The sequence below is a fragment of the Osmerus eperlanus genome, chromosome 11, assembly GCF_963692335.1.
Source record: "Osmerus eperlanus chromosome 11, fOsmEpe2.1, whole genome shotgun sequence".
In the NCBI taxonomy this organism is placed as follows: Eukaryota; Metazoa; Chordata; class Actinopteri; order Osmeriformes; family Osmeridae; genus Osmerus; species Osmerus eperlanus.
The window spans coordinates 2951682-3012629 of record NC_085028.1 but is presented as its reverse complement, the minus strand read 5'-3'; the positions used below and the strand labels follow the sequence as shown (position 1 = coordinate 3012629).

The 60948-nt window shown below is 42.8% G+C and overlaps 1 protein-coding gene across 3 annotated transcripts; it reads right to left on the bottom strand.

Moving 5' to 3' along the window:
- Positions 1-303: 303 nt before the first annotated feature.
- b3gat1a (beta-1,3-glucuronyltransferase 1 (glucuronosyltransferase P) a) lies at positions 304-57784 on the bottom strand. Of its 3 annotated transcripts, XM_062473236.1 has the most exons (9): positions 57319-57784; positions 29652-29891; positions 14498-14652; positions 13738-13880; positions 12553-12624; positions 11945-12453; positions 6307-6603; positions 3704-3810; positions 304-3384 (listed from the first exon to the last, which is right to left on the bottom strand). In XM_062473236.1, the coding sequence occupies exons 4-8, from the start codon at positions 13847-13849 to the stop codon at positions 3724-3726; spliced, it is 1077 nt and encodes a 358-aa protein (XP_062329220.1). In that variant the 5' UTR covers positions 13850-13880; positions 14498-14652; positions 29652-29891; positions 57319-57784; the 3' UTR covers positions 304-3384; positions 3704-3723. The 3 variants fall into 3 exon arrangements, with proteins under 3 accessions (XP_062329220.1, XP_062329222.1, XP_062329221.1); XM_062473238.1 differs by lacking the exon at positions 12553-12624 and having other exon boundaries at positions 57319-57783; XM_062473237.1 differs by lacking the exons at positions 14498-14652; positions 29652-29891; positions 57319-57784 and adding an exon at positions 14223-14306.
- Between the last annotated feature and the right edge of the window lie 3164 nt (positions 57785-60948).

Below are 60948 nucleotides of genomic sequence, written 5' to 3'. Positions count from 1 at the left end.
CCCAAAAGTGAAGCGGCCCACCGGCCCAAAAGTGAAGCGGCCCACCGGGAACTCTCCCGATTCTCACGATTACCCACCCCGGCCCTGGTTATGTCTGTTCACTGTTTAAAGTAATTGTTATCTGATATGTGGTCTGTATATATAATGTATTCATTTACCAAATACTTTTATACATTTGTTTTATTAATATATCTTCCTGCCTTTGACTTTGTCTTTAACTGGAAAACAATCTGAAATATTGGCCTATTTCTCCTTCCAAAGTCAATCTCAATTTTTTTTACAGAAAAAAGGACACTTGTCAGATAGTTCTCAGTCTTTTATTACTGGACGTCAGACAGTTTCTCTGTGAAATGGAGAGAATGAGTGGGAGATGAACAACCTTCAGTTACATGCAGAACAGTGATTCACAGAAAGACAGAAGGAAGATGACACTGGATCTAAATCGGGATTGGAGTTAAGGTACCGGTAATTTAATTTGCCCTAGGTAAGCAATCTATGACCAATTATATACTGGATGTGCTGTATTACTACCAACGATTTCCTAAGCTGTTTTCTGTGTGGTAGAACGTAATTGCTCTGTTCTCCGTCTGTATGTGTTGGCAAAAACAACTGAGGAGTGGAGCACACTGGAACACTATCCCACCAGATCCTAAAATACACTCAAGATTCTGAACTACTGGAGCTATGCTGTTTCAGTGTTCAAGCTTTCCACACTCATTACGGTGAAGAGCAAAGGTCAGGGAAAATGAAGACAATGAAGGTCAAAGCAATACAGCAAACAGTATCGGAATAGCATGCAAGCTGGCTGTCACCAAATGAGATAATGTGGTCAATCATAAATGTGACCTCTTGAGCAGTATCACTGCCAGGTCTAGAAGATGAATCAGAACTGAACAGAGCCAAAGGGGCAGACAAAAAAAAAGACATTTTTAATAATAATTAAATAGGACAAGAGGATATTCAAACTGGAAATGAATACATAAATAAATATATTAATATTGACTTTTAATAAATAAACAGAGCTCGCTTGACATTTTGAAGAATAGAACCGATTTAAGTACATTGATTCTTGGCGCAAGGGTCTCATCTGTGCAACTCAGTCTCATGCAGTTAATGTCAACAACCAGTAGTGAATAAAATAAAATCAAACATAGAGAAAATAATATTCGAGTTACTCAAAGAAGCACTGTCTTAAATTGACAGTAATGACTGTAGAAGTACAATTGGGTAAAACCCTAAATTATTATTTTTGGAGGGCAGAAACATAGGTGCAAATTACAGGTGGCTTTTACAGACTAGAAAACAATGTTTCCTTTTGTGAGTGTTTTGTGTTGGTTGACTTATGCTCTTGCTCTGCAGGTCTTAGATATTTATCAGTAGATAGACTAAGGGGCTATGCAATGAGGGCGGTAAAATATTATTTTATTCCAACAACCTACGTAACTATACATTATTTATTCTGATATTTGTAAAACCGTGAGCATTTGTAAAATCCCTTTTTCACATCCAGTCATTATTTATCAGTATTTACAGTTTGTCATCTTTGATTGTGGTTTACAAGGATTTGTAGGTTTATAATTGTTATAGCTGTGTTTGTCGCACATTCATTTGACTGGCCTCTTGTGCTTCTGTCAGTACAGTTTGCCAGCTATTGCCAAGAACGGTCACAATATTTATTGTAAGGCAAAACTAACTTCAACCTGTACAAATGTGACCGATTTGTCCTAACTGGGAGAAACATTATTGGATATAGGTTGTTTCACACAGGAAACTATGGTTTCAACTGAGGATAACTTTGTTGTTCACATTTGGCACAGATCCTGCAGGTCTATTGATTTACCAGTATTATTATGTGCAGATTCGCAAGCCCCATAAGTGTGTGCCTATATCTCATTAAGCCTAGTGTAGATAAAGCACTCTGTCAAGACAAGGCAGAGGATACTGTAGACCAGCTCAGACACACATGCGGTAATAGTGAAGGTGGATAATTAATGCCTTTAGCTGACAATCTATCTATGGAGTACACTTGGATGTGCGCACAGAGTGAGCACCATATAACATGGCCCTTAAACTTGGGTGACTGCCTTTGCTTCTCTTTTTCCTTACTATTTTGTGATCACTGCTTCATCAACTGACGTCATACTTGAATTTCACCGTACTGCACCGTAGTACCATAATGTAAGCAATGCTGTCCCCTCTCAAGCTGTTTGTCAAGGGGCATAGGGAACACATACATACACACACAAGGGGCAAAAACCTGATCATTCAGGCAGGATGTGCTGTCATACTCTCCATGTGGTTTAACATGAGTGAAACTGTGCAATGGGATCGAATAATTTAGCGATGTGTTGGCAATGCCAAAGTAAACAATTGTGTGTGTATTCCTTGTATTCTTTATATTAATATAAATACAGTAGTTACATCATTCATGAATTTTCACCAAGGAGGATTTCTCAAATAAACCTCTTTGTTAAATAAATATTTACATGTGTCTTCAATTTTGGGATGGCACAGTCAATAATGTTCTGTTTTTAAGTGCTTAGTTAAGCTTTTGAGATTTGGAAGGTCAGCATACTTCAGCACACAAGGGATCCATTGTTGTTATTTCAGTTATTTCAACTGAATGGGCAACTTTAGTCCATGAGTGAGGGTGACACTAATATATATGACAGAAGCCCAACAGTGAAAATGGAGGCAAGTAGTCAGTAGTTTTGAACTAGAAAGAAAATGCATGTAAACACCCAAAACAATGGAATAAAATCAACTCAAAAAACTAAAATTGCTATACAAAAAAAGAACATTCCTTCCCTTTTGAACCAGCGTTAAAATCAAGGTAAAATCCATTCTTCAGATTCTCCTATTTTGTTCGCACTAAAGAACTGGACGGTCGTGTTAAGATTTTCGGTTCAAGTTGGAGGTCGGGGGGGCAAGGGGGTGTTCAGGGAGGCCAGTGTTCTGGCTGAAGTCTTCTGACCCTTTCGAGGCAAGGATTCCTGACCTCATCTATGTGCAGAACGCAGATCCACATTGAACAACAACCATTCTCTTCCGTCTTTTCAAGCGGTTACAGTGTAACGAGTTCCATTGGCATTCACCATTCCTTTGAACATTGTGCTGTCTCTCATGCCTGCACACCACTGATATAGTGTCCCTTCTGCCGTCTCTCCCTCCTTCCATATCTGTTTTGTGTTGGTGTCTGCAACACTTAAACCTGATGAGTATTGCCATCTTGAGATAATCTGTGCTTTAATATGATACATTATAACTGCTTTAATTCCAATAGTAAAAGTATTTAGCTTTTTCTTTTCATGATTAAGACATTAATACTGTTTTGCTCTGAGGAAGAGTGTCTGTCTTCCTCTCTCAGAGTCCAAAGCCAACCACCTGGAAAAGAGAACAGAGCCATGCTGACTAAACTGCACACATTGTATTAAGTACATATTAGTCTTGATTAGCGTTCTCAACCTAACAAACTAACTCAACTGTTATGGACCTTTTGCATTGAATACGTGAAGGCTTATTGAACAAAATTCTACGCTCATACAATGTATTGATAATTATTTAATTATATGATTAAATAATAAAAGATCCTCAAAACAACAAGATACGAGTTATTTTCCAAACAAGAGCATGATAGTAAGCCAGAGACACCTGACTGGAACAAAATACTTTCTAGATCATTGTTATTTTTCTTCTTACTTACCCTTTTCTGAGGAGACACTGTCAAATCTCCACGTTAGGGTCTGTGAATCCTTTTTTCCCCTCATTAACAAGGACAGGTTTTTCTGTCCTGGTGTGCCAAACGAGTATCTGCAGAAAAAGAAAAAAATACATGTGAAAAGACAGACCTCACACACGCACACACACACACTAGCACAGTTGGTATAATGCAGACTTCTTCCCTCCTCCACTCTTCCCTTCTGTGTGGGCAGCATACACTCTACTTCACAATATCTACTTACGGATATAGCAACGAGAATAGAACAGAAAGTACATTGTACCAAAGAGCAATATGAGTGTGTCCGCTTGGACATTTTTGCTACACTGCAATTGAAGGCTTTGCTGACTCTCAATTGTTTTTATTCCAGTTAGTTAAACCTGCTGGGAGGTGTCAAGGACCTCACCAATGCAACACGAATGGACTTGGTATGGACTACCCAATCAATAAGAATCTAAATGAACAATAAAAGAGCTGTTTTAGGCTCGTTATTTGGGAAAGTAGGAAAGCCTCGTTATTTTGGGGACATCACCGGGTTATGATCAAGTGTTTGGAGTGGAATGATTTAGCCATGAAAACCAGACACATGCTTAACATAGTGGAATACTCCCTGTATATTCCCTATAACAAGTGTGTGAAGCCCATTTTCATCAACTACTGCTTATTGGGGCATCAGCGCCTTTCATCTCCACTGCCACAGCCATGAATAATGCATGGCGTGTGTTTTAGATGGGCCACAAGCTAACTCCCACTTCACCCAGGTGTAGGAAGGGTTAATAGCCACACTTTTGTCTGAAGACATCTATAAAGAAAGAGGAAGATCACATCCCCTTCTTTCTTTCCCATTTCCTCCTACTTCCCTGTTTACACCACTGAACTCTGTACTACCCCAGCCCTCAGTTGGCTGTCCACCCAACCCCCTTGCCCAATCCCATATTTGTATCTGTTCCTCCTAGAAATGCTGTGCTGGACCAAAAATGATAATCAGCTCAATATCCCCCTAATGTCTAAATCCCATGTGTGCCAAAGTGTGTCTATGAGAGTACTCGCTCATAGACACAATGTGTGGAAGGGTGTGTCTTTGTGAGAGTACGAGTTTGTGTGTCTGTGTGTTTTAACTAAAGGTGGTGGAATATGTGTATAAGCATGTGAGAGCCTGTCTGTCTGTGAGCGAGAGAGAGAGAGCCTGTGTGTGTGTGTAAGAGAAAGAGAGAGAGAGCCTGCGTGTGTGTGTGTAAGAGAGAGAGAGCCTGTGTGTGCGTGGGTGTGTAAGACAGAGAGAGAGAAAGAGAGAGAAAAAGAGAGAGGGCCCTATCTTGCACCCAGCGCAATTGACTTTGTCAACAACGCAAGTATCATTCCTAGTTTGCACTCGACGCAAAGCAGACTTTTCCCTCCAGAGACGCACGTCGGCAAATTAGGGAATGACCTTGCGCTCCCGGGGGCATAGTTTAGATTTATTGTATGCCTGTGTTAAATTTCTTTCATGTCAATGATTAAAAAGATTTTCATGAGAAATCTCGATGTATGTGAACTTGATTTGTAACAATTGTGGCCATTTCCTCCCACGCCTAATTTGGGTGGGTTTCTTCTCCAATCCCAATCAGAATCAGAATTCGGTTTATTCGCCATGTAGCCTATGTTACACAAACACAGAATTTACTGTGGCAGGAAGGTGCAAACAATAAACATATACGTGTCTGAAATTAAGTAAAAAAAATACAATGGTTAAACAAATTCAAAGAACTAAACAGTTTAAAAATATAACAATTTAAAAAATAAAATATATTTAAAAATAATTATAATAATTTTAATAAGCAGCATGAGTGGGCAACTTAGTGCAATGAGAAAACTGCTGTGCCTTTCCTATACAATGTCACCACTCTATCTTTTACGGCCCTGACGAGAACGTCGGTCTCCTCGGCTGTGAACCACTCCTGGCGTGTGCCTGGCAAATCCGCCGTTATAATAGCAATTGGTTTATTGCACGTTACGCCCAAACCACACCCATTAGTAATGTAGCTACTTCAGACCAACCCATTTTAGAAGTCATTTATCCCACCGGTATAATAGCAACAGCGCCGGAGTCCCGCCCACAAAGTTACTGGCGCTTTGCGTTTTGATACTTGCGTTTCAGATCGTTAAAATAGGGCGCAGAGAGTGGTGGTGGGGAGCTAAGCCTGACCTCACTGACTTTCCTTTGCCCAGGGAGAACCTGAGCCGCTCAGACCACAGGCGGAAGGAAACATGCCGGAGGTGGAGTGGGCCGTGGAAAAAGTACAACACACCTTGAAGTGTTTTACTGTACAGTGTGTCTGTGTGGGTTGTGTGTGATGAGACGTGGACAGGGCCAGTTACCTAATAGATGCAGCAAAACATTTCCAGCACCAGTTCAGGAGAGTAGGAAGTTTGAACTGTCAGAATATTGAATACTCGGCTTCCACAAGAGGGATGGCGCATAGTCAATGCCTATAAAGTGAGTATTTTTTCTTCATTTTTTTTATGCCAGAGATGGAATAGGGGGATTATATAAAAAACATTAAATGAACTCTGGAAAGCAATCCACATGTCCTTTTGCATGTCCTTACCTTAGTGCAATTAGCTGCTTTAGGCTCCAGGTCATTGAGAGTGACCAGCTCTCGGAGTAGGCTGCTCTCCTGGTAGCCCCCCTTGACCCCCCGCAGTTTAAAGTAGGCCTGGGGTTTGAAGAGGATGAGGCGCAGGTTGATGGCGAAGCCCGCCATGTCGATGGCAAATGGTCGATGGGGGTCGAACACCGTCTTCCAGCCATACACCTTTCCTGCTGCGTTGACCTTGGGCGACTCGTAGCGTAGCCCGCCCACGAATGCCACGGGCCACACGGAGACCTTTCTGGTGGACCTCATCTACAGATCACAAGAGTCGGACACGGGTTTGACGTCAAACCTAGCAAACACGCCTGCTCATTACATCTTGAACCGTCTCATTTTACCCAGAGGTTTAGGTTTCAAAAACCTCCCACACTACATCTCTCAAATCTTTCTGATAATTACAGTTAGGTCCATAAATATTTGGACATTGACACAATTTTCATCATTTTGGCTCTGTATACCACCACAATGGATTTGAAATGAAACAATCAAAATGTGATTTAAGTGCAGACTTTCAGATTTAATTTCAGGGTATTTACATCCAAATCAGGTGAACGGTGTAGGAATTACAATACATTTTATATGCGGCCCCCCCCTTTTTAAGGGACCAAAAGTAATTGGACAATTGGCTGCTCAGCTGTTCCATGGCCAGGTGTATGTTGTTCCCTCATGGGAGTTCGTTATTTCATTGACAAGGAGCAGATAAAAGGTCTAGAGTTCATTTCAAGTATGGTATTTGTGTTTGGAATCTGTTGCTGTCAACTCTCAATATGAAGTCCAAAGAGCTGTCACCATCAGTGAAGCAAGCCATCGTTAGGCTGAAAAATCAAAACAAACCTATCAGAGAGATAGCAAAAACATTAGGTGTGGCTCAATCAACTGTTTGGTACATTCTTAAAAAGAAAGAACGCACTGGTGAGCTCAGCAACACCAAAAGACCCGGAAGACCAAGGAAAACAACTGTGGTGGATGACAGAAGAATTCTTTCCCTGGTTAAGAAAAACCCCTTCACAACAGTTGGCCAGATCAAGAACACTCTCCAGGAGGTAGGCGTATCTGTGTCAAAGTAAAAAATTAAGAGAAGACTTCACCAGAGTAAATACAGAGGGTTCACCACAATATGTAAACCATTGGTGAGTCTCAAAAACAGGAAGACCAGATTAGAGTTTGCCAAAAAACATCTAAAAGAGCCTGTACAGTTCTGGAACAACATCCTATGGACAGATGAGACCAATATCAACTTGTACCAGAATGATGGGAAGAGAAGAGTATGGAGAAGGGAAGGAACTGCTCATGATCCAAAGCATACCACCTCATCAGTGAAGCATGGTGGAGGTAGTGTTATGGCGTGGGCATGTATGGCTGCCAATGGAACTGGTTCCCTTGTATTTATCGATGATGTGACTGCTGACAAAAGCAGTAGGATGAATTCTGAAGTGTTTCTGGCAATATTATCTGCTCAGATTCAGCCAAATGCTTAAGAACTCATAGGACGGCGCTTCACAGTGCAGATGGACAATGACCCGAAGCATACTGCGAAAGCAACCAAAGAGTTTTTTAAGGCAAAGAAGTGGAATGTTCTGCAATGGCCAAGGCAATCACCTGACCTAAATCCAATTGAGCATGCATTTCACTTGCTAAAGACAAAACTGAAGGGAAAATGCCCCAAGAACAAGCAGGAACTGAAGACAGTTGCAGTAGAGGCCTGGCAGAGCATCACCAGGGACGAAACCCAGCATCTGGTGATGTCTATGGGTTCCAGACTTCAGGCTGTCATTGACTGCAAAGGATTTGCAACCAAGTATTAAAAGTGACAATTAGATTTATGATTATGTTAGTTTGTCCAATTATTTTTGGTCCCTTAAAAAGGGGGGGGGCACATATAAAATGTGTTGTAATTCCTACACCGTTCACCTGATTTGGATGTAAATACCCTGAAATTAAAGCTGAAAGTCTGCACTTAAAGCACATCTTGATTGTTTCATTTCAAATCCATTGTGGTGGTATACAGAGCCAAAATGATGAAAATGGTGTCAATGTCCAAATATTTATGGACCTAACTGTAGTTCACAAATAGAGACACTTGGCATCATGTATAGTACAATTTATTTTTGGTTTGGATTTGAAGATGCTTTTTTTTTTACACCTATAACACCAAAACAAAATAGTCACCGTTGAGCTACAGTCCAGTATGTGTGGGGAAAGAAATGATATGTGTGTGACAGGCACCTTCAACACACTTGCTCTCTGCCTTAAGTAGTGTAAATGTGGACAGAGCCCGAGAGGGCCTGGAGGAGCTAGGGCCATTACACTGAGAGTCTGAGGAGCCGGGCTGTTGAGGAGAAGCTTGAGAGGTAAAGCCCTTTCTTTTGCTCCGAGAACTCCCCCATTTTGTCCTTTAATCTTCCAGCATCAAAAGCTCCTGTAGCAGCCTGCTCATTGTCGACTTCTCTGTTTATGCGCTACTGGTAGAGGTTGGAGACGCCTGGATCATAAAAGGAAACTTTTCTAATGAGGATGGGGAGGAGGAGGAGGAAGAGAACTGGCCGGATCATTTAGACACATGCGGTGCTGCAGGAATAATGGCACCGCAGTATCTGCTGTGGAAGTGTTTTTGGGGAAATGAAACGTGCGTGCCGGGAGATTGGTGGTGTCTGGGTGTGTGTGTGTTAGATAATGAAGGATGTGGGATTATCCTGGTGTGTCTGTGTCCCTGTGTGGTGGCAGAATCTGATGAACTGCCATCAGCTGAAGGGATCAGAGAGGACGAGTGTGTGAACAGCATGGAGTGGGGGCCGGGGGTTTGTGGGAAGCCTCGGTTTTGGAAATGCGTTTGTGCCTTGGAGGCCGTGACTCCGCCAGCCACCCCGATAAGATCTGGCAGGGTAGTCCCACTTAACGAGCACTGGGAGGAAAGGAAGTGTGTGTGTGTGTGTGTGTGAATGTGAGTGCGTGCATGTAGTTATGTATGTATGTGTGTGTGTGAGAGAGAATGTGAGCTCCTCGCATCTTTGAAATCACCCTTTCCCAATGGTGATATTTTTCCTTTATCCCCTCAACTGCTTCCTGACTCTCTATGCTACCTCTCCTCTGCTTAAAATGATGTCCACAACTGACTATTTTTTTTCTTGTGAATGAATCAGACCGCCCAAGTGTCTTTTCTCTCATACTGAAATGTTAAAACGAACGTTTCGAGGGCTGACAGCGAGAGGGATCTAAGATAAACCACTTCCTCCCTCGGTTTGCAGTTAAGCAGATGAAAATGAAAAAGGGACCGCCAACCAATTTCCTTCGTATTGAAAGTGTTTGGGCTGAATTACCCGTTGTCCGTGTGTCTATAAACTATTTCCTACTCCATTTACCGGAAAGGGAGTGAGAGGAGTCGCTGAGAAAGAAGCTTCTGTTTCTGAAGTCAGAGCACAACAAAGGCAGCTAGCAAACCCCAAACTCTAGTAGGAGAAGGCTGACGTCCACATTCATAAATCAATTTATGTGTCTAGATAAAAGTCAGAAATAGGATATTACTACCATGACTTGGACCCACTTGGACCCATACTCGGTACACACAGCTGTGCCAAAGTCTGGCCCACAAACTTGACTCCCAAATTTTCAAATCCTAACCTAACTGTCCCTTTTCACATTTGACATCAAAATGAACATTTTAATAAGTCTTGTACTGTGCAATAGTATCTTCTAGTAAGCCTGAATGCATTTCCTTGTCCCCTAGGAATGATGATTTTGAAATTAGATTCACCCTAGAGATATTGTGAGCTGTTGTGGTAATGTGTGAGGAAAAGAATCCCTTCTTTAACAAATGCGATACAGTGTTTGGCTTTTTACCAGACATGTTTCAGATCATAAAGATGAGTTTAATATAATTTACAGAGACGGGAAGCAGTATCAACATGAATCGCCATCACATTAACATCAGTGATTTATGTAGTCAACTAAGCTAATGCAATCTCTCTATGAATAAAGGAAATGTTTTCTTTACATGTGTAACTCGAGTGAGTTTGCCTCGTTGAGTCCCTAGTGCAAAAAGAGAATTAAGAAGACAGGTTAAAAATAGGTAGATGCTGCAAATGCAAAATGATTTTGCGGTTTTGAAAATGCACATGAAAATTTGTGATGAAAGCTTAATAATTAATGCAACCCCTTTACAGGGATGTAGTTCAACTGTGGGAGATGCATATTGTATGAGCAATTCAAATGTCCACAATTTACAGCAGACCCTGACCATGTTTCTACGACACACTGCGTTTCCCTATGGTTTGGTTAAGTCTGAGTTGCCTCCAAAGAGACATTACTGTGGTGGAACTACTCACATCTTTGCCCTGAACAGGCCCATCACCTCGTCGCGATTTCACGCATAATCATTAAAAGGCGGCCGGTAATGTTATATTTCATCTAGGCTTTGTGTGTTTAACCTTCGTCAAGCAATTGCTACTGACGATGTGACAGTGAATGGCAGATAGGCCATAGGCAGATAGGCGTTTCAAGGTGAGCAAAGTGCAAAGCTTGTACAGTATATCAAGGTTAATGCACCATTTAATCGGATTACAAAGCTACCTGAAGCAGTATGCTACAGGATGTACGGTATGCTAGCGTAGCCTCCATAGTTGTGACATCTACCTGGAAGTAGGTCGATGAGCATGGCTGATACTGCACGGTCAGCCGGAAAGTATTTGAAGTACCAAAGCCAGACTGACTCTGGGGGGTCTATCTATCCGTCAACCAAGAGACAGGTCAGCCCCACAGGGTTGTTACTCTGGGCCATAAACAGACCCCGCTGGGGGAGGTGATGGAGGGCTCCTGGCAAAGTGCACTTCGCCTGATTCCCAGGGAAAGGTAATGACAGGCTCGTCAATACAGAGTGAAAACCATTTACCACAACCTCTCTCACACTGACAAGACCTGAGGCTGTTAATAATCTAAAGCCCTTGCCTTCTACTGTGTCCATTTACAGAATTCTGTGTCCCACAAATATCTACTGGTGAAAGGCATCAACATTTAGGCATTAATTACAAGTCCAGGCATCTCAACTTATAAAAAGCTTGCGTTGATCTCTACACTGACCTTTATAGTTCAAGGCAATAAACATATTTAAGTTGGATCATCAGAGGGAAATATACTTCATCAACGATTGTTTATTTTAACAGTCATATTGATAGGCCAAATTGTTTTGGATTCGCTTTCTTTTGTGCTAACTAGTGGCAGCAGAGGATAGCCTGGTTGAGGACACAAAAAGGTTGGAAAACGAAAAAGCTTGAATTCTGCAGATGCGCTGAAGAAGCCCTTGAAGTAGCCATCTTGAGGGGCTGATTCGTTTGGATGTCAAAAGCCTTCACAGGCACATTGGATCATCTGCATTGCTCCCCCCCTCCCCCTCTATAGTCTCGCCATAGTGCGTTGTGTGAGGTGATGTGGCTTTGGCACTGCCAGGTGGCCACTACACACTGGTAGGTCAACTCAATTAGTCACAGCCAGATGTTACCCAATGTGATGAAAATAGATTTAAGTTGTGTGATTAAAAATGAGCTTTCACCGCTAATGTTCGGCCACATGAGGCCACTGTGACCCTTGAACTTTCACTGACCTCCTCGAACAGCTCCAGGCTGTAGGTGTTGTCGTCATCTGCAAAGTACACGATGCCAGCTTGGCTGCTGTTGGCGTTGAAGGTCTCCCGAAGCCAGCGCAACGCCAGGTTCCTCTGCATGGTTCCCCGGGGGATCCGCGGATCTCTGGTGTCCCCCCTCAGCTTATAGTTTCTGGGGGTCTCCACGTTGAGGTGGGTGTAGTTGAGCCCCGTGTCCCGGAGGAGCCGGGTGACCAGGGGCGTCCTCCTCTGGGAGTCCTCCACCAGGATCCAGTGCAGGTTGGGGACGTGGAGGAAGGTGTTGGCCAGCCGGGTGAGCTCCGCCTTCTGGACGCCCCGGCTGTAGGTGGGGGTGATGATGTGGATGGTGGGCAGCACGTCGGACCAGGGCGGGGGCCGCGTGTACACGTACTCGGTCCTCACCACCTCCACGATGTCCTTGTCCGAGGAGCAGTACTCCTTGGAGTCGGAGGCCTGTCCGCCCTCCTTCCTCCCCTCGGCTCTGTCATCTGCAGGGTGGGATAGAGGAACACATGTAAGGCATTAGCACGCCCCGGGGCTGCCCAGTGGATCCTTTCAAGTGACGCGGAACCAAGAGACCCGTGTACCTGCGAGTCGGTGTCGATGGACTGCAAGCCTCTCTGGTATGATAAAGATCTCTTTTACTAGGTGGTGACAGGCTGCAAAAAGCAAAAGCAGGCAGCGTGAGAGGACAGTCACATCTAGAAGACAGGCTCGGAGACCCCCAGGGGCTGACCCTGCTGTTTACCTACTGAGCCGCAAAACAACCAGTTGGGCGAGAGAGGGAGTTTGTTCCAGTATAGATATGATAAGGTGATGCCCGTGGTCTTTCATGACAGATAGAATATAGTTAGCCGATCGTTAAGATTGTAAATTCCCTCAGTCATTGTGCCGCAGCTACTAGCGATCTTTATGGCTGCTCAGCTCGAGAGCCATTTGCTCCTCACACATAAAGGGGATATTTATGTACCACACAGATTAACCCAGTCTTACAATGGCCAGATGTTCTGAGATGGCTGCCAGAGAGTCTCTAAAGAGCCAAAACCGCTAGCTTCTTTTAAGACAAAACAAAAATCGGTCCTGGAAAGGGTTTGTGTGAACTTGCTTTCTTAGTCTGTCACCCTTCACCCTGATGTTGGGAGGTAAGGATGAAGAAGAAGCTGTATTGATTTACTGTCCCCCTAATTTGTTTTTTTTTCAGTGTGCAGCATGCCTGACATTTCAGACTGTGGTCTCTTGGGAGTAACATTGAGTCTGAAGATAATGACTAAAGCTTGTGTACAGTATGTGGATAAATACCTCACTCACGTTCACAAACACACACACAAACACACACACACACACACTGCACACATATACGGGCCATTCAATTAAACGAGCCTGGTAACCATATAGGAGAAGTTCATTTAGATGTTGACTAAAGGACTTCAGAAATTCATCTAATCTCCATTGGATTCGAGAAACCACTATAGCTCAATAGCTAATCTGAACAATCTAAACAGCCCTAACTGTGAACTGATTCTAATGAAACCTTTCTGACTGATAACTAGGTTCTAGTCATTTTAGCAATGGATCTTTCAGAAAGAAAATAATTACTAGTTTATGAAATCATTACATGATGTGTAAAGATTACTAAAATGAATCAGTGATTATGTTCAAGTGCTTCTAGGAGCGAATGATTTACGATGAACAAGTGTTCCGACTTCAATATCTCATTACGCTTAAAGCATGTTATGGAGGACATAAAACGATCAAGATGAGTATTGGTTTACCCTTTCGGATGGCGAGCAGCGGCGCGATCGCGCTTTGGTGCCAAACGGTGATGAGCAGAGTCCACGGTAACACTATCAACACGACGGCAAGAATGTCTCTTCTCTTCGGCATCTCCAGGATTAGTCTTATGCCTCGTCATTACCTACAGAAAGAAAGCATTAGAGGAGGAATTTGAAGGGATTATTTAAGGAGTTTAATAATAGTGAGAATTAAATTCAACATTTCTGTTAATATCTCGTTTCCATTCTGTGCGTGTCAATTCGCTGTGTAAACCGTCCATTTGGGTACCGTGCTGTCAGGCCAGGACTTAATTTTCCTACTGTGAATGCATCTGAATCCTCCATAAGACATAGACAGTAAAAGCCTTCCACTACTGATAAAGAATTGGGTCAAGAAGAGTTTTAAGCAGTTGTATGCTTCAGTGGCAAGTGCAGTTAGAGAATTATGCTGAGTTCAGTCACATTTAGCACCAATCATTTCATACCCATTTGTTAAATAATTGAACCGCATGGGTCTTCCAGTGATTAAAGGGATGAATGCATGTCTTTTGTTCTACGTGGAGATGATCTGGATTTGGTTTAAGGTACATAGAAAACAAACAAACAATAAAGAATGCATTTTTATCTGCTGTCGTTCAGTAACAGCAAGCTTGTTTTACAGGATCCAGCTTGAGGCTATCACTGGGACCCCAAGGACACTGAACAACGCTTGCTCGTATTGCGATAAACAACTTGATTGAAAGAGGCGATGAATCCTCACCCACGGTTATAACAGGATCATGGCACCATCGGGGACACACATCCGGGGGGGGCACACAGTGTAGGAGAGAGAGGCAGTGTGGTGGAGTCCTCAACGACATCTTAGCCAAACATGCTTCTTCTTCCTGTGGCAGACAGGAAACACCACCCCAGGACCTGCCGGCGAGTGACATGAGGCTTAGTCACCGTGAGACAGTATTAAATACTAAATCATCACTCTATGGAGCTGTCTGACTGTATGTGTGTGTGTGACATATATAGGTCAAACCCTCAAAGAGCTGAGCTCAGTCGAGACAGTTTTATCTCAGCGAGCTAAGGTCAAGTGTCAGCTCAATAAGTAGTTAGTCAAGAGTCAATAGGAACCTACATAGTTTACAACCACTTTCTAGCTCCATACGCATTCACATGCTTGTTCTTTTCTTAATTAATCATAAACGTCTGACCTCAGGAAAAGAGAAAGAAGGAGGACATCTCACACAACAAGGAATTTTAATTAGGCCAAACCACAGTCTGGGTTGGAAGCAGAATCCCTCATTCTCAGTATTCTGCAGCTGGAAGAACCTTGCTGCATTTGTGCTCACTGACTGAATGCTAATATGTAAATTACACATGGGATGCTTTGCCTCGTTGGCTCTGTTTTGTATTTCTGTCTGTGCCAGTGACATGTTGTTTTCATTTCTGCTTCAGAAACAGGGAAGAACACAGCTACAACCACATGGCTTGCCAAGTGTCTGGTGCTAGAGACCATCCAAATGAAACAATTAGCACGGTGCCTCATCCAGAGATATGGGAATGAAGGCTGATGTCTACCACGTAAACTCTAATCTGGGTTGGGATGTCTGCAGACTGCAGCTTGAAGATTGGCCGACTACAGATGCAACTTTATTTTTAGACGCTTTTTGATGGAAGATCAAATGAGCTGTAAAGATTATTATTTATTTTTTTGCTTGCAGATATCAGCAGGGGCCGGTCTTGATGTTATGAGGCACAGCAGAAACGCAAATTGCATCTGACCCCATAATTCCGAAGGGAGGGTACTGTTTTTGTTTGATGTGCAAAATATTTCAAAAACATATCTTCTCTCAAATGAACTGACACATCCTTTTGTTGCTGACAAATTTACGTATGCATCTGAGCATTCAGATCAATCAAACGAAGGCAGATAGAGAGATACTCTCTAAGCCTACTCTCAACTAAAGAAATGCAAAGGACAACCCTATCTGACGTTCATAAACTGGTCTTGCGTAGGGCAACTGGCTGCCGTTGGACATTAACACAAGCTAAATTCAGAAAAAGAAAAAAATGACCACATGGTTGAGAAGACAGGTGAGTCCATATGCTACAATGCTAACAACGCATGTGTGATTTGAAGATTTCTTGCCAGCTCCAACGTGCATTGCAATGTGACAAATGAGTCTGTTCGTGTGACAAACACAACCAGTGAAAATTGAATCCTCCCAGAGCTCCCTCTTCCCAACAACAATACAAGGACAACAATGGATGATAATTACAGTCAGTGAAACGGCCTAATGTATTTCAAAAGCACATTTCTTGATTATCCACATTAAAAAATCCAGAAACCTAATTAACCTTCCTGATCTCACATCTCATCGACTGGAGACCAGCAAAGGCTAAAATCCTTGACCTCCACCTGATGGCTCACATGAGGTGGTGTCTCACATCCTCCCCCACTACAAACAAAGGGATCTGGTCTGCCTAGCCCATGTGTGAGGCATAAAGAATACAAAGTGCCGTTTGACCAGGAGACGGCCACAATCAATGACAGAGGAGGCTTGTCAGGTTCACATCAACAGCAGCTAACCAGCCGTGAAGGCAGCACCTGCTGCTGTTTAAATAGCATCGCATCAACAATGTGTTGTCAACGGAGGTCTCACTGATGGTGAACTAACAGTGTACGCTGTGACCTTTTAGGGGGCCTCCACTGTTTGCAACAACAGGGAAGGGTGCAAGCAGGAGGAGGTTAAGCGAGCACCACTGTGGTTGAGAGTACAGTAGAGAGTACTTACATGTGGATAAAAATAAGAAATAGAAGTAAAGACAGGATATTTCTGATATTTTTTCCAAAATCATTGATTCAATGCTCAAAAATCATCCGGTTGAAAAACACCCCTTCTGGGCAGTTTACCATGAACCAGTTTGGGGACTGAATGGACCGATTCACTTTGTCTTTTCAGCTTAATTGCAAATGTGAATATGTCCAATTTCCGCAAATAACTCACAGTTCCGATTTTGCAAGGACACGCTGAAATCATTATGGAGTAAGTTCCGCTCGCTAGCCAATCAGTAGCCTTGTTCATTGCTCACACTTCCTCTGCCTGAATCCGAGTGACGAGCCAGTGTCTTCAAAGGCACAAGGACGGGGCAAGTTTCCAAGGCTGTAATGGAGCTTGTCTCTGACTTTTCAGCTCCCTTGGCTCCCATCTCCTCATATTTCTAGGAGGCCAATAATAACCCCATCTTTTCCTACCCGCTTCACTGTGGCATCTTGTTGATCCTCTCCCTAGTCAGAGAGAAGAAGATCCACAGAGGAAATATAATGTCAGAGTCTGTCCAATCAGTCACTTCTTTTCAGGAATTTATTGGTCTCGTACCAGCTTGGCGGGGGGATGGAACCCTTTTCAGTGACGCCTGGGAAACTCTGGGAAAGAGGGGCCGGCGATAGGTCATTATTATCGATGTTCCTGTCACAGCCCGAAAAACAGCTCTGCCCCGAGGTGTCATTAAATGTGAAATCCGAATTTTCAAGGTATTGATTCAAATGCCCTTAATTGCTTTTGAAACGGCTGAGAGCGTGGCCTTTTTTTCCCCAACTGCTTTGCTTTTCATTGCTCTCTACATTGGCCTTGTGTTGAACTTACAAGGAGCAGTCAGAGCAAGCAGAGAATGTGATGTGCCATGCCCTATTAGGAATGTGAGAATTAAGCAGTCATTGTAAACAATATGTTTTCCAATACAAGTACAGACACTATAATGTACAGGATGTGTCTCCCAAGCACATCTACATGTGACCTGGCCTGTTTGTGTGTGCAAGTGTGTGTGTGCTTGAGAGTATCACGTAATACTGCAAAATCAATAGTCTACTTCCCCCACAAGCTGAGAACCTGACTTAGACAGGCACAGAACACACAGTATTCAGTACAGTAGACACAATAGAAACACCTCAAATAAAAAGAACAACTATAATCCAAGGGCATCAACATGCTCTAACACAGCCATCATAACTATCATCACTGTCCAGGTAGACATTTGAGGAGTGTAAAAGATTTCCGGGGCAAATACGTCAATCAATTTGTGGGCTCACCTCTGGTGTCAAATGTAAGACACCTAACCATTAAGCAAAAGGCTATTATTCATTCAAAGATACTGTCGGAGTGTGAAAGGGCTGTTTAACCTGGCTCTACCTCCCTCACATCGCCTGCCATTTCTGGACAGTTGTTATCTACATTCCTGTTGTAGCACTGTCTCATAGGTAGACTGCACCAATGATATTGTTTATGATGTTACACTTCTGTTTTTGTTACACTGTACCACGTAATATTGTAGTGGAGATGCTATTGTTGCACTGTGCCTTGTAAAATACAGAATTTCCTTGACTATAACCACCAATATGTACATGTACATTAAACATACAGCTCTACAGAAATGGTGTAATCAAGCTGAGACAACCTTCAAGCTTGCTTACCAGGAACACTAATTCACCTGCCATATGCAATTTGTAATGTACATGACTTCCCAATAACATGCAATGAAAAACAATACATCTTTTACAAGTGTGCTTATTGGGCACAGCGCTAAACATGGCCTCAATTTTACTGGCAGACAGCCTATTTAGATTTATACTTTCCCCTTTGCTAAGCACAAGGCTAGCACAAGGTCCACTTTAACTCTGCTTAGTAACTTAATCAGTTCACAAAGAACGGTCGGTGGTGCACTTTCTCCCCATTGATTTAGATGAGAGTGTTTTATTTCTGGAAAAGTTAACGCAAGCCATTTGTGCCCTGGTGTCGCACTTGATTGATGGTGAGGGTCCAGGCAAGAGTAGGGACAAGTCACACTCGATGAAAGATTTAGAGGCGCCAGTCACAGCAGGTTATTCTGTGCTGATAACCACACAGGCCAGGCTGTCTACCACTTTCCCTCTAATTTATGTACTGCAGAAGAGCCACCCCGGGCACGTCCCCTAACCTCCAAGCCCAGGAAGGAGCACTTACTGCTGGGTCGCCAAGCTCAGGGAGGTCCCCTCTGCTGGTGGAGAGACTGGCACTGGGACCTCTTTTGTTTAAGGTTGCGGGGAGGTCATGCCACTTCACGCCCCAGTGTGCCCCCTCAGTGGCACTAATGAACAATTGAGAGAAGGAAATGTCGAGCTGTGAAGATCAGAGGGTATAGTCATTCACAGTTCACTGAATAGACCTGACCCCAAGTGACATCTTTGTCTCTTGTCGTTGGTGTCAAGATGGAACAAAGCCATCATCAGATCCAGCGTGGTCTTCTCAGAACATGCCATTGTGCAAAAAAACAATATGGCTTCAGTACTGTTATTTAATGCTGACTCCCATCTTCCCGGAATAGCAGTATTGTATTTTGGAGATCTAATTTCCCAGTGTGAAGCTGAAGGCTACAGAATGCTGATAATTGTTTCCCACCGGAGACACTGGACACAGCTTGTTTAGAAATGTTTTGCCACCTAACATTGAAAGAACGTAAGATGAATCTCATATCAATGTTTCATTGCCAGTCAGCATTGCCCAGTCTATGGTGCACATTTTGAAATTGCATTTGAAAATGTCCAAGTTTGACCTTTCACTCAACATATTATGTCTTATAAAGAATATTATTCAGGAAATATTTCATGGACTTCAATATTATTTGGGACAATTATAGTTCACTGTGTGAATTCATGTTTTGGGTAACAAAACTAGCTTTGTGAAAGCTGTCTAGCACCAGCCCTCAACAGGGTGGGTTTAAGAGCTGAGTGTGCTGCCTAAGGCTTTCACAGCATTCAATGTAAAGTGCTTTAACAAAAGACCAATTCAATTTAAGTGAGGGTCAAGGGTTAGAGATTACAGGCCTCCTAGATTCTTAGCCAATTAAGTCTGGCCTCCTGAGTAGGAGTTTAGGCACTAACTAACACTCCCCATCCAGTCTAGTTCATCCACCACGTCCTTCTCTAGCTAGCCCTACATTAGCTCAATTCTTCCCTAATGAGGGGGAGATGATACATTCTTCATATAAAAGATAAGATTCATAGAAGTCAAAGTCCTCCCAATTATATGCCTGCGTAGAGAGAAAAATATATAATTATGAATTTGATCATCACTAATTAAACCAGGGGGGATTCATGCAAGGCTGAGATGGCGCAAGTGTTTTTGTTTGGGTAGGGGAAATAATTGGTTTAGGAATGATAAGAGGGAAAGAGCGGTCCGGGAACAGACCAAATATGGGGGTTAGCGTAGCTCAAGGCAAGATTTCTAATAGCAGTTACTCATAGTTTTTTGAGAAACATTTAGAATATGTGCTGAGGAAGGGTTGTATTATTTTTTAATCATCTGAGCTTTCTGGCTGTTGTACGGGATCGGAATAATTACACAAATGCGGATAGTTTAACAACAAGAGAAAAAGCCTGATGTTCCTATGTCCAGGACTGACATGTAAAATGTTAGTAGTGTTAAGGGTTGACCAAATTACACAAACTGTACTGTTACTGTACCTCTCTGCAGATTTCTTAATTGGGTGTGCTCAAGCCTTCGGCGAGAGCACAACCTTTGTTCTCTCACATATATATTATTGTTGGAATGCTGCTTCAGCATTCCAAGTATTGTTCTTTGAATCTTTATTCAACTTATTATTTGGTGTGCTCAAGCCTTCGGCGAGAGCACAACCTTTGTTCTCTCACATATATATTATTATTATTATTATTTTTATTTCTTTTTGCCCCCCTAAAACTCAGTTAATATTTGGCCTACATAGACAACGTAGGTGTCAAAAGTTTCGTCTTGGTAGCGATTGAGTTGCTTCTATTGGAATTTACGTTCCGTTGCATGGTTTAGGCTCAAGTTAAGTTTTTGTGGCGAAAAGTGAAGCTAACGGTGGCTAATTTGCTAGCCACAGTCACTGACGTTACTTACGTCACTAACGTCACGAAAACACGCGTGACTACCTTTGGCAGAACATTCGTTTCGCATCTTTTAACTTGGGGGATAGCTAGGCTAACTATAGCTTTACTGCAAGGCAGCTGCAGAAACGCCACAAGCAAAGAGGCCAGGGTGATAACTATTTACTCATTTTACTTTGTGATATGACACACAATTGTGATGTGTAATGTACAGTATAAGCTGATATTATTAAGGAAGTACATCTACTTTCGGAAACAGTAGTCTACTATTTCACTGAAGTATTAGCATCATGACATTAGCCTGTGTTGCCCGGGCAACACATACTACAGTGGTCTATGACATTCCTCACATATACATTTTCGTTGTAGGATTTATTCTGACATTAGTAAACGATTTGTTGGTGAAATTACCATTACCTGTGGTTTCAAACCAGTGTAGCTCACTGCAACGCTGTAGCTTACGCGAGACACACGACAAAAACATCTAACTTACACAGCTGTTTAGGAAGTCAAACGGAGACAGAACATGTTCGGCACTCCCCTTACTTAAATCAAAAGTCTATCTAACTACTAACCTGAACTTCATTGCCACAGCCTAAACGTTGTCAATCTGTTCATGAAAATAATTAATTTCAGCCTAAACCGTACAACGGAACGTTACATCCAATTCAACCAACGCAATCGCTACAGTACCAAGACGAACACAGCAGTAGTCTAGTACTGTACCGTAGTAGAATTTACCGGGGCAGCTTCTCCACACAGGGCTATATCGCATTTTGCGTTGTTACTGACAATGATCGCTACCAGTGAGATTTTTATCAATGAGCGATTTTCCACTAAATAAATGTCAAGCTTATTTACGTTTTTGGGGGCATATTTTCAGTTAGCAGATGGTACTGTTTGAATCGCGATTCCATCTTCTACTGCCGGTAACGTCGTAGAATAATCTTCAAAGGGGGTTCTTTATTAATGAATGAATGCAATGAGTAGGCTAAATGCCTGAAAATATCACGAGAAGGGAAAACTTAAAAGGACGTTTAAATCATAGAGATTAGGTCAATTTTTACACCGCTCTGGCAAATTTATTCGTTTTGATTCAGCTATGAGGCTGCCTCTTGCAGGGGAAATGAGAAGACATCTATTTCATTCTACACTTCACTCGTATTTTGAGTTGTAAATGAGCAGCAACAAATATATGCTTTTAAATCTATGTAATCTTTATAAATAATAAGTATGCATTTTTATATAAAATATACAGAAATATCAGTCGTAAAAATGACATTCAAAAACGGACCCCTGTGCAACCGATGCAAGCAAGCACACCCTACAATTTCCCCAGAAATTGTACCCTCTCTAGTTACATAATTAATCTGACTGTCAGCATGTGTTATTTCCCTCCTTGCTGTCATTAGCTTTGAACCTGCCAGCAAAAAGTCAACCCTCAAGAGTGAACTAATTTGTGGTGAAATTTCATTTAATGGCTTTGGTAATTAGTGGGCATACCAGTTTATTCCTATATGTAACAATTTTCTTATTAAAGTCCTTTGGTGATTTTTATTGCATTACACCTGATAACACAAAATGTTTTCTCGTCATAAAAAGTATACAGTCAAAAGAAGGTAATGTTTTTATACTGTAATCTTTAAAACGTATAAGTAGCATTATATCACAGTCTTCAACCCAGATGTGTGTGGTTATGTGCCTTGAATAAAATATTGACGTCATTTAAGTTTGGACACGCGTCTCAGAGACCATGAAAAGACCTCTGTCTTTCAGCAACCCAACAATAGGGGTACTCTGTTGTCTAGACCATGTTCTTCACTTCCTTGAATACCATTTCACTAACCATTTTAGTGTCTTCTTATCTAAAGGTCAGAGAAATGTCCCTGTATCCCCAGTTCCTAATACCGTAAGCACAACTTCGTACAACACAACATCGTATTTTGACTATTAACCGTAGAAAATGGTATAGCATTTCCATATTGTGCTGAGTAAATAGTTCCCCTAATTGTAATAAATAGATTGCCAATACATATCTGATTTGAACATCTTAAAACATTCATCCACACACAGGAGTTTTCTGCCTGCTGCAGCTTTTTAACATTCAAGAAGCATTGACATTTAAAACGTTGGTAAAATGCCAAGTAAGTGTCATGCTTATTAAAACTGCTAATGAAGAAGACCTATTTGTTTTTCTGTTCAAAGGCTTCAACTCAACATGACTCAGCCTAAATTCAATCTCTTTTCTGAGCCTTTGGCATTTATAAGCCTATATCTGCTCACTGCTCTCTTTGCCCCCTAAACTTATCGACTGCCCGGCATATTTTGTCATCCCTTTTACCTCTGCTGTCCTGGTACATCGCAAGTGCGCTCCGATACAGAGAGTCATAGTCAAAAGTGCTCCGGGGTACAGAAAAATGACACGCAGCAAGCACTGTTGACACAGCAAGTCTGCGCCTGCTGATGCTACATTGCAGTTTGTCTCTGACTTTGTTGGACGATGACTTTGCTGAGAGCACCTCAGTGACTTTGACAGGGCGCTTTGGTAAACAAGCTCAAGAACTATTCTCAGATATAGGATCCTGACATTTTTAGCGACATGTTTAAGACATTGTTAACAACATTAGGGGAGTCAGACGGCTGAGCGGTGAGGGAGTCGGGCTAGTGATGTGATGGTTGCCTGTTTGATTCCCAGGCGTGCAAAATGATGTTGTGTCCTTGGGAAAGGCACTTCACCCTACTTGCTTCGGGGGGAATGTCCCTGTACTTACTGTAAGTCGCTCTGGATAAGAGCGTCTGCTAAATGACTAAATAATGATGAGACTACAGTATGCCAGCATATGTAACTAAGACAACACAGGTCAGAATCATTTGAGATCAACAGCATGAGGGGCAACACAATTATTACTTCTTCTGAGTCTCTCTAATCAATTAACCCTTGTGTTATCTTCGGGTCATTCTGACCCATCAGTCATTGTGACCCACCGTCGTATTGCGACAGATTTACCTCCTACAAAAACAAAGTGAAGCATTTTCTTTTAACTGTCGGGCTGTCTCAGACCCCCCACATTGCAATGGTTAAAAGAAAATAATTTTTATTTGTTTTTGTATTGGGTAAAATTGGGTAAACACAACGGTGGTTCGTTATGAACCTTTGGGTCATGTGACCCGAAGGCAGCACAAGGGTTAAGTAGCTGACTGGGGGCAGAGAGAAAACCAGGGTGTTTGGCAGCAGACAGACTAAACCATTCTTCACCCACAAAGGATAAAAACCGTTTGGGGGGGGGGGAGGGGGGGAAGGGGTAACAGTACCTCTAATGAGCCCCCCAGGGGATGCCATATTACATGTGGAAATGGCCCCAATTATGCCATCCAGCCGTGAATTCCTGTGGAAGGAGGATGGAACGTTTCACGTTAGCGAAGTGTAGGGGGGGGGGGGTATGGCTGTGACCACAGCAACTACAGGCTTGATCAGGTGTCATCAGGGCTGCATTCAGCCGTACGATAGCAGACCTCTGATTCCTCCCTGCCTCTCCTAAGACCCCCTGATTGCTCAAATCAATGGATATTTTTCTCCTCTGCTATGAAAGTCACATTATTGGAGTGATTTGCATTCTGACTTGTTTTGGATGTGTGCCCTTGAGAAAAAACTGTCTTGTGAAGCTTAGGATGATGCCTCATCATCATGCAGCGCACCCATCCTTTTTGCCAGATGCTTATTGTACAAAATGCATATGTTTACATGTCTGTCTGGGTGCAGTGATTAGTAATTCTAACCTTAGTCTGGGGCATTATTCACTTGAAATGCTCTGTAAATCCTAATTGTAATCTGTTCCTGGACAGTGACAAGTCATATTGGCAAGCTTGCATGACCGATTAGTGTAAAGTCTGCCTCATAAGCTTGATGGACCTCAGGACAAGTGACCCCAATCACCCCTTCACCTTTGAGTTAACAGCGACTGTAATGGTTTCTAGCTGTGTCATTTGATTGAATGCAAACTGTAACACTGCAGCAGACAGCTTAGCATTCATCCAATTACCATAATGTAATAGTGGAGTACGTTCAAGGGCGTTGTGTGCTCACTGACAATGTTCACTGTTCTAAGTGTGCTAAGGCGGTGAAAACATTCAATCTAGCTCTCATTTCATGGCGAAATAATTTGGAAGACGGCACAGGCAAAGCAATTGCTTCCATTATTTCTTCTGCCATCATGTGTACAGTGTACCTAGCAAAGAAGAGGGGTTTGTAGTGCCTCAAAATTGATAGAAATTCCTGCTCTAATTCGCACAGCAGATACAGATACAGATTGATGGCACGAGGCAGATGTTGGGAAATACTTTTCTCGAGCTTGACAATTCTCTGCTGCACTGCTCACAAAGTTAAGAAAGGAAACAACTCTGTGAAGATGCAGCTGCTTTTCCCCTTTTGCTCATGAGCTCTTATTATTTGTGGTAGTGTGTGTGTGTGTACTTGTGTGTGTCCTGGCTATTTTATATGCTGTAAGAACCAGAAGTCTCCTCCAAAATAGTAAACTGAGGCAAATAACTTGGGAGTTCTTGATCCTCATGTTCAAGTGCTGTTTCTAGGGTTAGGGTTAGGGTTCGAATTTGTGTTGGTGTTAGGGATGGTTATAGGTTTAGAAAGTTTAGGGTTCAGTTTAGGTTTGTGGTTCAGATTAAGGTTAGGGTTAAGGATTTAGGGACTGAATTGTGAGTCCCCACATAGTACAACAAACTATTGTGAAACAATAGTTGCTTTCATTGCATTCCCTTAAATCCCCTTTAAATTCTAAATACAAAAAAAGGTTATTGAAAAGTTCAGTTCATTTGCCAATATAGAATGCACATACAAGGCCAAACATCTCGTTGTGTAGCCACTTCGAAAAAACATGTATCACTGTCACATTTCTATGGCAGCGTTGTTTGTGTGGACTACGTTGAGACCCACTTGTCCGGCCACGGCTATGCCTTGAGTACTGTTTTGCTGTACACTCTGGAGGCAGTGTGGCTGGGTTCATGGCTTACATGACTGCATACTGAGTTTGTAAGACCATTAGAGGGACAGGAAGAATTAGTGACTGCCTTCAGGGCAGAGAGGCAAAAAGGGGGTTTGTTGCTGAGGACAAGCCAAGCTAACTTTCTAGAGACTTCTAGAAACAAGCCAAGCAACTAACAGCCAATTCCCCTGGGACAAAAAGTTGAGAACACTAAATTCCAGAACAGTACACTTTGTCTTTCTCTTTGAAAAAGTCTTCCCTTTTAAACTGATGCAGCGAATGCAACATTCTTTAGTTATATCCCGTCCTTGCTCGGTATGCACAACCCAGACGCCTCACAATCACTCGGTGCCTGAGAAGCGAACCCTTGTTTTCCAATCCAAGAAAGCGTTCACGGTGGTGGCCATACGTTTAGCCAGAAAACAGAACAGCGAAATTGCTTCAGCGAATAGTGTTACTGCTGTATTGCCGCGGGCACGAGGCTGCTGAAGACGTTGGGCATCCATCTCCGGGTGTCCCCACGGAGATTGAGAAAATCTGGGAATATCTTTTATTTTTCTGTTTCAGATGTGCCGGTCTCTTTCACCCAACCCCCTTACCGCTGGTTGGCCCAGGGTGCTCTGATCGGGTCCAAGGGGACCGTGGAGGGCCGTGTCTCAGCTCAGGTGTCATCGGCTCATCTTATCAACCAGGACTTACGGGTGGGATGGTATACTGACTGTAGAGGGACAAGCTGGAGCTGCACTTAAAAATATCTCCAGACAAGACAGAACTTTGTTCGTCATGTGGTCCAAGTGGATTTGCTGGGATTCTACAAAGAATGCTTGGAATTAGACATTGTCTGGATGTTTAGAGATCATGCTAACACTAAATGTAGTGATACCTTTCTGTTGAGAATTGAGTGAAAGTCACCCATGCAAATACTATAACATGCATTTAGCATGTGCTGCATATGTGTCTTGTGTATTTAGTTGTCACAATGTATATAAATCCCAATGGCATTACTGTGTAGACTAGAAGTGCTTAGTGGGGTTCAGAAATAGGATTTTTCGTTTTTTTCTCAAGCGTTTCAGATGATAACTATGCAGTTGGCAACAATTGCATCATGGCAAAACTGAGTACTAATCTCACAGTATACAATGGAACTGAGTTTTCCTACGCTATCATACAGCCTAAGAATTTGTCTCTCTCAGTCAAAAAATCCATGTGTTTATTCTAAACTGTACTCAAGCCCTGTAAATTAAACCATGCTGTATGACACAATTAAACATTGCAGCAGGCCATTCCAATTCCTGGTCATGTTTTTGCACTGGAGGACAGAGGTAGCCAAAGAATGTGTTCAAACTTTTAAAAAGGAATCACAGGTGAGGAGATGGATGTGAGGAGATGGTGGTGGGCTCACTGTGGATCACTGAGCTGAAACCTAGATGCTGTTTGTGATGGAGCTCCATCACTTGTGGGCTACAAGGTGCGGGAAACAATAGGTGAGTTCTCACTCAATAATGGATGTTCCGATTTCTTGTTCTACAAAAACATCTGTCTCTCGCATGTTTACCATCTAGGTCAAGGACAAAAATGTTTTTGTTTTTTCAGAAGCAAAATATGGGCAATGCAGTTTAGGCTTATAGCAACAGAGCACCATATAGCGTAACCTAATTCAAGGCGTAAGCAGGATTCAGTATGACAGACACGATTTGACAAAAGCAATGACACAAGTGTTTGTTCTCTTTCCCAACCAACGATTGGCCTCTCTGTTGGTTTGACCCCATATGTTTCGATCAAAGACACAAGAGCCAGCAAAAACATGCTCTGAATCTGTCTGGCAGCTGTAGTATGTGTGGTGTTAATTAATAAGAGTTGTAGAGGGGTTGCTGGCAACGAGGATGTAGTACGCTCTCTGTCATTCTCCCTTCACCTTCTCTCTCTCCTCTCTCTTTGTCTCTTTTATGATCTATCTTTCTGTCTGTCTCTCCAGCGCTCAATGGGGGCGGATGTGTCTCTGTGGCCCTCCGTGAAGCTGGAAAGGACATCCTCTCAGTTTAATTCAGCTCAACCCCGGTCTCCTGGTGCTCGGAGACACAGCGTGTGTGACAGGCCTTTCAGAGGGAGGAGTGAGGGAGAGAGAGAGAGCGAGAAAGAGAGAGAGAGAAAAGACTCATCACCATCTGTGTGCCAAGAGTCTTTCAAAGTGTCATTGGCCTGGATTGGCCCGATTGAAAGAGTTAATCTGGACCTGGCAGCAGTTGTGACAGCCTATACAGTCATGATGAGAGGCTGTGTTTCTCTATGCTGATTAGTACGCCTAATTGAACTTACTGTCTTTTAAAGGTATTAGGAATGTATTATATGATACCACGTAACATATGTTCTAACATCCCTGACATTTAATGGAGAGAACCGACAATGTTACATTTCTATTCTTACAATACATTTACTCTGAAGTGTGTTGTAATACAGGACATTAAACAAGGAAAACATTGCAGGATGTGCTTTCCGTAACACTACATGAAGGTTTTTTACTGCAGGTTAACATACTGTGCCAGCAGGAACAATACAGAACGTTCATTCTCCCCATATTCCTATTTAAAAAGCTCCCATGCTACAACAGTGGTGTCATCCCAGGGCACAGTGGTAAAAATGTTATATGTAAGTTGTATAAACCTGTGTGCGACCAGCCTTATTTCACCACTGTTTGTTTGCATCAGGCTAAAAAAAGCGGAGGCTGAGGAATGGATATCTCTGGCCCAAGGCACTCGAGTAGAGAAGCCCAATATTTCCCTTGATACCCAGGAGACGACAGCACCCACAGGCGTTCTCTCACTGCCGGCCGGCCTGCTCTCTGCTCTCTCCATCCCTCCCTGCTCCCATCATCTGACGATGATTCCTCCTGCTTCTCGCGAGTCCACGGGATCCGCTTATCGGAGGACACTTTCCTCCTTTCCCCTCCAGACCTTCGTCTCCTCCCCTTCCCCAGCCTGTGTCTTCGACTCTCAGGTATCTGCCGCTAATAATACCAGGACCAGAGGGGGATCACAGATGGTTGAAATAAGTGGATCTGTCAGATAATTTCGCCCTCCTGTCCTCCCCCTAATCCTCCCCTCCCCTCCTGCGAAAATGGAGCGCCGCATTGAGAGGGAAAGTGGGGGTGGAGGTAGCCCTGCTTGAACCGCAATCCACCCCCACATCACATCCCCTGATATACCATAGACATGACTGTGTCATCACATTTTAAATTTAGCTTTGTCGATGCTAAATAAATAATGGCGGCAATGGGTCTGTTCATCTGCGGGTAGATGAGCTTGTCAGGATCGGTCTTCTGTTTGGCTACCCATCATGCAGTTTATGGAAAGGATGTGAAGGCTCACTCTGCTACTATATTGTCAGACGATTGGCTCTCAACTTATGCAGTACACTTTCTACAATTGCACTCTCAGAGCACTCAGTCTTGGGTGAAATAGCTTTGTTCTACCTACACAATGCTTCGTTCTGTCACCACTCAACAGGAAAATGTGTTGATGATACTTGTAACTAAATGATAGCTTTGCTGATTTGAGAACTCACAGTAATATTTTGCTATGTTGACGCGTACAGTAATAATAGTGGCCAAACTTATGATAACACAGAACTTTCTTTACCTGTTTAGGTAACATGTTCTTATTGTGTGCTTATTGTGTCCACTGGAGAATATTAATGTATGTGCAGTTAAAAATAAAGTTGAGTTTAAGCTGAAGTCAAAGCACGTTTAGTTAGTAACTTCCTTTTGGCTGAGAATCACACGTCTTGAACCTGGGTCACCGAATAAAATCCACAATGCGTTACATCCTCTCACATACTTACCCTGTCCAATAAAATCCTACCAAATTTCATAAATTCATGAGAACTGACAGAAAGATGTTGGTTCTGTAGGATGGACATCAGAACTCCGTTCAACATATTCCTACACAACCAGATGTCAATTTAAGAACAACACAGTCTGCTGCAGAAATGCTGATGCACACCAAGATTCACTAAAGGATACTCACCAGTAGGGCTTTGCCTGTCTACAACAAGCGAGAATCTCTCCCCTTGTTTTGCAGATGTGGTCAGGATCTGTCTGAATCCCAGGCTTCTTAGTCCTCAAACATCCTTTAAGAGGAAATAGTTGGAGTGTAGCAACGTGGGCCGCGGTTGGTCACCGAGCCGACCAGAACTTTGGCAGAGAAAAGCATTCGGAGACACCCAGGCCGTATGCAGTGGAGTGGTCAGTTCCTCTGGATGGGATCCTAAAGATACAAGAGGGAAGAGAGTCATGAGTTAGGATGGCCTGTGTCATACCATAACAATGGGTGGCATTGATGGAAAGGGTGGGCTGGCAGTGTCTTCGTGGGTAGTGTGACATAGCTGCAGCTGGGCGGATGTTTTTTTCTCAAAGGCACAGCAACACCGATGATGTAAAGAATGACAATACAATTTAACGAGCAGGAAATGCACTGCTTTTTAGACGCCATGCATAGGTGTGGCTAAAATGCTGCACCCATGTAGTTCAAGCATTTTGGTCGCATTTGAAATGGAATAAGAAGCAACAACTAACTTTCTTTAAGAAAACATTCATAAATGAATAAATCACACAAGGGTAATGCCAAACTTTGTTTTGAAAAATGGTTTTGTTAATTTTCTTTCCGAGTAACAATGACTGAGCAAAGAAAGTGGACAAGGCTAAAAAGACGAGGCCCTCTCAACCCAAAAGAAAAGTGATGTCAGTCAGATGATAAGACAAACACGCCAGCTGTATTTGCCGATATGACACTTTTTTTTCCTTGTGCGTCTTCGCTCTTTCATTATTGATGAGTTTTCCTCTGTCTTTGGCATGAGCCACAGTATCAGCTGTATTTGCCTGGAGGCAGTTGCTGTTGCAAAAGAAGGCTGGCCAATGCCATGCTTGAAAAATGAGCTTGGTTGAACACATAAGCATCATATTGACAAGGCGAGAAATAGAGGCTGTGCAATGTCATGGGGTTGTTATGAGCCTAATCTAAATCCAATAGGGTAATCATACGAGGAAAAATGGGTACTAATTATTTCAATACCCTGGTTGATAATAGTTTTTTTTTTTCTAGCTTGAGGCCTACCATGATGGTTGAATTAATTATTTGTCCATTCAGTTACACATGCAACTCTCAAATAATGAAACCATTGTATGTGCACTGCTGGCAACAGGCTAATTTGATTTATGTCAATACAGCTGTAAACTAGGAGGGACTATAAAATGTCTAGCTAACTTCTAGGACCTACTGTAGCAGTTGCATCAAACAGTGCAGACATTAGGTAGACTATCCGTGGTTGACCACTCAAACCTCTCCCCCAGTCACTCCTGGCTGACAGTGACGGATGGGAGACCCAACAGGAACCATGAAACTGGAGGTTCTGGGGCAGGTGGTTTAGTGGATTGGTATCGATCGACACCACGCCAGCCCACCAGTACTGGAATGAATCAACGCCCCATCAGCCCCCCCCCCACCTCCATCTGTCCCAGGTAAAACCCAGCTCCTCCTGTTGACGACGAAGCCCGTAAATCCTCAAACATAGTGCACACCTCATCTGACCCCTTTGACCTTGCTGTTTATGAGTGTAATTCCAAACACTCAGGATGTGAGTAGTCTTACGACAGAAAATGACCTGGGGTGACGAGTCAGTGTTGGGAGAAGAGAAACGTCGAAAACGACAGTGTCACAGCAGACAGTACACCTCCATACACTTTAAAAGATCATTGTATGGCTCTGGGAAAGCAATACACCAATTATTTTCTTTTGACAAAATCAGTTATTCTGAACTATTTTTAAGACTTCTGTTTCTGTTTCTTCTGTTTAAGGCTTCAATTTTGGGGGTGAAATGGAGGCATGCAAGGGGGGTGGCACTCCAGTCTAATCCAGTGAGTTTGAGATCAGGCTGATGAGAAGCTGTCTAAGGACGGTGACCAAAGAGGCGGCACAGCCTCGCTCTCTGGCCCTGAGCATGACGGAACACCGCTCAGAACTCTGGAAGCGGCACACTGTGTGATCCTGCACAGGGGGCTGCTTTAAACAGCCACTCGCTCACACAATCACCATGGAAACTACTTTTTGGCCTTTGATGGGCATGGTCTTTGGAAGGTCCCCAGGGGATTTTCTCTAACTCCCTGTCTTCACAGAGTGCACACAAATAATACCAGGCCTGTCAAGCTCACGTTACTTGTCTACGTTCTGTGTGGAATAGTAATGCTGGCCTTTTAAATTGTACAGTGTCATCCTCCTTTACCCAATTCCAAAATTGTCACCAGATTGCCTTCGATCAGGTCTTACGCGGTGACTGGAAAATTCAGTAAAACAAAGCCTGTTGTTCTGTTGAATATTTGATGCGGAGGAAAGCGATGCCTGAGATAATGATAGGGACAGTTGGCCCTTTTTTTCGTCCCGAAGACATCTGTCATTTAAGCTAAAATTGGCGGGTTTGTAATGAAAGAGAATTCATCGCACCTTTTGAGTTCAGCCCTATTATTAATTCAGACGCTCCCGTGCTGAGTAAATGCTGCTTTATTCTTTCATAAGTGGTCGATATTAATAATGCACAAGGTGGCTAAGTTCAGCGTCCGTCTTTGGAAAGTTCTCTCGCTGAAAAAACCTTTCGAAGCCGGATGGGAGAAGATCCCCCTCCACCCGTCATAAAAGAAAGGTGAAATGACAGCCGTGCGGATGGAGGGATCTGCCCATCAGCGGTAATTGGAAGTACAGCAAGCTGGGGGCTCCTCCGGGGGTGGGAGGGGGGGCTTCATCGATCCCAGGCACGGTGCGAGGAAAGAGGCGAGTCCTCCTCCGCAGCCCCTGACAGCTTGCGGCGCGGGCCCGCCCTGAAGGACAGGACGTCCTTTCACACGTCTGATCATCAGAGGTGAGGGTCTCCCCTCTCTCAGCCTGAGCACAGAGTCGTCCAATTATACCCTCATTAACCGTTTACAGTCATCTAGACGGAAACAGGTTGAAGCTAATGACACGCTTTTATCAAACGACACAGAGACGCAAGGCTTAAATGGTTTTCTCAGAGTATGTATGGGCATGATGAGTTCCAGGCTGATTCATTTACACATTTTATTTAATTGCAGATGCTTTTAATTGTTTGATATTTAACCTTAAGGGTATGGTTATTTTCCTTTGGTGATATCATCCAAATATTTCTTAATCACTTCACCATTTAGTGTTTTTCCTTGTCTTCCTTGAGGGTTTAGGTTGGTTAAATAAATTTGATTTTGATTTGTTAAGACTGTTGCTGGTCTGCAGCCTTTTTCTCATCACCTTTCAAGAGGAAGGCTCTCTTCCTGCTCTTCTTTTATGGTATACCAAAATCAAAACAAATCTGTATTGAGCTTTGCCTACTAGACCAACGGTTGCCATGGTGATGTGTTAACTCTCTCTGCCTGAGTCTGAAATTGTAGATGCTTGGTGCAGGCACAACCACAACAACTATTTACCTTTAACTTTGTCGGAACCGGGCCCATCATGCTACCTCAGATTATTTTCGAACAGGGTTTAATGACGGTATTTCTCATGCACAGCTGATTTCTCATGCACAGCTGTGGCAACAGTGTTAAAAATGCAAAAAGACAATGCCCTTAAACTCCAAGGACATTTGCACCCCATAAAAACCTGTTTGGTTTTGGTGATGGCTTGAGATTGCTTACAGGCAGAGAGGCACTCACCTCATGCACTACAGATAATTTAAAATGATTGAGTGCAGGCACATTCAGAGAACAAGATCACCCTGAACATGCTTAGAATGAGGCAGGATATTCAACGAATACTGAATCAGTGCATGGCGTAGGTTAGAACAGTATACTGAAAACGAATATAAAAATGTTCAATATGTGTGCAGTGATACTCCTATTCCTACCTAAAATGTTTTGGTAATATGGTAATATTTGGTCAATATGACCCTTCTTTATCTGTTCATGTGGATGGGCGATAACACTGCTGATATGGAAAAGTACTATTTATAGTATTGAGGCGTTGACCGTGCCAAAATCACAGCATAAGTCGTGGATTAAACGGAAAGCCCCTAATGCACCATGGCTGTGGGCCCAATGGTAGTGGGCAGTGCTGGGTATGAGCAGGGACACCAGTAAGGCTCCCTTCAGGAGGTCAGCGAGGAGCAGGGCCAAGGCTCTCCATACACCTCCTCCTCCTCCTCTCCTCCCCACGCCCCTCCTCCATGGGGAGGACTCAGGTTCTGCCAGAGACACAGAGACAGAGGACAGGAGAAGGTTGTGGCATTATAGCCTACCCAGGCAGCACCCGTGCAGGCACACACACACTTTCTCTCTTTCACACACTCTATCTCTCAGAAAATGTGTCTCTCTTGCTTTCTCGCTCACCAACCACACATACTAGTAACTTCCCTTCCTTGTCTGTAAAACGATATGCTGAGCCCTGTAAAGAAACCCAACCCACCAGAACCGAGTGTTACAGGAATAACACAGTCCAAAGGTTCTGGGTAATGTAGACAGTATTGCAGATGCTCCCAAGGGTATAAATAGATAATGACTGGAGATACTTTAAGTAGAACACGGTGCACCCACGAAGGTATTTCAAAAAGAGCATTTTGACTAAAGCACGCTATTAACTATATTTGAATATATGTAGCAAAAAACATGTTTTATTGTCATTTTTTTCCCCTAGGGTAGAATATCCCATACTCCTTCACCGATGCAAGGTCAGGCTTGATCCTAGAAAACCAAAGATGTTGGATGTTTTGAGTGCCATTATAGTAATTGCTCTCTCAATCCCAAGTTGCAGTAAAATACCTCTATTACTGAAAGCTCTTTGCTGCCGGCTCCCTGTCTTGAGAGAAGGGAAGGGGGGGGGGTGTCATATTGCTTGTGTGGTGACTGCTCAGAGCTCAACCTTTCAGTCCAGACCTTTCATCTTCTACAGCTGTCACTCAACCTCACTGGGTCATTTTCTGCTCCGGCAAGGGCTCAATTAATCCAAGACCAAATGGGAGAGGGTTCATTTTCACCCTTGGTGAGTAGGTGACTGCTGTTCTGTTTACTTGGCTGTCTTCCCTCTCCTGTTTGGCCCAAGGCGCTACGCAACCGGAATAGCAAGAGCGGAGGGCTGCAATCTTTCTCTGTCACCGGGACACTTTAAGAAGCTCTGGAGGTGATGACATGGTGGGGGCTTGGCAAAAATCCCCCCTGCCTGCCTTGAATCTTTATGAGTTGCTGTTATGGCCCCCATAATGGTCCATTAGAGCAAGAGGGAAATGGCAATGGTGAGAGTAAGAGCACACCTTGAAATATGTATCACTTTACCTAATTGTTTGTATTGCTCTATTGTATTCAATTATTCTTTGAGGCCCAACTTTACAAGAAGTGCATATACTGTTAGGTGGCTAACAGTATTTATGTGACGGGTCTGTATGAGCCGTAGCCACGCTCCGTCTGACAAGGTAGTTCGCCACTCACGGGATTCGAACGCTCGGCCTCCGACTTGCCAAGCACGACCACTACCAACTACGCCAAAGAAAAGCTAGCTCTTCTTTGACGCGGGTGGCCTCTTACATACCTGAGGAGCGAGTTTCACGGTTCTCACTTCGTTACATTTAGTTTACAGTCATAAAACATTACTTTATCATACTTTGTCATATTCATTTTCAACCAACAAAGGAATTGTGAATCAATGTTTTTACAATGGTTACATTATTTCACTAGATATTTTTTCATGCAATGGGGGTGGCAAAATAATAAGTACTATGACAGAATGCTTAAGTACAAAGTAAATTGTCCCCTAACGATGACTGGCTGGAATAGGCTTAAATCCATTAGCGGAAATCCCAGGGCCCCCCAATCCTTGGCAAAATACGATTTGTCCCCCCCAATATACATTACAACATAGGTAATGTGTTACAGCACTATTTTTGGTGTCCCCCCTCAACAATTGCTCTTGAGAAAATGTAATGTAATTGTCCCCTCCCCCAAAGTATATATGAGATTTTCACCCCTGCATAAATCTGGCTGTTGAGCTTGTGTTATATTTACATTTACATTATTCATTTAGCAGACACTTTTATCCAATGCGACTTCCAAGAGAGAGCTTTACAAAGTGCATAGGTCACTGATAATAACAACAAGATAGCCCCAAAAACATTGCGGGTAGCCAAAACATGAAGCACATATTGTGAACAACCAAAATAAGTGCCAAAGGGAAGAACCATAAGAGCATGTAGTTAAACAAGTTACAATTAAACAACATGAATCGCGTGTAAGTGTACCTGTAGAAAAGCAAGCAACAGTGAAAAATATATTTCACAGCGAGTACAACTATTTAAATCAGTTACCACTAACCAACAAGAGCAACAAGACTAAGCAAGAGTCATTGTGATCCTTGAGGAAACATGGGGTCCATATTTCTGTGTGGGTGTAGAATTACTGTACAGGTCTAGTGTATGATGGCAGGAAGCACACATCCACATCAATGTAATTTCTAATCATGGATCATATTACATGTTTCATTCCTCAGCTGTAAATTATCCACGTCTGGGGCTCAGAACTCAGTCAACCAAACAATGAGAAAATCCCTTTTACTGTAAGCTATCTAAAAATTGAATTCAATGTCAGCTGAAATTAATGCATATGACTACCTGAGGTAAACCGACTGGACGCCCTAAAAGGTAATATACCATATGGCACAGAGTGCAATCGCACAGCTAGCGCACAGCCATGGTCTGCATAATTATAGGGGCTTGGGAAAATCGAGGGGCTGCGCTACCCATAAAACAGGGGGCTTAAGTAATCTCCGCGAGATGAAAGACATTAAAAAGAACACGGTGCGTCCTTGTTGGATCAGTGCTTAAGCATGCCGTGTACAACCTGCCAACGCTTGGATAAAGACGTGGCTAACGGTTGCTTCTCGGTTTCTCGGACAAGCAGCACTGCCTGTAAGCACGTTACAGCTACGACTCTGACACCAGCTTTAGACAAAGAACAAGACCTTTATGTAGAGGTGACTGACTCAACGAAATATCGGGTCGTAGCTGTATGGTGTTGCATACTGCATTAAACGTATTTTAATTTAAAAAAAAATCATAAAATATAGAGGTCCATTTTCACAGTGAAATGGGCCCAGTAGTGTGCTTACCTCGGATCAGGACAAGAGAGTGTGGAGGAGCGTGTTGGTGGACAGCACCACTCGTCCCTGACAAGTCTAATCAGGCCCAAGACAAATGACAAGGCATTCCCTCTTGTCTGCCATCTGCGATTCTGACAGAGAGCTTTCTATGAATAGTATTTTCAGAGCTCTTTTGAAGAGAAGTAGCTCTTCCTGTTCTCAAGGGGATTCAACCTCCATGTCTTCGTTGTCCCCCCCCCCCCCCCCCCCCACAGAATGGTTGTGCTGAAACAGTACAGGTAAGATGGGTGGTGCCAAAACTATTAATATTGAAGTGAGACAGCAAGGAAGGACTAATAACAAAAGCGCTGACTGGCAATATTCAGTTTCATTTACGCAGAAAAGAGGGGAAAAAATGATTGGGCTTGATGGATTAGAGTGCAGTATGAAATATGTATCCGATGGCTGTATACGTAGACGGATATTGAAAGAACTTGGATGATAACTTTTTACAAAAAGTTCAACTTTTTGTTGTCGTTCTAACAATTCTATCATCTTTCAAGCATCCAGTCTGTCAATCTCTCTGTATCTCAATATCTCTTAGAGCCTCACAACAGCAGCCTTCTTTATCGTAACCAATCCTATTCAAACTTCAGGGCTCTTTCACAGGTTAACATGGATGTATTGTCAGGGCCCAGCCAGTGTGTACACCTTGTCTGACAGCGACCGAGCCCAGCAGAGAAGCTCTCTCTTAGGCTTCAAACGAGCATCCTTGTGCCAGTACCCTGAGGGCCTGGGGAAATGAGTTAGAGTTGGTGTCTTTGTTCCTCTCTCTCCTCAATGCAGCACAGTTCAGATATATATTTGGGAGTTTAGCTGTTCATAGGAAGAAAGTTCTTTTCTAACAAGGCAGGCAGATACTGTTTCTCTGCGTTTGAGATCCACCCTATAATTGCAAACATTTTGTGAGAGAACCTCCTAATGAAGGGAAAATGTGCCTGGGTAGCAGATCACATTAGAAACAGTGACTAATTGCCGCATGTTGCAGGAAAAGCTGTCAACAGAATGATCCGATTTTCTGAAACTGAATTTGCAGGCTGTTCGGTTTCGATGCCACTGTTGAAGGGCAACATGCTATTAAGCTTACTGCTGTCATCCTTGCATCAGGGTTCATCAGGTTTGTCCATTTGCGTTCTGTGGGCTGTGAGTGTGTGCATGATTCTGTGTGTGGGTTTGCATGTGTGAGCACGTACTGGACAGCTCAATCAAGTTGATTTCCCCACATACAGTTTACTGCATGTGTAAGGAAGTCATATGACTTACAGGCTGCCTTCTGAATTTTTATTCTTGAAATGTCAATGTTCTGTATGCTTGTGTGAGTATACAAGCAACCACTAATGTATTGGCATTACTGTTTGCCTGTCTGTGTGTGTGTGTGTGTGTGTGTGTGTGTGTGTGTGTGTGTGTGTGTGTGTGAGTGAGTGTGTGAACATGTACACATACCAGTGCAGGTATAGTCACACTATTTGTGTATGATAGGAGTAACCTCTATTTGAGGGTTGACCTGTCACAGTGCGACAGCATGTTCATCAGAGCTCCCTGTGGACACTCACCCATGCGTTACAAGGCTCCAGGCAAAAAACGGAGACTCAATAGAATGAGTGATGGGATGTGCTGCAGTTAAGGGGATGTGTGGCTAGCATTTTCCACTCTGTTTGTCACCCTCCATTCCTATTTGGTATGACACAGACAAGAACATTAAAGACAAAATGATCATCTGACCTCTACCGAACCCACACAGAGGCGCATTTAGATCCCTCAATGTTCCCATTTGAATGACAAAAGTTGAGAAAATGCCTGTCGTTTCCTGTGACCTGCTCACACTGGGATGGGAGGATGAGGCAGTTGTTGTCAGCGACCACAACGCACAGTGCGCTACCTCCCATTTTGTGCAACCTATGAACACTACACCTATCAGTCTTCCTGTATAGGCTCACTATGAGGCATCCCTGGCCTTGGCAGTGGGCTTTAGTGAGGCGAGGACTGCAGGTGTCTGCCTATACACCATCACATTTGCTTCACCCTACCACACCCTCCGCACACACGCCCACCTTGAAATGGGATATATCAGAGATACACAGAAATCACACAGCAGGTCTTCTGTTTTTGAATTTGTTTGTTAGTTTGATACTAGACCTGTTAGATGTGATAGATGTGATAGATTTGATACGCCCCTAAAAAAGACAAGGATAAAGCACAGGTCCGAATATTTCATTATACAGCTCAAGGAATTTGTTTAGATCAGATGATGAAGCCAAGGCTTTTCAAGCATTTGCTAAACAGACCTTAAGTCTTGAAAGCAAAAGTTGTCCCATGTCTGTTTGCACCGCTTTGAGCACAAACCACAAAATGTAATTATAAAGGGCACAAGAGCGCACTCTAAACAAAGTTAAGACTGCAGAGAAGGCAATAAATCCACAGTGATTATTTCTTTTCACTTCAGCACCCCAAGCTCTCAGTGAGAAAAAAAAATCAATAACATATGCAAACATCCAACCAAACAAGATTTGCAAATCAGCCTCCATAAAACAAACGTGGAGAGCTCAAAAAGAAAACAGACCAGTATTTGAGCTCTGGCTCTGGGAAAGTTAAACAGTTTACACCAGATTCCATACTGTTTCTGCACAGTAGGTTGTGAGTCAAATTAATATTTTAACATACATGTTGTACGTATGTTTGTTCAGCCTCTTTCCCCTCGTGAGAAGAAGAGCTGCTAATTTTATTACAGAACTACTGATTTATGGCACTTCCCTGTTCTTCTGGACAAGAGGTAATCTTGGTTTTCAAGTCATTCACAACACAATCCCTCAGTGAGTGAACCAATACGACTTTTTACCTGTTTATAGTTAAATCATCACAGAAAGATTGGGTAGAAGTGATTATTAGCTGTCACCAGTAAGTCACCTGCTTTCACAACAAAGAGCAATGCTCAACACATAACTGATGGTCGCACCAAAGATATTTGTGATGCACAGGACATATTGCAAAAACAGGCAGAGTAAAAACTCTACACCATCTGTCTTTTCATGTGAGACTCATAAAGGGGGAGAATGTACTGTATACAATTTGAAATGTAAGCCCCCCTCCTCTACATTCAAAGGCCTACTTTTCTTATCTTTCTCGAGCGAGGAAGATGAAAAATATCATGAGGGCAAATCCAGCCCTCCCCCGTAGGCAACAGATGTAGTTGTAAAGTGTTTTAAGGAGCTTGGGGAGAGGAGTGGAGAGGGAAGCATAGCCGCTGAGCTTTCATGACTCCCTCTCATTCAGGCTGGCAAGACAAAGAACCTGCGTGCACTCTCTATCTCTCTGTTCACTGCTAATGTGGTGGAAAGATCTCCGGGGTTGGGAGCACTGAGGCAGAGTCCTGGTTACGCTACGAAACACCCCTTGGTGCTGGTGCCGGTGCCATCCACTCCGGTCTCCGGGCTCTGTGTCTTTGGATGAGAGGTAGAGGAAACAAAGGGAGAAAGAGGGAATGAAAGAGAATGGCAGAGAGAAAGATAATAAGAGAGAGAGGCCCCTAGAAGGCACATCACAGCTTCCAATTTTGTCCTCCCGCTTTGGCCCCTTGAGATAGTTACATAAGCGTTGAGAATGGACTCGCGCCTGTTTACCAAGGCTTAATGATTTTCATATTATTCTGTCAGCTGGAGATAAGGGGTCTGGGGTTCGTCAGAGTTTGTCCAAAGAAACCCTTTGAGATTTAACTTTGCAGATTTTCGGCATGAGCGTATCACTCATGAGAGAATTCATAGCATGGGGACATATGTCCTTTATTTCTTTCTATTTGTCTCTTTCATGACATTTCAAAGAAGTTTAATGTTCAAAATGTTACCGATAATGTGTCTTTTCCCCCCCGGGACTATCTCCTCACATTTCAGTAGACTTCTAACAATATAATTAAATAATCCATGGAAAACTCAGTTGATATTGGGTTTCAAATGAAATCAGTTCTCTCCACTGTCTTTCCTTCTCGCGGTTAGAAATGTGGAGTGCAATTTGTCGACATGAGTCTCCACTTCAATACCTCAGCGGCATCTGCCGTACTCTCCCCACAAGCTTATAAGTGTCAATTTGCTTGGTTAAAAGCACATAGAGACATTTATCATGCTTTTCATTGCCCTGGAAAAAAAGTTTAGAGGTAATATAGAACATTTTATGAACTGTGTGCATTACAGTCAAACGGGGACCAAGTGTTTTGGTGTTGCCCGTGAAATAAAAAGAAGGAATCTCTCCAAATGTTTGTTGTCTGACTGTGAGGAATTGAGATTGGTCAGGGGAACAGAAGTGCACGAAAGCCTCACAACAGCACTAGAAGACCGCATCTGAAGACACTATGCACACGGACACGGTTGTGGTTCCTTAGAATTGAATATTCTGTCTGAAAGAGTTGTCTGTATGGCTATCCAAAAGCTCTGCCCCACTCTCATGGGGTTTTAATTTAGGCAGTGCTCCCTCTGTCAAATCTAGAGAGAGACCTAGGCACTGTCTGAGATAAAACTGTGGGTAACACTTTATAATAAGTCAACGCTTTTTGGCATTTACAAAGTGTTAACTAATAGTTAGTTAATCCTTTATAAAACATTTTGAAACATTATCAATACATTATTAAATAGTTAATAAACTTATTATTAAACACTATGTTGATAATTAATAAACACTGTTAAAAATTATGCATTTTATTCATAATACAATTCATAAGGTGTTTGATAACTGCATTATCATACTTTACATTTACATTTAGTCATTTAGCAGACGCTCTTATCCAGAGCGACTTACAGTAAGTACAGGGACATTCCCCCAAGGCAAGTAGGGTGAAGTGCCTTGCCCAAGGACACAACGTCAGTTGGCATGACCGGGAATCGAACTGGCAACCTTCGGATTACTAGCCCGATTCCCTCACCGCTCAGCCAACAGACTCCCACCTGTCACACATGCCTGTCATTACTTCAATAAAATAGTAATTTTGTGTATCACATTGTGTTGTGTCTGTTTCCTTTTGAGAAACGTATGTTCAGCCTTTGTGAATGTGAGGTTCGAGAACGGACAAGAATACCTTAATAAATAACTTATAAATGTTTAATAAGGCAGAGATAGTTCACACTTTAGATTAGGTCACGCAAAAGCCTTAACTAACAGTTAGTAAATGCTTTATAACTTGCATTACTAATCACAAGTTGCATCATTAGTAAGTGTTTATAAAATAGTTGTTAGATACCTTTGTGAATGTGAGGTTTGAGAATGGACAAGAATACCTTAATAAATAACACAAAAGCCTTAACTAACAGTTAGTAAATGCTTTATAACTTGCATTACTAATCACAAGTTGCATCATTAGTAAGTGTTTATAAAATAGTTGTTAAGATATCTGCAAAGCGTAGTGTACATCCTGTATTCGACTTGGCATACATTAATTAAAGACATAAGTAAATATGTTGTTAGTTATTTACTCATGCTTTATAAAGGTAATGTAAATGGTTTGTTCACCATTTGCTAATGCTTTCTATACAAGCTCATGTACCATTAACACCTTTTAAACTACTGGTTTGCAACTATATTAACAAGCTGTGTATAAAGTATGATAATGCAGTTATCAAACACCTTATGAATTGTATTATGAATAAAATGCATAATTTTTAACAGTGTTTATTAATGATCAACATAGTGTTTAATAATAAGCTTATTAACTATTTAATAATGTATTGTTAATGTTTCAAAATGTTTTATAAAGGATTAACTAACTATTAGTTAACACTTTGTAAATGCCAAAAAGCGTTGACTTATTATAAAGTGTTACCAAACTGTGTCCCACACCTTCTGGGAATTAATGCACAAGCTGTAAATTTGATTTGGATTAATCCTTCTTAATCGACACAAAGCATGGGAATCCCATTGAAATTTTGTTCTAAAAACACCATTAATGTGTTTCTAAGCTTGTGTTTTTTCTTTCTTCTGAGGCTGACAACTTGCGTTATCAAAGAAAGAATGCCTCTTATTTGTATTTTATTTATTTTTTTTTGGGGGGGGGGGGGGGTGTATAAACCACAGGAGGTTTATACACTGTGAGAAAATTTGTCATGGACTCCATACATCTTCAATTAGCTGCACTGTGATCAGATCAATAGTCATTTTCAGTACCAATCTTGAGATAGCATCTCATTACATCTTCCAAATGAGACAGTGGAATGGGTTCCTGTCCATCGCAGAGCCTCGATGTAGCTCAGCTTGAAGAACCCGCTCAGAGATCTGCTGGAGGCATTCCATCCGAGACGAGGCATTCCATCCTCATCACAGCTGCAGGTTAGGACTTGTAGCCGTTCCTCTCTATCCTACTCCTGCTCCACCCTGGCCTTCCACCACTTCAATTAACCCTGCTCGAGATGGCCTCTTTCCCATCTAACCAGACAGTTCAGTGTTGCTCCTCCTGGACCTGGACACAAGGCCAGAGCAATTACAACAGAACCTGTAACCTTCCTTGTGCTTCTGCCACACTGGTCTCCAGGCAGTAGCATGTGGAAAAACACCTGCATGGTAATCTATTACATACCACCACGAACCAGTAACCGTGCCTCCCCCGACTGCACAGACATTCACGCCAAGCTAAGAAGCAAAGATCATGAGTGTGAGTCATGGTGAGGTTGGATGAAGATGTAGGTAGTCTCTTGGAGTAGCAGCCCAGGTTGCTCTTGACAGGTCAGCTTGACACAGATATATCAGAGTCCGATGTTTTTTTTCAGCCTTGAGAGGTTGCCTGAATAATGTGCTTTCAGATAGACAGTTTTCCGACACAATCTGGATTTAACTTCTCTTGGCAGGATAAATTACAGTCTTGATTATTTAGTACTGTAGTTTATGTGCTGATTGTCGAGAGTGGTCATGTATCATGTGTTTCTGGTTCAGTAATCAACAACTAATTGACCACATTATGGTGGGGGAAAGTGACACACATACCATACAAGTTAAGAAGGTACACCGATTTGACTAAACAAGACCGATGTTAGGGGGGAAAGAGTGATCAACTTGAGTCCGGCCAAATTAAAGCAATGAGTCATCGGTGACATCAGCATGGCTCGGTGTCCCTTGAAGCCACACTTGATGAATGAGTAAGGCTGACAGGCTTTGTAAAGGCTAAACCTTATGTGCCTTTATTCAGAATTAAGAGCCAATTAGTCCTGGAAGAAAAACCAAACCTCTCTCAACTGATCAATGATGCGATTAAACACGCTCTAACGTCAGTTGGGCATACAGACAGACATTTCATTGCACTTTGTGGGGCATTTTCACTGCCGATCTCTTTCATAAATTATACTGTCTATAACATTCATTTTGTAAGTCTTGCAGATATGCTTAATGTGAATACATGTTGTATTCATGTTGTTTGCACGCGTGCCTGCTTGCAAGAGATAGGAGAAGAATCATACTAATCACATGATCATTGCTTAAGAAAACATTTTCATGGTGGGTTTAAACTGTACAAAAACTATTTGAGCGCAGAGCACTTATCAGATTTGTGTGAAGCTTAACGAAAGCCCCACTTTAGAGGTACTATTTCCTCTTTATTTAAATGGCTTTAACCTACTTAGATTTAGCCACTAGCATATACGCCTGCTTTCTCAAAGCTCAGCATCCCTAACCTTTCTCATTACTCTGATATCGGGCATTTTAGAAAAGGCTAAAATGCTGTGCAGCCACGCTAAATTGCTGGGTGGATAAAAATAGTTAGAACACACAGCAGTATGTCCCTTTACAGGACTCAAATATGCTTACCCTGTAAGTGCAGAGGATGTTTGCCACAACATGAGAGAGGTAATAGTCAGAGGGGTCTTTGAGTTTGAGGACATTAGGCTGAGGCAAGCTCAGTCCCACGCTCTGGAACAAACTGCATGCTTTATAAATGGCAGAGAAGAGAGGGATGAGGCAGAGAGAAACAGACGCAACTTGTTTTGTGTGATAGAGAAGGTGACTTTTGTTGTCTCCTTTGACTACCACACTTCTGTTATTTATTCATCTTGATTTAAACTGATCAACTGGAGGACTGCACATCCCCAAATTATTTAACCAGTCCCAACTGGAGGAGAGACAATGTGTATAGTGAAAGTTTCATGGAATGTGCAATTGGTTGGTGAGTACAGCTAGGAATACAAATAGGAAAATACATTTAAAGTACTTACATTTAAAGTGTTTGATGTACCTCTCAAAGTGAAACCGTTTTGGTAGGTTATGCATTTTTTGGACATGCGTGAAATTTGAATTTGCGTGAAATGTGAATGTTCTAGAGAAAAGAAAAAAACAATCCTTTCCTCTTTGGTAATTTTGCTCCCCTTCAAAAAGTTTTAGGTTTCAGTCAATGCAGCCAAAAAAGAGAGATTGAGATTTGACTCGCAATTCAGACTCTGATAGAGGAGATGGATCGTATTTTATCAAGCGCTGTCTTGAGGAGAGCAGATTGATAAAACTGACATGGTCACTGAGGGGAACCAGGTTTAATTCTGTCACCAAAAGAAAAAGGAGAAAAGGCAGGCTATTAATGTATACTTTTCATGTATTACTTGATTGTGGCACAACTCTTGCTAGTTAAACTGTAAATAACACTATATCATCACCGGGATTTTGAAGGATTAAAGTTACGTGGTGATATTGACCCATCTGGTCTAAACAATGCTGGATTTGGAGGAGAGCTACATCTTTCATATTTTGCCCATTCATGCAACCCTGTGAGAAGCACATTGAATACGATTTTTGTGGCAAACTCAAGTCATGACAGCCACAAACTCAGCGTCATGTTGTTTCTCTACCCTATATTCATGTGCCACTCACCATAACAACCCTGGGACTGTCACCCTGGTAACGGGATGACGAGATCTCCAGTCAGACCGCAATTCAGAAGCCAAGATTTCTCTAATTCAGCTTCTCTCTCTCACTCTCCAGCCTGAGCCAAGTCATGGTTGGTCTCCTGTCTGCACTCACAGGCCATGCACTTTGACTCTAATTCCCATGAGCAGTAGCATGCCTCATGCACACACTACACACACATAGACACACACACACTCAACCAGCCACATGCAAACACACATGCATACCCACATACAAACTTACATACACTGCAGACAAGGTGCCTTTGATGTGAAATGTCCTTGTTGGACAAAAAAGCCTGTCTCTCAGTTATGCAAATATTGCAATGTTGTTCCTCTTCTCTCCATTCCACACTCTTGTTTGCCATTCAAACTGAGTTTTGCAGCTTAAACAGCAACCGACCTCCTCTCACATTATTCTCTTTCTTTCCCAAGGCTGGCTCCTAGTCTCACAGTAGCAATAGCCAAGCCCTCTGACCTGATGTACAATATTTCTGAGCATGCATGAATAGCCTACAGTTTTTATACAGTTCATAATATAGACTGTAAAAATAATATGTGAAGGAGTATACTCCTACTTACAGCAGTATTTACATTATGACTGACCAAAACATGTTTTGGTTCACTCTGACAACATACTGACAAAACAATACACAATGTGTGACTGCGTCAAAGCAAAATAATACAAAAGTGTTCAGCACTGACAAAACTTGCTCTATACTCACAATGTGTGGATGCAAGTATTTTCAACTCCAAAGACGTGATTTCAATGAACACACGTGACCACATGACCGTTCTATGTCAATGTAAGCAAAGACAGTGATGGTACTCTATCATAACCATATAGAAACCAAATGAGAGGAAGTTTTATATTACTCTATCTGTGTTGAATAAATGTCCAGGCACAGCCATCATAGTGTGCAGAAAATGCACTCATTGGCATGACCTCTCATCAATCACCTCCTGTGCGATATTTTCAATATTTCCAAAGCTAGGGAATAAAACATGAGGCGTACGTTCAGAAATCCATACCCATTATCGTAGCATGCATGCTTTTCATTTGCTCACGTTGGCTGGCTGGAACTTTATTGATTTCCGACCCTTGTTCTCTTACTCTCTGTGGAGCTAAAGCTTGTTTTTCTTCCCATCTGTATTCCGCATGTTAGCTAGTAGCATTTGTTCCATGTGATGAATCCTGGGATTCTACATAAGTAGCCATAGCATTTAACACGAATCATTGCACCAAGGCTGGAAACACTGTGGTTGGTCTATGGCCAACTAGCCATGTCATTGGCTACCACTTTTTTCTATTCAGTACATTGGTTTAAATTGTCCTTTGTATGCTACTGAATGGTAAATTTGATTAGTGCATATAACCATATTCTACAATCTTTGGAAGCAGTTTTATCAACAAGGGCTTTGTCTTGGGTCACGTTAACTATATTAGCTGGTTAATGTTGTGTTCTTGAACATGTAAAGATGTGACACCTGGAGAGGGTGAACTGTATGCTACTTTATTCAGCTAATTCTGTACTCTTACTGATCTGAACTGTACCAATAAGAAATAGTATCATCAGAATACTGAAAAGCAATAAAGCCACAGTGCATAAACCCAACTCAAACATGTTTCTTTAAATGTTGGTTGAATTAGTGATTATAAAATGTGAAATTAAATGCACGGCCATAACACTGTCAGGTGCAGTTGTAAACATTTACATTTAGTCATTTAGCAGACGCTCTTATCCAGAGCGACTTACAGTAAGTACAGGGACATTCTCCCCGAGGTAAGTAGGGTGAAGTGCCTTGTCCAAGGACACAACTTCATTTGTCACAGCTGGGAATCGAACCAGCAACCTTCTGATTAATAGCCCGACTCCCTAACTGCTCAGCCATCTGACTCCTCAACACTGGGTTATTAAAACCACTGAAATACCAATTGTATTTCAGCTGAGTTCAGTCATGCTGAAATATATTTCTTCTCTCCCAGTATAATCTTGCTGGACTTTGCTGGTGCTTTGGAAGATTTCATATTCATGCCTTGCAGAAATCACTCCACAGCTGATTGCCTCCTGGTTGTGAGGTGTCACAAAAATACTTTAATTGCCAATTGTTGTGACAAACGCCCTTCCGGCGAGGGTGGTTTCTTCTCAGTGGGTTTCTACTAGCTTAAATGAGTGGGAGAGCCTTCTTGACTCAGGAAGTAAGATGACAAAGACATAACACATTCTTAAACCGCCACTGCAACATGTCATCATAATGATGCAGGAAGGGAGCTTCAAAAAGAAGCATTTCTCTCCCTGTGAAGCCCTCAAGTGTCAAATTCATATACACATATATTATGTCTTGCCCTTCCCCATTCCCTTTTTACCTATAAGCCTAGGATCAAACACATGCTGGGAATAAATTGAACTTTTAAGCAATTGTAAGGAAGATGAAATGGCATTCGGCCTTTGGATCTGCCAACGAACATTCGGCACATCTATTCTGATGTTCTGTTCTGCTTGCTAGCTATCAACGCTTGTCCTCTGCAGCCAGGCACTGTCCTCTGCCCTGCTCTCCCTCGCTCTGTCTCTCTCCGTCCCCCTTTCCCCTCAGTACTTCATGACGGATGACTCACCCTCTGTGTCTGTCTGGGCAAAAGAAAAGGCCTGAGTGACACCATCGTGCGGCAATCAATTAAACACAATCTTAAAGAATGTCCTTCTCATGTCTACCATGCCCTTAAGTTATTTGCTACTGTCTGGCTTAATTACCAGAACAGTTATAAGTGCTTGACTGCTCATTGTATTGAACACACAAATGGCACACCCAAAGTCTATTGGAAAAGGCACTATTTAATTTGTTGACATGTCAGCAAATAGCAATAAACATAATTACATTAATAAGCTACACACTTATTGAACTGAGTTCATACCATTTTTCTGATTTAGTAAGTTTGGCTATTGTACTCTTTTGCCCCCATTTGGGAGTCATTGCAGCTTGGGCAGGCTTGGCATCATACAGGGCCTCTGACCGTTCCCCTCTTGAAATGATTCTGCTGAAGCATAAGGGCTTTAATTGGTTAAGTACAGCACTGGCTCATCAGACTGACTCTCATGAACCTGTGTGAACCACAGGAAAGCTGCTCCTAAATTGGCCCGGTGGACAACCATTGAGGCCCTAATTCAGTTTGTCAGTCACCACTGTAGATGAGGCATAGAAATGCCCCCAGTTTTCTTCACCCCCCAGCTGATGTGAGCATTCAACTCTGGCCCCCACCCAGAAAGTCCAAAGCAGCAATCCACTGTGCTGACAAATCAGCAATGCTTTTATAGCTTGCTGCCGTTTTCGAAACAGTAAGTGCTTTTACCATGTCAGTTCTCATAACATGTTATTCAAACAAACTTTGATGCTAGCCACAGTAGCAGGTGCTGCAGAATGTAAATTATGATAGGGGTTTTGAATATGAGAGTGTCAATAGATCTAGCACACACCAGTGCATTCGCCCCTATGGCATGCTTTTTCTCCAACTGAATCGATTGGGGCTCTGTTTATCTCATTAGTTTGTAGTGTGGGAATGAATCACACAAGGGCATTCGATGCGCTCCCCTAACCAGTGTGCAAAGCTCAACACCATTCTCATTTCTGACAGTGTTAGCCTCCGGTTAGCATCTGCAGTGGAAGTCACATTGAGCTGCATGCTAATGCTAGCCACCCACCCTGGCAAGCGTTCAAGTGACCCGGATCGGATAATAGTAAGTGATGCAGTGTTTACTCTGGCAGGGAGCACACATCAAGTCATGTTTGTCTAATAACCCCCACATTCATAACGAAGGGTCAAGAAATCACCTCACTTCACCTCTCAGGAGAGAACATAAGCAGCTGTTCCATGCTCTTGTGTAAACATAATTTGCACTACTGATGGCGGGTCTAATGTGTTCGCTCCCCTTATTCATTAAATCTGAAATATACTGGAGCTGCCCACCCCCCTATTCTGAAAATCTGCAGTCAGCTTGTGTGGCAAAGTCATAGGCTACTGCATGAGAGATGGAAAAATCAAAAGAGAAAAGCGACATTATTTGAGGTAGGTATATTTTGTCACACCACTAGTGAGAAATCAATGCAGTGCCGAGACTTGTTCTGGGTGTAAATTGCGTATGTTTCCCATGTTTGCTGAGGGTATGGGAAGGTTAAAGGTACAATAGGAAGGATGTTTTCAGCAAAAACAGAAACATGTTGTCCCCTATAAACAAGTTATGTGTACTAAGATGGCCCTCTGAGAGTTGTTTAGCAACATAGACAGTTCAGGGCCAGTGGAATGTCAATTTAAAAATTTTGGAGCGTGCCGTTACTTTCCAGCCAGTCCTGTTCCAGGAATCCTGTTCCAGCCAATCACCTTCGTGAGGCATGCCTTTTTTCTTCCATGCCTTAGGGATGGGTGAGTGGTTATGTCTATTTATACATTAGAGCATCAGATACGGTCATTGTTTTTCGGCTAAATGTGGATGGATGTGTGTTGAGGGGCAAGAGTTTGCTGAGTACACACAATACGTTATAGAAATGTCTGCATCTACGTCTTGTAAAGTTTATTGCATTTTAAGAACACAGGAAACCACTGAAGTATTCCTCCATGTGCTGACGTCAATATTCTTCATAATTTAGGTTTAAATTGACTAGTGTAATGCCCAATGGCAGCACCCGTTAGCAGCAAATGCTAATTCAGTGCCAGTTCTGGTGAGATCTATGGCTCCATCGCATAGTGCAACTCAACATAGCAGCAAATCCTTCTTATTCTTGCATTTATATTCTTGAGAAGTGCCTATCTAAACACCTTCATATGTGACACTGCACATTCTTGGGTCCTGAGCTATATAGCTGCCACATTTCAACTTCATACAATGCCCCTTTCTTGGGATATTCAAGCCGGAGAGATTCATGCCCATAGTATAGTTAGATAGTTATCCCATTATCACACACTGGTGTTCATAGGCAAGAGCAATACATTGTTTTTGGGTTGTCATTTGCCATTTAAAGTGATTGAGAAGGTAACACCCAATAAACCGCAACAGAAACAGATGTTACTTTAATTATCTTCCGTTACTCACCCTATCCTTCACTTTGAGCAACCTAGCTGAATCACACAAATAACCATGTTCATGTTACAGTCTCTGTTGTCAGTGAATACAATATTGTTTGTAACAGGTATCTGCTTGCCAAACTGACACCAGAATTAGTATAATGCTAACACCCAATAGCAGTTAATTACTTTCCTGTTTTATTTTCTGTTGTCAGTGAATTAAAATACTGTATATAAAAGGAATCTGCGTGCCAGACTGACACCAGACATTGCATAATGCTAACACCCAGTAGGGTGAAAGTCCCACTCTATAAGCCTTTTCTTCCAATCAGGCCAACACCCAATCAGGGTGTTGAGAAAACTCACTGGTCCCCAATTGATGGGATGGGATGAAAACATGGCAAGAGCCCCTTTTAATGAATGCACAAGTCATCGGCAACCTTCTGGCCCTATTATTCCAAGACATTCATGTGACACTTATAATAACGAGCGCTGCAGTCACAGAGACTGTACAGAGCTTTGGGACATGAGAGTGTACCCATCAAGCCTATGAAGACTTGTGCTAGATAAATCTGGGATTAGCATTAAGATGGTAGAGTAAGTAAGGTACATTTGACTATGAATCTCTACCTTGTTTTTGGACAGGAGAGACATTGTACACGGTACATTAAGGTCTGTATTGATTTTGTCTTGGACATGAAAGAACAAGACAATAATGTATCATCAGCTATCATGTGAACTGGCAAAGTTAAGGTTGTGTTTGTGAGAGACATTACAAGTAAGACTACTAAGAAAGCATATCAAGGGGTGGTGGAAAGTTTACATTTTCTTGGCCAAGCTGATACCACAGTATGTTACATTGAAGTGTCTTTTATATAGGCTGCATGCACATTACACTATACCTTGTTGGAGTCCATTAGCGGGTTTTTTGGCAAGCCATTGCTCGAAAGTACAATTGCACATGAAGGGTTATTAGCAAAGCGAATGATTCATTTGAATAGTATGAACTGAGCAGCTTTCCTCCTTGCATAACTGTATCTACATTTAGCTTTTGCTCATAGTAATTCTCTCATATCTTTTAAATGGAGGAGCTTGCTCATTTAATTCGAGGGCCATGCGGTTCAGGTTCGCTGCACAAACTAACATTTTTATTACTGTTAATTAAAGGCTGGGTCATGAGGCATTGAACGCACAACAGACACCACAGGTCACACCATTTTTTATGACTTTTGACATTAAATCAATGAAAATTAGTTTGATTTCTCACAGACCAGAGTGTTGGTGATACGGTGATGCTTTTGGATTTGAGAGAGGTCATGTGTGTTACAGTGTTAGCATGTCTGCTAAAGAGAGGGCTTAGCAAAGTTTGAGTGACAGGGCCAGTCTGGATTGTGATGAGCGTGACAGTAGTTTGATTGCCTTAATAAAATATATATATAAAAATAAAGAGGGCCCAAGCTCTTAGCCAACATTGGTGCGTGCCAGCCTGTGTCGAAGACACACAGCGTTGAAAGTAATTGGGGCTTGCTTGAAAGGCTGTGAGTGCATTACAACAACAACAAATATTGCTCCTTTCTATCAATCTATCCTGTCATCCCCCATTCCTCACCCACGCGTATGACACTGTTTGACAGGGCTGAACTGCAGAACTGAAGACTATCTTCCTGAGAATCTTTTTTGTCTCTAATTGGTGCATTCCTAAATCATCCTTTGCTTGCTTCTAGTTTCTTCTTCTTGTGGGACAAGGTAAAATACATTCTCATGTTCTCTTGTTACAGGAACTTTGTTATCTGCTGTTGACTCGTTTTGCCTTGAAATGTAGCTCTTTTCCTAGATGTAAAAGACAAGACTAATTTATCAATAATTAATATCCAAGTATACAGCAATTCCCTGCAGTAATTTGTGTTTATCGGTGCCAGTCAGCGCAGCAAAATACGCTGTCTACATTAACCCCAAGTAACTCCGGCAAATTCAGAAGTCAGACGACCCTCTGTGCCAATCTCATTTCATACTGTGTAACGAGGATGATTGCGTTGCGGTGGAAAATGAGTTTGTATTCAGTGCCGCCGGATAAAACGGTCATGGTCTTAATAATATGTTTGTGGAGGGATTAGTAAATCTGATTGGTCTCGGATATAAAGACGCTCACTCGTCCGGGTTTATCAACATAACCCTCGCCTCGTGGTCTTCACCTTCTTGACTCGTCACATGACAGCAGACCCCAGGTGGCACTTGAATGTCATTAAAGCGTATCTATATTTCTTACAGTATGAGGGTCTTTTCTTCACCAGGAGCAGACTGGAGCGTGTACAGCAGGCTGTGACGAGCACTGGAGCACCGCTAAGTACAAGCCTAATGCCTCCTATGATGGAAATCGGTATTGTCTTTGAAAGGTCAAACGGCTGGTGGTCTTATACCATCCATTACAGTCACTGATCTTTTCCTACTCTGTTGGGGATGCAGTCTTCTGTTTTGGAAAGCCTGGGGATTTGTAGCAAGACCCTGTGCTTTTTGATTACTTGAGTAACGGCAGTGCGATACCACCAAGTCTTGTCTGCTGCATTTGCCAGTGCTAATTCTTAAGCTGTGAGTAATTGGAGCAAAGATTCTTTGAAAAAGGACTTTGAACTGGATCTGTGATCAGCAAGGGGGTGTGATAAGGAAGAGTGCACAGCAGGGGACAGAGGAGGCATGGCAGGCCACTGGGATCAGACTGACCTTGTCAAAGCCATGGACGTTGACTGCAGTCGACCAGCTTTCCCATGCGCCTGCTGTTAGCCAGTGGAGTCTGGTCCAGCTCCGTCAAAGCCCTCATTCAGCTACGTTCCCCATGGCGAGCATTACTTCACAGGAGACACAAGCTGTGCACCTTCACCACCTCAATTGTATGATATGTTTCCGCAGGATAAAAACCAGTGGTACCCTTGTACAACGGTTCCACTGAGCCACGAAAGGGTTAATTGTTTTTAACTGAAGAGGCACACGGGTACAAACAAAAAGAAAAACATAGCTGAAGCCAAAGCACAGTTTCTTCCAGTGTCATCCTGATTCTTTGCTGTGTGAAGCAGAATGTAACTTGACATTGGTGCAGTGTGGAATGGGGGGGGCAGGGTCAGGAGCTACCCTTTTTGTTTCCCCCATAGCTACCGAGCTCCAATATTAAACATCTCCTGTCAGCGTTAGTGCCATTGCAGCGACATGTGTGTGTGTGTGTGTGTGTGTGTGTGTGTAAGTGCTTGTGTGTGTGTGTGTAAGTGCTTTTGTGTGTGTGTGTAAGTGCTTGTGTGTGTGTGTGTGTGTGTGTGTGTGTGTGTGTGTGTGTGTGTGTGTGTGTGTGTTCACTCGTGTGTGTGCCTCCACCCTGGGAGTGTCGCTGCTTCTAATCTGCGACAGACAGGCCGACAGACGTGATAGATGTGAACATGAGGGTGCTACACTGCCAGCTGTCTTTAATACACCCCCCCCCCCCCTTTGCCTCCTAACACAATCTCACAACCCTGAGGGAACATCCTACGTACAAACTCAAAATCAACATAATGAGATTATACAAAGAAAAATAACATGGCTGCCCAAAGCCGTAATGGAGAATTTGAGCCAGGTATGAACGGAGTAGTCATGTGGTAAACAAGATGCCATGCAGGAGTGACCAATCACTGCTGAAACAGCATTTTGATTGATGGGAGTTCCCTACACTCCATTTTTGGCACCCTAGCTTAAAGCCCTCTCAGTAGAAGACCATAGCTGCTATCACAGGTGAAGGTGTTCTGGAGAAGGGGGTTAGAGGAGCTGGTCCGTCCCTGTCAGGGAGTAGAAAGTGGAGGGTGGGGGCTATTGTGTCTGCAGTCTGCAGGACATTACTAGCAGAAGTTCATGGTGGTTGTCTATTTAGGCAGCCAAGCACAAGCAAGCACCCAGTGGGCTGTGTTAGCCATGGAGCTAGGCCACATTCCAGGGCCAAACAGCATGTATCTTGCATTCAAAGCACAATGTCATTGCTCTTCAGCTGTTTTTTATTAATTGTTATAGATAGTGTTTAGAAAAGACTGCTAGTGTCCAGAAAGACCTAACTCTCTTTTTTTCTCCCTGCCCTTTTGGATGTCAGTCTGTAAATGTCGGTGGCAGGCAGCTCGGAGTGAATGAATAATATAACAACAAAAGGGATCTGGCTACTGTGGGGACACTCTGGAAACAATCGAGGTGGTTAATATTCATTGTATGGAAATGTGGCAGGCAAAGAGAGCCCTCATGAATCTCCATCCGCTTAGTTTCTCTGGTTCTGGAATGTGGGGGGAAAAGTCAGTTGACAGATTCTCTGTAGGTGGGACCCATTCACTTATAGTCAATTTACAGAGAAGATCTAGTGTTAAAGGATAGTTGCACCTCCTTTCTTGGCTCGTGCGATGTAACAGGTGTGTGGGGGTGGGTGTTCAGTGTGTGGTATGATGTTTCTGCTACAGTTACATGGTTTTACCCCACTTTGCCCTGAGCTGGGTCAGTGAAGCCAGTGAATTCTCAGATGGTCTAGCAAAAAAACAAACATCTTCCAAAGGCCTTCAAACAGCAACACGAGAGCAACATCAAAACATCAAAAGCATTTTAACCTTACCCAGTGGACCCGTGGTTCACTGCAAACCAAATAAAAGTGGACATTTTTTCACTCCGAGCTGCCTGCCACCGACACTTACAGACTGACATCCAAATGGTCTTATTTTTTTTACTTGCATTGCTCCAAAACCCACTTCCCTTGCACACTGTTGGTGAGGTACAGCAGTTTTACTCTGCCCAAGTACAACCGGCTGTGGATTGTGTTGTCAATGTTAACCTCTCAGTTATGGGTTGCCCCTCTGCCAAGACATGATCATATGTGCAACATTTTGATGATCATATGTGCAACATTTTGTCCCATCAGCATGTACAGCACTGTACAGCTTGTCCCTCAGTCAACTGTAAAGCATGTAGAATCAAAAGGGCTCTGCTGGCAAAGTTTGACTGTGCAGAGGCTAAATACGTCCAGAGGCTCCCGGAGCACGGACAGGAGCAGGAGCTGCCACCCATGTGAGAAACAGCTGGGTGTTGGCCTTCATGGTATGCAAGCAGGCATGCTGGGAAAGCAGAGACCGGGTTTGAAATGATGTACCACATGTATCCTAACGCTACAAGACGATGGATTCAGTGCGGTGAGCAGTGAACCCTTGGTACAGTGATGAAGAGAGAAGCCTGTCAGAAAAGTGTATGCTTCTGCATCTGCCGTTGGAAATATATTCATGACACAATGTCTGTTCCTTCGCAACATTTCACACCCTTCTTGTTCTCCTTACTTAGTCAGTTGTTTGTTTTTGAAGCAAGATATGTGTCCAGAGTCTCTGATGTCATGGTGGGTGTCAGTGCAAGACGAGTCAGAACTTCCAAAGTTTCTCTCTCCGTCTTGACACATGCATGAGAACTTGGGACCGTGTCCCAGACTTTGGTAATTGCTGCCACATCAAGCTATTTTTCTTCCAGTAACATCACAGTGAGTCTCTGTTAATAACTGGACCCTACAGCACAATCCCACCACTAATTCAGTGATTTATACTTTTAGCTTTTGCGCCCAGCAATTTTTACTATTGCTAGCTTGCTCATTTAATGCTCCCTTCTGCAGAGAAGGCATAATATGAAACATGATGGGGAGGGAGGGTCTTGTGTTTGATGTGATGTTCATCCAATCAACTCTGCCCAGGCTGCATCCTAATTAGCATTACCACAAAAGCATACTGCCTTTGAAGCATTGTGTCTGGATTGTCAGACAAAACAATGCACAATGGTTTTGTACTGGGAGCAGGAGAGTTGCTGATCAAGTTGATTTAGTCTGTATACTCAAGGGTTTTTCAAGGTAGCCAACATGAGAGCTGCATCTTTTCCCCACTGAGGTGGGAAGGTGCTGTAGGCTACCTGTCAGGAAATGAGGCTATACAGCTTGCTCCGCAGGAGAAAACCTGCGAGCTTGGCTGGGTCTGCCTTTTCCAAAGCCGATGCCCTTTTCGTTGCATCGGACAACCCGTTATTTCTTTTTTTCAGAGGTGCTGAACGACTCCCCGGAGCCACCTGTAAAAAGTGTGATTCTGCCAGCTCAGCCCCCTACAAACAAGAAGTCGGGTCTTGCTTGTCAGAGTCAGACACAGTCTCCTCAGTAATAACCCAGCTAAACATGACCATGTTTGATCTCACGTCATGTTCAATTAGAACCATGCTTATTTGAATAGTTAGTTAGGAGACTCCAGTCAATCCTTTCTTGCCATGTGCCTAGTATATCAGCAAGCAACATAAACCAACACAGTGAGTATTGTCTATTATTCACCCGGTCAGGCCACCATCAGGTCCTTTTAACCCTTCACACCGCCTGTTCACCACATACAGCATGGCTCAAAGCCTAACCTGGACTTTCACAATGCTGCTACGCACTGAGACCCTGGACACAGAGAGCAATTTCTCCCTGCAGTTGAGAAATCTTGATCTGTGCTAAGGTTATAGTGTTACCTCAATCCTCTATTGACAGAGATGTAACCAAGCATGGACAAAAAAAAAGGATGATTGCATGGTTGTTTTTTGTGTTTTCCTTTTTTACCTGAATCAGAGACTTCAGTATCCGACTGCTATTCCCAGCACATGCTGCGGGGGACTCCCATTCATTCGAGAAATCCGGTTTTTGTCCCTTGCTTGTTGTGCTTCTCTCGTCCTCCTCGTCCCTTTCGCAAACAGAGGCAGCATTCAAAGCATCCCTTTATTTTATCCCGCTGTGGCAGCTGACACCCGTATTCAAGACTTGGATGATGAGGACAAAAAAAAAAGAAGGAAAATAAGGAAGGAGGGGGAGGAGGGAAGAAAGAAAGAATCACCCAGGCTTAATTCTATTATTCCCCCTCTCTCCTCCACGCGTTCACACACTGGAACACACGAGCACGAGAGGAGATGTCAGAGAGAGAGACGGCAATGGGGCTGTATTTTGCTCCCTCCGTGGTCCTACTCTTCTCTCTCTATCCTTCTCTTTCTCGGTCTCACTTACTCGAAACCCCCTCCTCTCTCTCTCTCTCTCTCTCTCTCTCTCTCTCTCTCTCTCTCTCTCTCTCTCTCTGTCTCTCTCTCTCTCAGCACGGCTTGGTGGTTCTCACAGAGGCAGGCAGTGCAGGGCTGTGCTGTGCTGCTGTCGTAACGGGAGAGATGAGTCGACTCGCGGAGAGACATCTGTGAATGTGTTTACGTGGGACTAAAGTAGCCTCTTAGACCAGGCAGAGACCACCCCTCCCCTTACAGAGATGGGCTCGCTAATGGCATGTACCATTAAGCCTCAGTGCAAGGGTGGGCTGCTGGACAAATGACAGCAGAGGAGGGGGAAAGAGAGATGCAAGTGAAAAAAAGGGAGAGAGACATGGTGTCGACAGCACAGTGCTCCTTTTCCTCCTTACTCTTTACCAAGCTTTTATCACCATTGCTAAATTATTTTTCTTTCAGACATGAGAGGATACTTGTTCGGAAATGGTGCTTACCCACTTTCATTTGAATGACCCTGCTAGATAACTATTTAATTCCCCCTGATAGCATTAGAGTCCCCATCATTTTCTAAGGCAGGATTCTCACTGTGCCCTCATATTCTCCCACACATTACCTTTGAAACTGCAGATATATGTGACCTCACGGTCAAAATTTGTGATCTCTTACGTCTGTGATCTCTGTTTAAAATTGTAAAACAAAAAACAGGTTTTGGTATACATTTAGTTGATTCATTCTGGAAGAGATGCATCAGATATAATTGTTTCAGAAATAAAGCATACACATATGCATGACTGGCTGAGCAATTATGCACTTGCGCAAACACATTGGAGAAAGCTAGGTGGAATTAAGATGGACTGAATTTGGCATGAATTATGTACGCTGTTCTCACAACCAACCCTCTGTGGTGTCCGCACAGCGTCCATATACAGCATGCGTGCAGTGTATTGAAAGGTGTAAGATGCAAGTCGACAGTGAAATTGAACACTGAAACGGATGAAAGGGAAACGGTTCATCTCAAGTTTGTTGCCTATACTAAAATCACCTCTTGAGTAAACAGCATGACTGAGAGTGCAACCTGCGTCGAGCCGTATTTCATGTGTCTGCGACAGCAGTATGCAGCGGTATACCAATCTTCTGGTATGAAGATTGAAAACACCACCTCTTTTGTCTTCTTCTCCGGCAGCATCCTGCTTTTCTAAGGAGCTCAACTAGGTCACTGTGCCTGGGGTAGGTGGAGGGGGGTAGCTCCTGTTAGGGCATGGCAAGTGCAGGGATGTGCCCATGGAGAGAGCCAGTGTCTAAGGCTCAATGGCAGGAGATGGGGGGGGGGGGTCAGGGCGTCTGAAACTGGCACTAGAGATCAGCTGCGATGACCACAAGCACGAACATATGCCTCTGTGTGCACGCATTCACCTACAAAGACACATGCACACTACACAGACATATGTTTCAATTAACGGTGTGCAATCAAAGAACACACACACGCAAATACATGTATTTTGTGGATCAAGGTATACATGTAAAAGATGGCGTTAGTAGAATTACAACCTGAATACTTAAATGCATAGACTCCTATGAACTACTACAGCATTTAGTCTGACCGCCATCCTCCTGGCAAGAATTTTTTTGTCATGTTAACAATCTCAGCAGCCATTAATATGATGATATTTCAGGGATTGTAAGCTTGGATGGCCTGCAGCGAAAAGCCCTCAGATGAGCTAGCGATTGCGTGACACATTTTACGGAGGAGTGCTAGGCAGTATTTTAGGGATGATTCCGTCAGAGTGGTTGGACTCCCGACTTGAGTCACTGAGTCAATGTGAATCTTTGAGGCAAAACTTTGCAGACCTTTGACAGGACCAATTACTGTGAGGATAAAGATTTTGAGGGTGCTGCATTGGTCCCACATGAACAGACAAATATAACAATAGGAATAGATGGTCATTGTGAGCTATATTTGATCAACATGTGAGAAGGGTAAGCTTTCAGCTGTTTGTGCATCATCTAACTTGAAATGAGGCTTTAGATTTTCTGAAACTCATCTTTCAGAAAACAAACATTCATCAAAGTACCACCATGGTTTGTAAAAATGCTTAGTTTTCTTTTTTTTCGATGACGATGACAGCACATCATAAAAGCAGGATTTAGATTTTGCAACCCCAAGCCCCCATTCCCTAAACATGATTTCCCCAGCTTTAATAGATTAAAAGATCAACAAATTGGCCCGCAATGGTATGACCCTGCGCTGCTGTTTGTTCACAAGTACACATGTTACAGAATGGGAAAACCGTTTACAAACGTGTTATAAGCAATATCAAGGTCATGTGCCTGGAAAATACATCAACAATGATGACCTGTTTATCTGCTGTAGTCAATCCTTTTATAGAGGCCATATGCTGATTAAACAACTTCTGATGAGCAGCATACAAAGAGGACCTCATTTTTGCTAGTGGGTCTTTTCAATCTTTTAACACCCTCCTGTAGCTGTGGGTGGCGCCTCCCCACTTTTTGGAGGAGTGTGATTTCCCACAAACCATCTGTTATATATTGTTGTGACCTAATGAGAGGGGAGCAGATAGAAACTGGAGCTCTATATTTGATAGGGTTGGTGGATGGCTACACACACAGGGAAGGCAGAGGCAACAGATGGAGAGGGCGCTGATACGTTCCTGGAAGTGGTCCCGATTCCATGGCTTCATTGGTCTGTTGACATCTAATGCTGTGATTTTATTTAGTTGGAAAAATATTCAGGCAGGCTTTTTATTAAGGGGCAAATGAACAAGATATCTCCTCCCTGGCAATTCATTTACAATGTATCTACCTAAATACACAGGAGAACAGTATTGTCAGTAGTTAGTTAAGGTTAGGGTTAGGTGTATTGGTAAGGCATGCAACAACTTCATATTATTGGATTAAAGTAAGATGAACCATATACAGTATAAAAGCTCCAAATATGTAGTTCTTACTAGTGACCTTTTTATTTTTTTAATAAATGCTTCCCCTTTTGTGATGCAATTACATTTCATCACATAAATGACCCACACAACCTCAGTCTTATTTGCCTTATTAGAAGACATATTGCTGCAGACAGTTGGACGCTTTTACTATGATGACATGGCCACGAGGACCTGACAGTGATTAAATCACAGGAGCGCCCACATATTGATGTTTTCTTATGCAGTTTGTAGTCGGTCCATTCCATCCT

Excerpts from the sequence above, each read along its gene's own strand:
- b3gat1a (XM_062473236.1), bottom strand. The coding sequence starts at position 13,849 with ATGCCGAAGAGAAGAGACATTCTTGCCGTCGTGTTGATAGTGTTACCG. Across the intron at positions 12,625-13,737 it reads GCTGCTCGCCATCCGAAAGG|CCTGTCACCACCTAGTAAAA; the intron begins GTAAACCAATAC and ends TGCTTTTTGCAG. Across the intron at positions 6,604-11,944 it reads GCCTGGAGCTGTTCGAGGAG|ATGAGGTCCACCAGAAAGGT; the intron begins GTCAGTGAAAGT and ends TGTGATCTGTAG.